We start from the raw sequence: 72,089 nt of genomic DNA on the forward strand, positions 1-72,089 counted from the left end.
TGAGAGACAGAACTGGACTCCTCACAGCAGTGAACTTCAGCACAGGTACAAATACTCTTTTTTCATACTGTACAAAGAATCAAGAAAGATATTGGTTTAAATAAATGAAGTATTGACTTTAATACACTGATATACATTCCATTAAACAATACTAAATACTAGATCACCTACACATCAGTGAAGTTGAGGGTTTTTTCCATGCAAAGGGTTACATTTAGATGTTAACAAGCAATATGACTATCAGCTTTCTAATTTAAGGTATTGAAGGCAAAGCTATTAGTGACAACTGCTATTTATCTCTCAATATTGTCTGTAAAAAAACGTGGTAAAAGTTATGATTTCAGTGAGAGAACAGAGCAAGCTTCTACAGTTGCACTAAGTTTTGATAACAGTTAAATATTATTTTGATAATAAAATATATTTCAATGTTGATGAATTTCATACTGTTCATTCATAATCTGATTGTCTTTGTAGCTCACTGTTGAAATAAAATAAAACATTACAATTACAAAATAATTATATCTACAGCCCCTAAACACAAACACACCTCTTTCATAAATAACACACTTGTTCTGCAATAATATGTTTTATGTTTCCTGTAATTTTTGTTAGGAAAGGACATGCCTGAAAGACACGACTCAACATTTTCTCCTTCTCTGAGGGTCAAGAAGAACATCCAATAGGAAAATTAAAAGCTATTGTTATGAGATGTTAAGACCAGTACAGGACATTCACTAAGAAACTACTTTTATTGTGAAGTCAGCTGATCGAATGCACCTATTTCCACATCTACACTCCATCAGCTGATTAATTCTATTTGCCTCACTTTATGAGCTTCACAACATGTACCTTGTACCGCAGAGTTTGCAACGCAAATAAATGGGGCCAATCTTCAGTCGGATGTGAATGTGTAATCTAACATTTTCAGTAAGAATAATGGACAAAAGGAGTGCAAATACAAATTCAATTTATTGAAATCTGAACCAAAAGTTAATCAAACATGTTTTAAATAAAAAAGCACATATGGACAGAAGGTGTAAACCTATTAAATGTATAAGTAAACACATTTAGTCAAATAAAGTGACAGACTAGGCCTGATCAGGTGGTATCAGCTATGCATGGGCTCCTCCATCAGGCCTGGTCCTCCTCGCTGAGGAAAGACCCTCAGTCCTCTCCGGCCAAACCAACAGACAGGACGTCCATCACACGGAGGTTTCTCCCTGAAGTCTCTGCAGCTCTCTGGACACCACGCTGTCTCAATCCGTCCACACTGAATATGAGGGGAAAATGAAAATAATAAATGCTTTAGACAATAAGAAATATAAAGTTGACTGTTGAGTTGCTCAGTTTTTTTAGATTGTCAATACTATTACTGTATAACTAATATCCCAGGTTAAGAGGCACCTTCAAATAAAGATTGGTCTTTAAATACATTTTGTCTTTTGAATTGTTTGTCTAAAGTCAAGGATCTAGAACTGGTACTTATAGTTGTAATGATACAGTCTGGTTATAATGCTGTTTGGAGGAGGCCTCACAGGTAAGAGCACTAACTAGCTACCATCACATGCACCTTAGCTTAACTTAAATGTATTAAACGTATAATTAAGTGATAGCAAAATATAAATAACTAATGTCATGCAAACATATTAATATTTGCTTGATTCCAGTGTTGCATTTAGCACATTGCATACAAACGTTAAGGGATTTTAAGATTCTGAAGTATTATGCTAAAAACTCAATAACTTAGATTATTATTTATAGTTTTGCTGAATAGTTTCATGTCCGCTTACCTTAGAAACGTAAAATGTGACGGCAGTGTGCTGATGGGGAAGCATGTTAGCTTAGCTTCTTAGCTTGAGCTAGCTCTGTTACTTCCCAGCTGGAGGCAGAAGGTCCCGCCTCGGCTCCGCCTCTTTGCCCTTATTTGGAGCAGGATGTAGCAGGCGGGAGTTAGACTCAGACGTCACTGTCGAGCCGTTAGTGGCCGACTCCGCCTACTAAGGGCTTCTCGGCAACTCTGCAGAATCCTATGGGTGACGTCACGGACCCTACGTCCATTTATATATACAGTCTATGGTTCAAACACAAGTCTCTAAAGTAGGTTGCTGCATTATACCAAAAGCCATATGAAGAAATGATGTGTGGCACTTAAACTATTAAGTCAAGGTCATTATAAGAACATGTTTAAGAGTGCCTACATCTAATTAATACTCTTTTATTTTTGTTCCTATTTTATTAAAAAAACTCAACAGTTCATCTCTTCTCTCAAAACATTGAAATCAATTCCAAAATGAAACATAAAGAAGCAATACCGTAAATGGAATCAATTAAAATACTTGTATTAACACTAAATCCAAATCTTGCTGTCTGTTGATGATAAATGATCCAACTGACATTTCAAACCGCTGCATCCTGCCCTGTTAGTCCCTTGCAAAGCTGTCCAACGCACGGTTTCCTTTATTGTAAACAACAATGAAGTGTGAAATTTGAAAAAACACAGATGCACCACCGGTGAACTACGAGCCACCAATCATTTGTAGTCTGTACCCAGAGCGGCTTTTGAATCCCTCCTTCTCTTCCCACCTCTTCAAATTCATTGGCTGCCAGAGGAGTAGCGACAATGTTTAATGCACCATGCGGTGTCCGGACTTCAGTCAGTGAGAGGAAGCGTTCTATGTGCTTAGGGCTGTGTTACGTGCAGACAATACTAACTAACGATTGTGCGTATATATTAAAGAAAATCATCCGCTTTTCAGACAGCAACAGACAGACTTGTGGCAGAATGCGGGGCTGTCGCTGACCACCTCCTCAGCAGCTGTCTCTCTGTGTGGACTTTGAAGAGGACGGACAAGGACAAAATGCCACTACGGGAATCAGTCACGCAGCTCTGTTTCGGACGGGGGAAAAAACAATAATCGCCCTTTAAAAATCTGCTTTGGATCTACCTTACTATACATTTGGATTTTTTTCTCTCCCCATAGAGTTTTCTCTCCGAACAGTTGTTTTTCCTGAAGAACGGTGACTCACTGCGGGCAGAAGGCGAGTCGCTGCATCCTAATCAGACAGCGGAGAGGACTTCAGCTCATTGACATTACAGTCATACTTTTCTGGAGCACTTTTTTTTTTATTTCCACTGCGCTGCACTGTAGCCTGCGTGTGCAGCGGAGGCTTGTGGCTTTTCTCCCAGCACAGAGGAGGGAAAGAGGATACGGTCCTTTCGCTAACACGAAAGTGGTTAGAGAATGAAACTCTCCCTAAACCCTGCTGGAACTGACTGTTTTGGTTTTTACATTTATATTATTTGGACTATTACAGCACTTTTTTGGGTAAGTTTACGTTTGGTCTATAATGTGCTCCATGTAAATGCATGCAATTTCCCATTGAAAGCCCTGTCAGTTGTTCATTTCTAAATGGTTGTTATTTCACAACCATCCTTATGCATGCAGATGCAACAGCTTATTCCAAGGACCGTTGAATCTCACAGAGAGAGATAAAGAGAGAGACAGAGGGCATTAGTGGAGAGAATTACACGGCAGTGCTGAGATGTTGGCAGCTAATTTCCGAATTTTTATAAGGCTCATTGTAAATATCCGGATTATGCGGATTTGTTAATGCGTGTAAGAGGCTCATTTTATCCACACTTATTCAAATAGCCGCTACAATAGGCCATCTTCAGTTGTACGCCTGCAGGAGTATATTATTAAAGTTGTCCTTTTACAGTTTCATTCGGCTTTCTCATAATGTGCGAATGTGCAAACATTGCGCTAGTGTCAGGTCTTGCATTAGGATGAATTAAGAACTGTATTTTGTTTCTAATGATACATGTCGTAAATAAACAAGAAAGACAATCAGTATTTCCCTGTGTATGGGCTGCGCCGTGTCTTCCCAAGGTTAACTAATTGACAAGCTTTCCTATAATTGTGGAGATGAATTACACATGAGCCCTGTTTCATTTTAGCTCAGCGGTGGATGTGATTTCTAACTGGCAGAATTGCTGTTGTATTGTAGTCAGATTTTATTTGGCTGAATAATTGACACATATAACAAATGTTTTTTTTTCTGTTTTTCTTTTTAGGTTGTATGAAGAAACACTTACAATGACTATTTTGTTTGGAGACTGGATCGCGATTATTGCTCAGATGAGTCTGGGCGCTCAGCTGAATATAAATTAGGTGTTCAGCACCACAGATTGCTGGAAGAGGCAGAGGAAGAGAGAGACATAGCAAAGACAATCCACAAAGACATATGCCAAGGCCTCACATGATGAACAGAACTCTTTTTTTGATCCTGAATAATAGAAACATCACATTTGAACAAAATATCAACAGGTCAAAGGAAGCATAGACACAAGACAGTTTATAGCTGCTTTTACGGAGTGGGGATGTATCTTTCTATTTTCTTTTTCCTCCTCCTATGGGCTCAAGCCCTGACATTGAAGAACTTAAATTACTCTGTCCCGGAGGAACAGGGTCCAGGGACAGTGATTGGGAACATAGCCAAAGATGCCAGACTCGGAATCGAACAGGTTGGGCCGGGACAGGGTAAGAAAGCCAACTTCAGGGTTCTTGAAAACTCAGCACCGCATCTCATCGACGTGGACCCTCAAAGCGGACTGCTGTACACAAAGCAGCGCATTGACAGGGAAACCTTGTGTAAGAGAAACCCCAAGTGCCAGCTCTCCATGGAGGTGTTTGCCAATGACAAGGAGATCTGCATGATCAAAATAGATATCCAGGACATTAACGACAACTCACCCGCTTTCCCCTCGGATCAGATTGATATTGAAATTTCTGAAAATGCAATGCCAGGGACACGTTTTCCCCTGACCAGCGCGCATGACCCAGATGCAGGGGAGAACGGCCTGAAAACCTATCAAATAACACGCGATGACTACAATCTATTTTCCTTAGAGGTAAAATCCCGTGGCGACGGGACTAAATTTCCAGAATTAGTTATTCAACGACCATTGGACCGCGAAGAACGAAGCCATCACACCCTCATTTTGTCAGCCACGGATGGGGGGGAATATCCTAGGTCAGGTAACATGCAGATAAATGTTAAAGTTATTGATTCCAATGATAACAGCCCTGTGTTTGATCAACCATCGTATATTGTGGAAATTCCTGAAAATTCTCCTCCTGGTAAAGTGCTGATCGATTTAAATGCCACTGATCCTGATGAGGGCAACAATGGACAAGTAGTCTATTCTTTTAGTGGCTATGCCCCAGAGAGAATCCGGGAGCTCTTTTCCATAGATTCAAGAACAGGGGTCATAAAGATTCAGGGCGAAATTGACTATGAAGAGAGCCCAGTCATTGAGATTGACGTCCAGGCAAAGGATCTAGGTCCCAATCCAATCCCAGGCCATTGTAAAGTCACAGTTAAAGTGCTTGACAGGAATGATAACTGGCCATCTATAGGCTTTGTGTCTGTGAGACAGGGAGCCATCAGTGAGGCAGCACCTCCAGCCACTGTCATTGCTCTGGTCCGTGTCACAGACAAGGACTCAGGCAGGAATGGGCAGCTTCAGTGCAGAGTGCTGGGTAATGTCCCTTTTAAACTTGAGGAGAACTATGATAACTTCTATACTGTAGTAACAGACAGGCCCTTGGACAGAGAGGCGCAGGATGAGTATAATGTCACCATTGTGGCCAAAGACAACGGCATTCCTCCTCTAAACTCCACAAAATCCTTCACTGTAAAGATTCTGGATGAGAATGACAATGTTCCTCGCTTTACGAAGTCAGTTTACCTTCTTCAAATACCCGAGAACAACATTCCTGGGGAGTACCTAGGTTCAGTTCTGGCGCATGACCCGGACCTTGGCCAGAATGGCACAGTATACTACAGCATAATGAACTCCAATGTGAGTGGGGGTGATGTCAACACCTATGTTAATGTGAATGCTGCTAATGGAGCCATCTATGCTGTGAGATCCTTTAACTATGAGCAAATCAAGTATTTTGACTTTAAGGTTCTTGCTAGAGATGCAGGATCCCCACACCTGGAGAGCAATGCTACAGTCCGCATCAGTGTTCTCGATGTCAATGACAACATCCCTGTCATTGTTCTGCCCCTACTTCTAAACGACACGGCTGAAATCCATGTGCCGCGTAATGTTGGTGTGGGCTACATTGTCACCACAGTAAGGGCCGTGGATAATGACTATGGTGAGAGCGGGAGGCTCACTTATGAGATCTCGGATGGCAATGAGGAGCACCTCTTTGAGATTGATCCAGTGACTGGGGAGGTTCGAACAGCCCACCCATTCTGGGACGATGTGAACCCCATTGTGGAGCTGATAATTCGAGTATCAGACCATGGCAAGCCGACCTTGACTGCTGCCGCCAGGCTCATCGTCAAGGCCTCTAACGGACGTCCCCCTGATGGATTGCCACGCACAAAGGACAATCAGAACTGGGACATGTCCCTGCCTCTTATTGTAACTCTAAGCATCATATCCATCATGCTTCTGGCTGCAATGGTGACCATAGCAATCAAGTGCAAGCGAGAAAACAAGGAGATCCGTACATATAATTGCCGCATTGCAGAGTACTCGCACCCTCAGCTGGGGAAAGGCAAGAAGAAGAAGATTAACAAGAACGACATCATGCTGGTGCAGAGCGAGGTGGAGGAGCGGGATGCCATGAATGTGATGAATGTGGTAAGCAGCCCTTCCTTGGCCACCTCTCCTATGTACTTTGACTACCAGACACGACTGCCACTCAGCTCACCAAGGTCAGAGGTCATGTACCTCAAGCCCACTGCCAATAACCTCAGCGTGCCCCAAGGCCACGTGGGATGCCACACCAGCTTCACAGGCCCAGTCACCAGCACTACAGATACACCTACTAACCGCATGTCCATCATACAGGTAAGGGAAATTGCACTCCTCTCCTTCACTGTTATGCCACAATTTTCACGTCACAACCCTCAGAAAGCTCCAATTTCCTATATCAACATTTGTCCCTTGTTTTGTAAAATCAAAATAAAGAGGGATAAGGACAGGCAGAGGCAGAGGCCCACGAGCATAGAGAAAACAAGGAAGGGAGGGGTGAGCATTAGAAGGATTAAACAGTCATTCCGGTGTTCTCATAGAACAGAGCCTGCGACATCGAAACAAATCAGTTGTGCCTGAAATATGTCACGCCAGGCTTTTGAAATCAGTTTTCATGTAGAAATGTTTCTTTAATCACTCAATCACTGTCGTTTCATTCCTGTGGAATAAAGAGTTTAGCCTGTTGCTGAGTTATAATCAGTTTTTTTTCAATTCCATTTGAAACTATATATTTATCCCACAGACACGTTAATGTCAAAATCCAATTACTATTATTATTTTTTGAATATACTCTATAACGTACTCTATTAATAAACTTGTACACACAGGTAGTCAATTCTATAATGGTCTACCACAACAGTAAATTCTCTCAAGCAGTGACAGATAGGCGTTCACGGTTTCATGCCGTTGTTTAACATCACATCAGTCATCAAATTCTATAGCACCTCATGGTTAAATATAGCGATTTTAATTCCTAGAGATTAACAGATTATACTTACTTTAATGGCTGCTTTGTAGGATTTTTTGCATTGGACTTGGGTGTATAAGCCTCTAACGTGATAAGTTCTCTGTCTCTTCAGCCTTAAGCCAATTAAAAGTCTGTCGTGTCAGACAAAGATTAGGGCCTGCTTAAGACAGTGGTGTGCAACACTAGGGACAATGGGCAGGTGTAGCAAAACGTTTTACTAACCCCTACCTATTGTTCAGATATTCAAAAAAGAAATGATCCTTGTGTAATTTAACAGAAATATTAAACATCCCTTACTGAATTTAATTTTATAATGTTCCGCGTATGGCATTATACTAATTGGCACGTTGAATGATTGACATTCCTCCCTTAAACCCTTTTGGACTGCAACTATTCATCTCTCTATTAGGCTCTCAGCTGTCTTTTCTCTCCCACTATTTGTGCTGGATGTGGATGTGACGAGGACTGTGATCAGATGTGACGTCTTCCCACCAGGGAGGAAGGCCACTGTCTGTTGTTCCCACTCTCAGTCTCAGCCCTGCTTCTATTATGGCCCAGCTGCATAGGGCAAGGGTCAGCACAAAGACCGTTAAGGCTTCCTAATCAAAAGAACAGAATAATTGCTGTTCCATTCTCTGATAAAAGTAGTGATGATGAATTAGACTGTCTGAGACTGTTGCATATCCTTTTTGTGCACTTACTTTTCTCCCACTTTCAAAGGGAAACAAATGTGTGGAAACAATGAATTCCTTAGTGTCTTGTTTACAGAGGGTCCCCTCAACGCATCAGACGTGCAGGGTGCTCTGTTGTATTATTCAACAGAAACCTGTGTAGAGGGAGATGGCCTGAGGCATTAAGTTTCTTCAGAATCTGTACAGAAGCGTATCACTTTCCTCCCTTCCTCCCCTGCTTCTGCCTTCTCACTCGGTTTGTGTGGACAGTAAGTAACCTGAGTCACAGGAGAGTGGCTATGGGAAAAATGTCAGGAAACAAAGACAGAATTCCCCTTCCATCGATCCCAAGGCCTCTCAGCCCATCTGTCACTAAGGTTGCCACGAGAGGAGAAGCTAAATAGGAAAAATAAATAAAGGCATGGATAAAACAGGAGAGTGTATTGCCTGCTCAGTCAGTTTCACAAGGGCACCTTAGTGCTACTGTCTTCATCCGTACCTAGTGGGGCTACTGTAGCTGCCTGCAACTCCCAGTCTTTCTCCACACTGCTGCTGGACTCTAATGATGTTTTATAGTGGTGCACTCGCAGACAGGCTGGGCTTGGTCTCTATGTGGTAGAGGGGAATAATATGAACATATCAGCAGAGCTCTGCTGGCCTTATCATTGTCACCACCGTGCCAGCACCCGGCCCAGTGGAAAGCTTCATTTCATTTCTAAAGAGAATTCCTTGGATAAGGAGATAGATGATACGTAATGATGCCTAATTCCGCTTAAGGCGTAGAAGGGAATTACTTAGTGTAGAATCAAGGTTAAAACCAATCTGCCTCAAAATTCTTCAATATGCAGGAAAAAGGGATTTCAGTAAATTGTTCCAAAGAGTGAGGCTGCGCCCACTCTCCCTTGAATACTTTAGAGTTACCAGCTGTGCCAGGCTGTGGCCCACTGACTTGTTTTATAAGTTTCTCTGCTGCTTCCTTCCCATCTTTTCAAGAAGCTGCACTCATTGTCAGCAAACATTCTAAGACTCCTGTGTCATTACTTTTAAATGGCCCATAATTTATCATATTGATTTGTTTTGAGTAGTAATTTGATTCACCATGAAACTATAATTAAACTGAATCCTGTCTCGGCAGGAGACCATCCGTGTTAATAAGGTGCAGGTGGTACAGAGGCAAAGAGTCTGAAAGGCTATAAAAGCTGCCTTTAGGTGGCGACATTCTGCCTTGTGTCGGGTAGCATTGAGATCAGGGTGTCAAGGAGAAAAGGGGCTCTAGTCTCTGCTGACTTGACACTGTTTCTTGTCATCTGGTAGTGAGGCTCTTGCTGCTTATAATGACAAAGATGTCATCAATTAATACCAACGCATGGAATATAAAATATATTTATTCTGTAATAGTATACATGACACTATTTTGTTACAAGTGCTTTATATAAAAATCTTTAAATGTACCATACAGAAACTGAATTCATCAACTGTAAAATATGCACACATTTTTTAGAAAAAGCTATGCTGGTTTCTCTTTTCTTCAATTCATACTAAACCAAGGTCTCAGAAAAGATTCTTTAAATGACTGGCAGCCATAAACGTATTGAATGAATTTTTTTTTTGAGTGCTAAAAAAAAGAAGTTAAGAGGTGTGACTGTGATCATTTAAATGGTGGGTAGGCAATATAGGAGATAAAATGTTCACTCCTTTGATCTGTTTACGTTGAGCTTGTGCATGCCAACAATTTAGCTAGAGCAGATGTTGAAAATGGGTGCTTCCAGGAATGGTCTTACTCTGTATAATTTAGGTAGATTGTGTGTGTGTGTGTGTGTGTTTGTATATGTGTGTGTGGGTGGCTGTGTGTGTGTGTGTGTGGGGGGGGGGGTATAACGTCATTGTGTATTCCCGGCATGTGATTTAAGCCTTTAGCTGGCAGGCGCCGTGACAGAGCCCCTCTCTTTTATGAGCAGGACAATCTTGCATTTGTCCGAACCTTGAAACACCCTTCCTCCAAGAAACACACACACACAAACCCACACACACACACACTCATGCACATAAACACACAGATGCACATGTAACCAGGTTTGGGCTGCTTTTAAGGATTCTACTAAAAAAGTCTTATCAAAGCCTCCGCTATATATTGTATTGAAATTGCTCCCACACTTCAGTGGCCACTGAGGCAATGAATAGAAAAGCGCTCTTTATTTTGTTTCTCCCCCTCTCCCTTCATCTTTAGATAACTGCTTTCCTCTGAAGCTTTCTATGGAATGAGTTTGGTAAACCTGTATGTACTGAAGCCCTCTTGCTGACAGGATTGAGCAGCTCAGCAACTACTGTAGATGCAGTCAGTCTTAACACTCATTTACAGGAATGAGAGACAGTTTAAGAAGCTGTTTGTAATTTGTGTTATTTTGTCCCCCAGTTGATCTCTTCTCAGTCACAAGGCCAGATTTGTTTTATTTGGTCATGCCAGTACATTTAAAAAAAAAAAATTGGCTTGCCCGAGGGTGTATCTACATATTTCCACAAATAAACCTGCGGCTACTGTACATAACACTACATGCTGAAATTCTGAATTATTAATAGGACGTTTTATTTTTCTTCATCTCCCCCAAGCTCATATGATATATTCAACTGAGAGGAAGTGTATTTAGACCACAGAGTGTTGCTCTGGGGAAAGAACAGTAAATTATGTCTGTATCTACTACAGTACAGCTAAAATATAGAAATGTTGTCATTGAATGTTGTAATAGTTTATTAGCTGCCATTAGTTGTATTTCAGTTCGCAGAGAGGCTTGTGTTATTACAGAAGCATCAGAATGCCTTGAAGCTGTAGAAAAGAGTAACACACAGCAGAAAACTGCAGCTATATTTGCACCCTCTTTCATTAATAAGTCATAATGTTTAACAAATCAGAGGGAAGCAGAATATGTCACGATAAACATCAGAGGTCTCTGGCTACATATGTGTTAACATGAAGGGGGGCAACACAGAGTAAGTGTGAAACTACTAGTAACATTATGATTAAAATATAATTTGAGCATTTAATTTACCTCACTCTGTTTGCAATAAGTGGCAGCATGAGAGAAAGTGCAGATAAATCTTCATCTTCTCTTTCAACACCTATATAGTAATGCCATGTTTTAAGTTTTGAAAAGAAAAACTAAATTAATGAACAACACTAATGTCTCCATCTTTACCCTCACTTTTGATGTTTTCCCTGAACACTTTTTCCATGAAACGGACTAAGGATACAGATTCTTCAAAGTTTTACACAATTAGTTATTCATTTTCTTGTGAAAGTACACAAGAAAATGTGTTTCAGATCGACATAGCTGTGGTAGTAGTACATATTTTATTAATCGAAAAATTCCAAGTAACCCTGCTGAATAATTGAATAAAGGCCCCTGACGATGCCTACCACTAAAAACGGTTCCCCATGTAAGTTCTGACAAACTTAAGTCGATTAAAAACTGTAGAGATAGAGGGATGGATAGATGTTAGGCAACTGAAGACAACATATATGTATGCATTATATTGGTCTTATTGATCAGCCACTACAAATCCTTTCAACCAGCTGTTGTGAATTCATTTTGACACAGCACTTATCTGAGCTGCATCATTTCATCATTTTAACAGACCTCTCGACTTGGCAAAGCAGGGAAACAAAGGGTTTTTTATTTTTTCGAGTTTAGAGAAAGAGACAGGATATGAGAACATGAGTTGACCTCCGTGATAGCCAGATTGCCCGGACACATTAAACCAATTTACTTGGTTGAATAGGAAGCAGCCTATTGGAGATGACATGGGCACGATAATAAGACCGGATTGTCAGTGGACATTTGCTTTGGAGTAATAGTGCATTTGTGAGCGCATGAGTGTGTTTGTGATGGAGAGGAAGTGAACGATCAGAACTCGTCTGCCTAATTCAATGACACTGAACTTCTAAATATCATGTCACACTGTCATGTCTTTTGGTTAAGTTGCAAAGGTCATTATTTAGCTTGGTTTGATGTGGTCTACAGATCAGGTCCTATAAGACTTACCATATTATTTTTCTATTCTGCTACCGTGAGCCTTGTGACTTATGTTTTCTGCTATTCATTTGTGTTTGTTGTGTCTTTTTTTCCTATTTGACAGTGTGTCTTGTTTTCTTGACCCTGCCGATCCTGTGAGTGCCCATATTGCATTTCAAGTGAACGCCTACACAAGATGGATCAGTCCTTAACTGTAAGGTGTTTTCTTTTTGATATAAACTCCTCCGATACACGCTGTACTATAGAGGAAAAAGAAGAGAGTGACAAAACAGTCTGTGCATGCCCCCAGGAGATTTTAAAGCATTTACCTTGGTGCTGCTGGCATTGTGCTGAAACAACTCAAGCTCAAGGAACCTAGCATCAACAGAGGTCACAAAAACAAGAGAACAAAACATAACCTTCACAGTGGAAGAATCTAAGATTTAGCTGCCATGTCTATGTGCGTGTGTATGTACTTGCACTCACACTGATGCACCTGTGCTACCACCAGCTGTGCTCTGAAGCACAGGTCTTGCTGGTTCCCTCAGATTGGAATGGGCTTCCCTGTAGGGGCCGCCTGCCCCCTGAGGGCTCTTAGATCCCTCCTGGGGTCTCTAGACTTAGCATTTTGAGCAGGAAGCTGATGTAGCTGTAGCAGTAGATAGGTGTATATATATAGGAGTGACCCCATGGTAATGTGCGCTGAGATACACAGCGCACAGAGGGCTACATTGGCGTACATGGCACAGCAATGTATTCTTTGAACTTCTAGCAGCTGGGTCTTCTTGCTGTAAATCAAACACTTTCAAAGTCAAACAAAGTGGAACTGGCTCTGTTGTGTCTTGGCACCAGTCCAACGTGAGAGAGCTTTTATTTCTGCCACATCTTCCTTCACTGTGCCCCCCAGGCATGTAATGTAGAAACAACACGCAGCTCAAAGAATGAGTTATGTGAATCTGTTCTCACCTTCTATCTCATTAGTATAAGAGAAATGATTTATCCCTTGCTCCCTGAGAATCTCTCTCTCTTCGTCCTTGCCTTCTACAGTTCAGCACTTCTTCAGCTTCATCAGTAATGTGATTAATTGATTGGAGGGATATACCATGAATACCATCTCATTTACTCTAATTTCACCTAACTACATGTCAAAACAAGGCGTTATAGAACAGGCTTCTTCTTCCACATACAACCACTTCAGTTCATTGTCCCTTCTTATTCCAGAAATGACATTTGCATTGCAGTTTGAGAAATGGGTCCATACGAGATCTCACCGTCACTTCTGCCCCTGCTTATTCCTGCAGCACAGTTTGAAATCTGACTCCCATGTCTAAAGCCCTATGTGTTTCTCAAGAGAATTGACAGCCGCTGTGTTTTGTAGTGGCTGTTATGTGTTTGTGGCAACAGAGGTGAATGAGTCGGCACTCTTGGATGTTATTGCCTAAACAAAAAGGCCCACCAAGTGACGGGCATTGCGGGCACAAAACATTTGTCATCAAATGCTTTTACTGTGTCTGCTCTTCAGGGAAGCAGTGGCCATGTTGAGTGCTAATGCTGTATTGAAAATTGTATATTTGGCCGGTCTCATCTTTTTCTATTGCACTACACAGATGTACTCAATTGGCCCCTCACTGGGTTTATGTCTTGGAGAGAAATCTTTTTGGGGCCTTTAGCATTGAGATCAATTGCCGGTTTGCTCCGTTTCATATTGATTTTTCCTCTGTTGGTACTAAAATACTGTATTTCATTATCTATCGCTCTGAGCATTGTTTATTAAAAAAAAAAAAAGAATTGTGCTCGCTCTCTCTCTTCCTCTCTTCCCCCCGTTCCTGCTCTGACTCTCTTCCTTTTCGGATTCCCTTTCTTTCTCTCTGCTCTTGTCATCTTAGATAAGCCATGCAATTCCTCATGTTACTGACGACCCAAGCCAAATTCATAATGATGAGATTATCTTGTCAACAGTACAGAGTGTATATGTCTGCCATATTGATCTGAGCACAGTCTTAATAAATGAAGTACCACGATGGAAGCGTTGGCTCACTGATAACTCTGAACAGATCTTTCTATTTATACACTCTCAACACGGCTGGGATGACGAATGGAACCCATGTATTCTCCTCTTTTCCTCTTTCCTCCTCTCCTTTCCTATTAACAGATTGATGGGACAAAACAACCCCTCTCCCAACACACATTGTCTGAAATTGCGTCCTCTTTGAGGTCATGTTGACATGATGAGTCAATGTACTCCCAGTTGGAGAGACATGGGTGCAGCTGTGGGAAAAACCAATCAGATGGACTGCAGGGGAGGGAGAGCAGGGAAGAAGAAATTACTAGCGCTCTGGCCTGTGTGTTTTTTTTTTAAATTACTGAGGTTTGAAGGGGGATTTATCTGTGCATTTGAAGAGAAGGTCAGCTGGGTTTAGAGCTTGAGATTATGTGCGATTGTTTCTTCTGTGGGCTAGCTGATTAATGGTAAAGCTGGTCTGACAGATACTTAATGCACTATAGATGCACTTAAAAGAGAGCCAGAAGAACTGGCGTCCAACACTTTGACAACAGAGCATTATCCTAAAGCCTTTTCTGACAGTTTTTACCCAGGTGTATAGACAGTATACTTATTGTATTCCTCTTTCTTCTGGCCCATCCTTTGCTCAGATACCTCTGACCTGAAACATATACAGCAGATAGGTGACCTTGAAGTACAAATATGGTGTGTGTGTGTGTGTGTGTGTGTGTGTGTGTGTGTGTGTGTGTGTGTGTGTGTGTGTGTGTGTGTGTGTGTGTGTGTGTGTGTGTGGTGTGTGTGTGTGTGTGTGTGTGTGTGTGTGTGTGTGTGTGTGTGTGTGTGTGTGTGTGTGTGTGTGTGTGTGTGTGTGTGTGTGTGTGTGTGTGTGTGTGTGTGTGTGTGTGTGTGTGTGTGTGTGTGTGTGTGTGTGTGGTGTGTGTGTGTGTGTGTGTGTGTGTGTGTGTGTGTGTGGTGTGTGTGTGTGTGTGTGTGTGTGTGTGTGTGTGTGTGTGTGTGTGTGTGTGTGTGTGTGTGTGTGTGTGTGTGTGTGTGTGTGTGTGTGTGTGTGTGTGTGTGTGTGTGTGCAGACACACACAGAGAAGAAGAACCCAGGTGTGTGTGTGTTCACTAGTGCATGTATTGATATTAAACATGCTGTATGTGTGCATGCATTCTGCGTGTCTCTGTTTCGGTTCTTGGCATTAGGGAAATATCCAAAATCCTTTCATCCACGGAACAGTTATTTCTCCGTCCATTCAAATGGAATAATTGTGTCCTTTAATGTTTTCGTGCACCCTTAGTTTCTCTCTTGTTAATCTGCAAATAGACAACATCTTCTGGATTGTTTGTTTCAAAACAAAATTATAAAATGTGTCCTTTGATTTAATTTGATAAAAATACTGCATAAGAGGGCATACAAATATCAGTTTGAAAGCTTAATAAAGGTGTCTTTTTTTAACAAGTTAATGCCACACATTTTTACATTAAAAAGGCTGCAAACAGATATCCTGAATAATTTGCTTGCCTATTTGACTTTGGTTCAATTTACTTTTGAAATGCATTATGTAATGGTTGCCAGTGGACAATTTAATGTTAATTCTGAGGAAATCTCTAATTATTAGTATAAATTCCGCTGAAAAGAAGAAATATAGATCTTAAAGTGGACCTATCATGCTATATTTAAATGATATATTGTAGGGCCATACCTATATAAGGTATATTTATACGTTTCTGTTTTCAAAATACCAAACAGATCATGCATTTTAGCCATGCCTCATTTCGCTCTATGTGCTGTTTGCTGTCTACGGGTCTGATTCTGCTGACCACGCCCCCCTGCAGGAGAGGTGAGCCGTGCTCTGATCAGCTGCTGGGCTGTCAGAAGAGGGGGAGAAAAAGAGATCTCCGTCCTCCGTGTTTTATTATATAGAGTCGTTATTAATTTGTTTTAAAGCTCAATAAATAACAAAGAAGACCTTTGACCGGCACTTTTCTAATTTTGTCCGGAAGATTTCAACTTTAACGGACATCTTGACCGGCGAAAGTAACTGAAACTGAAACTCTGCCGCACGGTCCCCTCGTTCCTTGGAAGAGGCGGAGAAGTGGGTGTTTGTCATCTGCTGGTGGACTAACCGGAGAGAATTACAGCGCTTGCCTCGACGGGGAGGGATTGCATTGAGCAATCCCTCCCCGCAAGCGTTTGCAGCGGGAGCAAACGCTTGCCTCGGGGAGGGAGAAAAAAAGCCACAGCGGAGAATAAACAGAAGGGTAACCATGGTAACTATGGGCGGGAAGTCTTCTTCGCTGCTTTTGTGGCAGACTACAGCGCCACTTACAGGCCTGGCATATGTACTACAGCGTCTCCATCGCTTTCGAGCGGCAATGGCCGGCCGTGGCCCAACCCCACATTCCCCTGATAGGTGGAGAGTTGGCCCAATAGCCGTAGCGCCACCGTCCTGACGTCAGGACAGTGTTCAAATCTGGATCAGTTTTTATCAGATCCGTTGCAGCCCCTTTTTTAGAGATTTGGGTATGGAGGAAAATAGAGAGGGTTGTGTTTTCTGACACTTGATGAGTTCCCTGGAACACCGGGGACACATATTCATGTATAAAAGACGTACACAAGTGCATTTTGCATGATAGGTCCCCTTTAAAGGAAAATATATTTTACATTTTGGAAATATATTAACTTTCTTGCTGAGACTTAGATTTCTCCTTGATTAATACCATTGTCAAAATAACATGTTGCATATATATATCTCTTTCTTTTTTTATGGAAGCTATTGTTTTGAGCTGTGGTTATAGGCATTTTGCCCAATAGGTAGTTTGTTTAAATTCACACATGCATCTCTTGTCTGCACAGTACGACAGGTCTGTTAGCTCTGTAACAGCTTTGGACTTTTGGGCTGAGTTGGCTTCGGATTAATGAGGGTGAAGGGAGGTCAGTGCTGACTCAAGACTTCAGTTACCGGCAAAGCCATTGTAACATTTGATGAGCAAGTACTGCATGATTAGAAGCTTACAAACCAAGATCACATACTTGATTTTTTACCTCCTATTTACTGCTTTCTTCAGAGTTTCAACATGTAAACATGTAAAATCAAGTTAAGTCCTCTCTGACTCCAAATCCAATTTAATTTTCCCTAATATTTCCTTTATAAATAATCATAAGACTGGTCCCAGCAGTAAGATACCCACACCAGCTGGTTAAATGTGTCTACAAAAAACGTAGGTATGGAAAACAACACTGCTATTTCAAGAGAACCGACAAACTGCTCTATTGGGTTTTTTTTGTGTTAGAGTACATGCCAAAAGCCACATTTATCATTTACTCCTGGGGCTAAACTGCCACAGATGTAGATTGTGTTGATCGGAGAACAAACGTGCCTTCTTGTGTTGCGCTTCCTCTTCTGAGTAGAAAGGTTCCCTCTGAAATGGCAGCTGAGTCTTGCTGCTGAATTGTTGTCAGTGTTGTTTTATTTTCTTCTTTTTTTAATAATGCTATTAGAAACTGCAGACATACATACATAATATTGCAGAAGATAATAGCAAATTTACCCGGCCATGCATTACTGCATTTTATAGAATGGGAGAGATAGATTTGTAAGAGAAAAGGATTGAAAAAATAAATAAAATAAAAGTTGTCTACTCTCACCCTGTATTCCATTATAATGTATATACTAATGTAAACTATCAGAAAAGTGAAACTCACAAGTCCATGGGCATCACATCCCTATGTTATGCTAATCCAAAACTAGAAAACAAACTTCTTAAGTACCTCATTTTTTAAGGATTGTAGCATAAACCCACCAGATGATTTGCATTTCTCTATCTAGCTGAAACTATCATTACATCTTGTTAAAACTTTGGTAAATATGGGAAAACAGAAACTCATGTATTCCATCTCAAAGGTATGAGTTCCTCAACTAAACCACTTGATGATATGTATTTGATCTGAAACTGCAGGTCCATTGTAAAATGGGTCACAGTCAGATTCCTTTTTATTATTTACATTTAGTGCAAAACAATCCAGTTTGCCAGTGTGCTAGCATCGAGCGACAGTTGTCTGTTTCCAAGTTGGCAGCTTATTGTAATCTTTACCCGAGGGCATGTTGGTCAACATTATAACGTTTTATGGGTAATGTTGTCCTTTTTAGTCCGATAAGCATGATTCATTCAATAATAGCTTAATCAGCCCATTAATAAATCAATTACATGCATAGGAGATATTTATTTTCTGGTAAACAGATGATTCTGTAATACTATATGCTTATTAGGACAAACCTCATGAGCCATTTTCTTTATGCCAGATTTAGTTTAGCCCATCATTTGATTTTTCATGCATCATAAAATAGGCTAGACTGCAAGATCTCTAGCACCTGTAATAGCGTGTGTGTGTGTGTGTGTGTGTGTGTGTGTGTGTGTGAATAGTGAGAGAGGAAAATACACACTCTTAAGAGGAATGCATTTTAAGATTTATTACGCCGTTCAATCTCAAGGGGATAATGAAAGGCTTAAGAACAGAATTTACCAACGCTTTATTGACCACCTCTCTGACTTGAGGGGTGATGGTTCATCCCGCAGAGTATTTTTTTCAGGCTCTTTGTGTCCGTCAATTAATTTTGGTTACTAAATTACTTTCAATTACAAAGCATGTACTCTACAAAAGTGTCTCTTTGCAAACCTCAAAAACCCAATACACACTGATAGACTCGTCAATGCAAATCCAGCTATCCCAATTGCACATAAGGTAACTGCCTTAGAACTTTGACCAACAAAGTAATTTGTAGAACAAAGAAAAAACGATATCCATGCTTGCTCATGTGCTTTCTCAAAAGGAATATTAAAGTATCAGTAACCGAGCAGGTTGAAGGAAATCAGCTTTGAAGTAGTGTCTCGTCTCTTTTTATTAAAAGAGGCAAGTACAACCTCAGCCCTCCCTCTGCCCTGTGCACTCTGTCTTTTCTGTCTTTTACTTTTTGCCTTTCACCTATCGATGAATTAAGCATCCTACGCAGTGTGTGGTTAGATTAAGTTAACTATTGTGCCTTTTTTTCTCACTTTATGAATCGGGTTTTATCATGGTTGATAGTCAAAATGGAAAGTTGCGCCACTAAGGTATTGATGCTTTCCACTGGGCACCTCTAATGACACTATATGGTCAACCAAAATAATAGAGAATCAATTTGAGTGGTTGCAAATTAATTATGAATATTGTGTCTTTGCTGGTGAGCATTGAAAATACAATGTAGAGGTCATGCGGTTTATACAACCGTATGTAAAAGCTTTGTTACTTAGCACTGTTTAATGAATCATAGCCCTATTCCCTCAAAAATGAACAAGAACACAAAACAAAAAGAAGTCATGTGTTTTTATTATAAATGATGAATTATGGCAAACAAGATGAAACTATAGAGTATGATGAGACTATCCTATCAGAGCTGCCTGAGTCACCAGCTTGTTATTCCAACTGAATGCCCCATAGTAGTTCTACAAAAAAAAGAAAATGTTCTCAATATTTCAAGGCAGCAACAACTCTTACAGTACACATGCAGATGTAGGCGACTTTATTCAGCTTGAGTTGTACTAGATGTGTGGTTCTAAAGTCGAGTTCAGGAAAATAAAATATGGGGAATAGAGCAAAGCCTTTTCAGTAAGATAGATACTTTAAATGACCGATCACTATGGCATTAACAATGTCCAAATAATCACATGTCACCTTAAATTGCAAATCTTTGTTATTTAAGTCTCATGTTTGATTTGGATTGGTACAGAATATATAGCAAGGTCACCAGGGCTGGTAAGTCCTTGCTGTGTTGAAATCTCTATGTTGAAGTCACCATTTACCGGCAACAATGGCACTTCCTTATTTCTCAGAAATGCCATTGGACCTGACCTCTTGTAAGTTATTTGGAAGATAGTGGAAGATATTTAGTAGGCAGCAGACTGCCATGGCTTTAAGTTCACTTAAGCCCATTGATTGATTGCTCGGTTATCTCCAGGAAGATGTATAGGACCATCTAATTAGATTTGATCACTTACAATTGCTCCTCAGCCACGAGGTAATCAATGCAGTCTAATTATTGTCCAGTTTCTCCACCCATTTTCCCTTACTTCCTTTATCATCCTTTCACTTTGCCGTATTGCTCACCTTTTTTTTGTTTTCCACTTTCATTTCCTGCCTTTGCTGCATTCAACTATACCAATCTGTCTTCTTTCTTATAAGGTCAATTTCTCAGTTTTATCCTTTACCTACCCTTCGTTCCTATTTGGCTGTTGCTGTGCTACTTTGACAGTTTTCCAAGAGGAGTAAACTATAGTTCCCTTGGTGGTAACGGCTCACACGCACACACACACACACACACACACACACACACACACACACACACACACACACACACACACACACACACAAAATGCTTAAAAAAGCATTTATATATCTTGTTGGCTTACTGACAATGTTATGGTGCATTTGGAACCACTCACAAGCATACATACAAAGTGAGTGTAGGTGTTTTTGGGAGACAGTAAAGGACAAATGCATGTAGGTAGGGGGGGGGGGGGGGGTGTACTTGCATTCCTGTAAATAAAAGAGAGCTGTCTAATGATGTGTGAAAGAGAAGCTGCAAATTGTCCTTTTTCCCAACCCCTACCTACAATTCAAACACACATGTACACAAGCAGACTAATACACACCAACAAAGCCCCTTAGACACCAGCGCTGCCCCAAAATACACCAAGGCCTGAGAGTAGAATAGCAAACCAATATGCTCGTCCCATTTGTCTCAATCGTCCTGCTGTCTGCTCGGTCAGTCTTAGGGTCTCAATGGGAATACAGAATAGAGTGCAGCTTTTTACACTTACTCAGCTCATCGTACTCAGTATCTCACTGACCTTTGTGGACTTGCTAGGTGGACTTGATACAATTACCAATCATTCAGTACAATTCAACAATGAGCTTTTGCAATTCTCATTCACAAGACTGATAATGAAATTAACCTTTGCTGATATTTACGCAGTTCAGTGACCAAGAACTGCTTAATGTACCTTTTTGTTTAAAAGGTTTGGTACTTTTGTCAACCTTTGTATTCCAAATGTCATATTTCAGGATATTATTTTGGCTTAAATATAAAGATGATGCATTTGAATTTAGGTTAGTTTAGTTACGCTCAATTCACTTCAGTTCAATTCAGTTCATTTCAAGATGCCCCACAAGAGGAAATTGGAAGGCAAGAATTGCAAGCATGCAACATTAAAAAACTCAATGAAACTTGCACTGCGAAATGAATGTATGAACTGTATAATTCAGTGTCTAATAATGATAATGAAACGACTGGACATCTAGATTGTATGCATCATTCCCCCTCAAATTATCCTGTATCCATTGTGGGCTCTGACTGGCTGAGTACAAAGCAGCTCATACTGGCCATTATCGATCCATTAATTGGAAAGTGGCCCATTGTAGTGAAAGGGCTGGGCAGTTATAGACAGACAGGAAGAGATGGAAGCTTAAGATCAGCCTGGACTCTAATTGGCAGGAAAGAGGTTTCTATGAAGTGGTGTAATGTGCTTTTTATTGGCATGTAGGGGGTGGGGGCAGTAGATTGTTGTAGAACTGAGCGACATGCATGTTAATTCTTTATGGTAAGACAAAACTCATGAATACCAAGCTACGGGATTCATTGCTGTATTTCTATTTTACACACTATCAAAGAACAGTCTACCTTTTACCATTTCAAGTTAATTTCCTTAATGGTAAACCATAAAAAAGATACCTTCAGTCTATTGTTATATAACACAAATTCCGTGCACATTCTCTCATTGTGTTATTTGCTCTATGTGCACAGGTGCATAAAGTAAATTGAATCCTATAACAATCAAGCAAAACCTTTTTCTGTTAATGCACTTTCATTCTGATCAAATTCAGTTCCAACAGCTGAGTTCAAGCATGTCCAAGGACATTAATATAAAGACTTCCATCCCTTCTTTTTGAGAAACTCAGGCTGTTATCATTTCAATGCCAAACGATTTCTAACATCTATTCTTCTCTTACCCCATGGTCAAGTTTCAGCCTTTGATACATTCTGTGGGTTTTTTCTTTTAATCTTGGCGAAGGCTAAAGTGGAAAAGAGTGTTTAGGTAGAGATAAAGGTGTTGGCAAAAACATGGAAGGTCAAAAGACTGGGGTGGCGTGTCTGACCTTCACACACCCTTTTTTCATACTGTGCCACTGCAGAGCACGGATGACATTGAAATACTCTATCGACTGTGAGTCAAGCTGTGTATGTGAATAAGCCTGGCAGAAGGACACATTACTCACTAAACATGACATTTTACTGCTATCAATTCAGAACAGAAAGTCTTGCACTACATAGGGAAATTATTTGTGTTACTGTGATGAAAACCACAACAACGGAATGAAAGCTATATTTCTAGAAGCCAATAGTTACCACAATTCCTGACTTTACCCAAAACATACTTTATTATTCCTATAGTTATTTGAATAAAAATGTAAGCACATTAGTTTCCTACTACCCGTATGTTCTCTGTGTCTTTACACGTTTGCATTCTCATTATTAGTAATGTTGACAGCCACTTTTGTAAATGCCAGAAAGAAACGGGGATCTTTGTGACCTTTTAGATCAAATGACAAGATTACAAACCCCTCATATCTTATTGAAATAATTAAGAAGAGAGAGACAATACTTCCAGCGCCCATGTAATTGATCCATTCTGTAATGCACTACTGCGTACAGTGCTGAGGAGTGTTTGTGCCGTTTATGCATTTTAGGTTTTGTACCAGTGTTCCATTAAACTGATGCATTTTGTCATACACAGCATACTGTTTATTTGTGAGGCTGTCTAAGTAAGACTTCAGTATTACCTCCTCTTTGTGTGCACAAGCATGGACAGTATTCACATAGCATGAAGCTCCCTGTGTGTGATAAGGTAGCCCCCCATATGGAATAAATGTCACATGGTTCATATAAAAGCCCCAGTTCCTACCAACAATATCTTAGTTTATGGAGAAAAACAAGAATGTCGAGGCTCACAGTCAACAGATTCTCACAGAAATGTTGTGAAAGGAACTAGCAAATTGCATTTACATTTCTGGTCTGGAGATGGTTGGCTGACAAGTTTTCTATACTCATCAAGACTACTGTCAGTTATTGATCATTTCTGCCAGATTTGGTGGTCAGCTCTGCGGTTTACTCTGGAAAGCCTAATTGGATTTCTTTATGTGGTTAATGAAATGCTCAAACTTAAACGGTATAGAGCTCACATCCCCAGTATTGTATTTACCCTTACTCTGTCTCTACCACATTTCTTTCTGCATAATTAATCATATGTCACTGGGAGATCTTGTTTCACAGCAGGAATAATTCCTGTAGAGCCTGTTACATACTTTTTTTTTTCTCTCTTTCTTCTCCACAGACGGACAATTTCCCCACTGAGCCTAATTATATGGGTAGCAGACAACAGTTTGTTCAAAGGTAAGGGTTGAGATCTATACCAGTCACTACATCTCAGACCTTTGTTTTATTTTCTTCAATACTCCAAACAGAGTACTATAGCATCAGCAACTACATGAGATTATTAATAAGATGTTTTCATAGCATGGAGACAAAGAGCTTGTACATTTATTTAGGTATTCTCTATAATACATAAAATATAATCACACAGAAGATGTGTTGCTTTTTATTTCATCTTCATCTGGCTGGTACAATGTTTTTATTACCTCCAAATCCCATCAATATCATTTTTTCTTGTTTTACCTAAGCCTTCAGGGATGTTCAATGTTTCATACTGTCTCTACATTTTCTCTGAGTTGTAAAAAAGGAAAGAGCCTTCACAAATCTCTTTTTTTTTTCTGCCTTTTTTCGTAATGTGTTTAGCAGTTCAACCTTTAAAGACCCAGAGCGAGCAAGCCTCAGAGACAGCGGTCATGGTGACAGTGACCAGGCTGACAGTGACCAGGACACCAACAAAGGCTCCTGCTGCGACATGTCTGCAAAAGAAGCCCTCAAGTTGAAGGCTACAGGAGTGAAACCACCGCCTTTGGAGCAAGGTGAGCTCTCATCCTTATATATGACTACATGACAAATGAAAGATGATGCGCCAGCCAGACAAACTTTAACCAAATGACTATCAATCCTTTTTTTGAGGTTATTTGTTTGAACGATTGAGCTCCAGACTTGCCTGAACGCATCGCAGCGCTCACAATCTCAACTTATACTGGGCTACTTCTTGTCCTCTACTTTGTTCTTTGCACTTTTCTCATTTAGTGTGTGTGTGTGTGTACTTGAGGGTGTGTGCATTCTATACACGTCCTCAGTTTATCAAAGCAGACAAGCCCATTATGTTTTTATAAGCCCAACTTCTTCAGCCTCTCCATTTAGTCCCCCTTCCCTGAGCACCCGTCTCTGAAACTTTGATAATGGAACATGGAAAATGACTTAGTGAGCGGCAGGAGATGTAGCTTCGTAGTGTGGTGATTAAATATGAATAATTATTCTAAGCACTATGGGTCGGGCAGATTACACATGACATGTGTAGAACAATAATTCCCCAGATATGGGTTGTTACAGTCCTACTCACCCCAGCTGCCTCACATGATTAGTGCAGGTTCACAGGAGCAAGAAAGCCAAGATTATACATAGGTACAGAAAGAAGTAACAGAACAGGAGGAGGTATGGTACATTTCTCACTGCAGCTTCATCCACTCATGTTCCTCGGTGTGGGCCATTGCCTGCTTGGCAAAACAGATATTCCCACAGAAATAAAGATTTAAAGTCTCACGAGGAAGTATGTATCTCACTGACTGGATCGAGAAGTATAGTCTGCTATACTGAACATGGATTCTGTGTAATGGTGCTATTAATCTAGGGAACAGAAGGGCTGTTTAAGTCTTTGCGGAGGGACAATGACAATTTGTACTGCACACTCTGTGCTGCAATATGCATGTCTGACTAGATAGCATTTTTTAGCATAAAAAAAGCCACACACGTTGGCAAGAGCAATTGGCCAATTAAAAGCTCCATATGTTTTCTCATTTTGAAGATGTTACTATTTAATTGTCCGTGAGGGACTGAAAGAATCACATTTATACAAATGAAATACATGACAAACTGAGCTAGGAGTGTTTTGGTCAGTAGTCTGTAAAACCTGTCCAATACTACATTGTTGGTTGGTGTTTACTACTACTGCCTGATAGTGCCAACTCCAACCTGTCCATCTACCTTTCTGTTTCCTGTGTGTTATCTTCGATCAGCTTTCTTTTGATGGTCTCCCACGAACCAAAGTTTGTTGCACCAGTACAAAAAAAGACAAACACACACAAGGCTGATGGTGGTAGAAACTCAGCCTGCAACCTGCCTCAGCCTGTTTTTCACTCACTACTGCCCTCTCATTTATTCTCACACAACTTTCGTTCCACTTCTCCACCTCTCCCTGTTTGGGGAAATCAATTGATGTGAGATTAGACAGTTAACTGGCTGCAGCTGGCTGTGTTTAGCCAATAACATGTGGGCTTGGCTAAGCTGTGGGGGAGGGCAGGGGCAGAAGGCCAAGGCATGGTGCAAGAGCAGTGATGAGGAGTGAGAGGTGTTGGCAGTGTTCCAGTTCATCTTTATTAAGTTGCAAAGATACCAGTTGAATGCTCCAAAGCAACAGATATGCCTCACTATGAGTCCATATTTACATGAGAAAACATTATTAGGATTAGATTTTCTGCTCTCAGATTACAATTTCATCTTCTCAGAAAGGCCTGTTTCTATGTTGTATGTTCTCCTGCAGTTGAAGATGAATAAAAAGATGGTCACCTTGTGCGTGGTAAGCTCCAGAGTAGTCCCATTTGCTACTTGCTAAGATCATGTACAGCCAGGGAATTTATCATAGTCATTTTAAAGCTAATTAATTAGGCTTTTTAAAAAGAAAAATAGATGAAAACTGAAACACAAGCTATTCAAAATATGCAGTAATGTGCTGCTCTACTTTCAGGTATTGATATCTCTGATTTAATGTAGCTCCCTGTTTGAACACACATTTACTATACACCAGTAGCACACAAGTATGTCCATTATCAGATGACAAAGAAAAGGAAAAGTGAGCTTGTCATTTGTCACTGTTCCTGGGGTTGTTTTCCTGCAGGGTTTATTTTCTACACATCTCAGCACTTAACATCTACTTTATATGTCTCTTTCTATCACCCCACCCTTCCCTCCTTCATCCCATCTTAAGTCTTCTGTTCCTCTCCAAGCATCACCCTCCCAATTACTCTACGTAGCTCTCTGTGCTTGCCTGCCAGTACTCTGCAGCCTCATTCTCTGGCTCAGTATAAACAGAACTACAAGTGCACAAAGCATGTAATTCAAGTCCCAAAGATTCCCCAAACCTTTCTCGGTCCTACATTTCTTAAAGTCAATAGGTTATTATCCTACAGTCAGTATACACTTCTTTCACCTTTTTATGTATTTCATTTTCCCATCGTTTTTTCTTACTTCTACGTATTTCCCATCAATTTCTCTATTTATGCTCTCCTGTGTTAATAGGCATTGGTAGAACAACCATTAAACTCCCCATGTCCGTGCTTGTAATTGATGTTCTTCCATTATTTGCAGTATGTTTTCTTCTAGACAACCTAATCTGGACATCTTTGCACTAGGGACCAGTCTTAAATTGATTAATTAGCCCTGCAAAATCGGTAGCAACGTATTAATTAAGCTTAAGTATATCAAATGCATTTTTTCACCACTTCTAAATGGCGATTAATTGATGCTCTAACGCGCATATAGCAGACGTTGGTACTGGCTTGTCTGGCTCCAGCGGAGAGGCTGGCAGCACATCGCTCGCCTCTGTGGAGAAGACTGCCACGGTCGCTATCACAAACAGACAGGCAGCAGTGGTGTGGGGAGATGTTACCCACTGATAGGGCTGTCCGAGGAAATGGAGAGAGAGAGGGTTGATGGAAGAGGAGGAGGAAGAGCATGGAGGGACACTGTTCGGGGATACTGTTCAAATGTACCAGGCAGCCGACCTGTCCTAATTAGTTGCGATTAGAGTGTGAAACCGCCTGCCTTGTTTTAAAAGAGAGGCATAGGGGGGAGGTTCGAGGAGGATATGATACTTCAAAGATAGGTTGGATACAGTGAGGAAAGGCAGCATGAAATGTTTTTCTATTAAAATTTACTTTTTACCATTGTTTGTTGCAATGTGAAATAAATCCCCACACACACATCATCCCTGTAATAAGCTTAAATAAGGGAAGTGTCCTGCTTTGTCAGTTACTCTCAAACACGCAAGCTATGGAACATAAACACCCCCAAAAATATGTAAATGCCGACGCAGATACTGTACACAAAAAAAGAATGATGTTGTATTTTTAATTGTTATCCTATAACAATTGAATGTCTTTTATTTTGTCGATTAGTATCACCAGATTACACATGTTTCAAAATACAGAACCAAGCTTATGTATTGCAGTTGATAACTGAGCAATTAAGTATTGTATAATATTGCCATCGTTCATCCTACCTAATTTCAACAACATACCAGCTATCTCAGTGTAAGTATTTCATAGTATGCCGCTGGGTAAAACAAGTGTCCACAAGATTTATTATTTTGTTCTAGGGCTGATGAATTTCCCCACTATTAATTTTTTTTTATCTTATCATTTGGATGTTCTATTAAATATAGTTCCCAAAACAATAAGCATAATTTATCTTTTAAAGCAAATCATTTAATAGGTTTTTGAATCCTCATTGTTGAGAAGCAGGAAGAGGGCGTGACCTTACATTTAATCATCTGTGAAATCATGAGAAAATGAAGTCTTTATATGTTGTTTTGTTTAATAATAGTTGTTCTCTCCAACCAAGCAAACTTAATATTCAGACTTTAATCCATCTTTAATATTCACCCATCATCCACTGTGGCAGTCTTAAGCTTAAGACTCTAGCATTACTGTACTTTCCCAAATCGTTTCAACTCCCCACAATATCAGTCTTTCCTTTCTTCTTTTTATATGCAGCAATTAATTTTGAATCAGTACTGAACCTTTGATAAAAGAAAATTGCAATTCCAAGATTAATTGACTGGTCAGAAGTCAGATCAGATGCCCTTTTCACACTTGCAGCCATGGCAACCTCTATCCTGCTCAGTTTGGCCTTCAATAAAGCTTTATCTGACTGTTGGAAAAGGGCATACCATTCAACATCATTCATATTTCATGGACAGATTAATGCAGACAACGTTTTCAGAGCGTGGGTCGTTGTATATTTCACCTATGATTTAAATGATTCTGAATTTGTATTCAAAAGGCAGCACGATCACTCAAGTTCACTGTTTACATGCATGTCATTATTTTTACAAATAGTTCACATAGGCCATAGGTCTAGTTGATAAATATTACAATTCTGGTTACATCTGTATGCCTTTTGTTGATACGTTTATATTTCGTTTTTTTACTATGGCTGACTATTTGCACCTATCTTTGTTTTAGAGTTGAAATACTCCTTTTTATCCTTTATATTGCTTTTAATGTGAAATGATTTTGTGTTTATGCAAATGTAAGCAAAGAAAGGACAATAACCGATAGAGAGACAGAGAGAAACACTGAGTTCAGACACAATTGAATCTCAAAAAACAATTGAACAAAGCAACACACAATCTGGCTGCTGACAGACAGGCTGCTTGAAGACACACATCTTCTGAACAATGTCCAGTGAGCATTGATAGATACACAGCCAGAAAGTGACTCACTCATCAAACTGACTTTTAACAATAATTCATCAAATGAAAACTTAAAAAAAAAGAATTATGGCTAAACAAAGTGGGTTCCCATTTGTCTTAGGTTTGATGTGTACAGTTTTTCTGGTATTACGATGAATGATATGCATACCTTTCATACACTTTGTTCATATGATCAAGAGGCTTTTACGCAATATTGCATACAAAAATCCCAGTCCTTAGTGAATATATATATTATTTATAACAACAAACATCATATTTCATTGTTTTATTCTTACATAAAGCCGGTTGACAAATGTACATTTACTTCCCCATTAATCACTACAGCAACACATTTGTTTTTCAAAAAAGCTCAAATTGCATCTATTATATAATGTCTCCTAAATACAAGTTAGTGCAATAAACGGAAGACTCCATCAGGGGGTACTCTCCGTGGCAAAGAGGGCATCGTTAATGTGCGATTTTTCACACGATGTTAAAGTAATTGTTCCGCAGGTTAATGGACAAACATCTGCCGAGAGAGTGGCTTCATTGTGAGAGCATTGTAATTAGTTAGTTTACAAACATTGCTCCAAACAAGTAGCATATGGAGGAGTCATGGTTTCATGTGATGCTATCACATCTGTCTGATTAAACATGATTAATTAAGGCCATCGGATTGTGTTTACAACCGTTGTTTCAGTGAAAACATGTACCTGCCTCATTTCAGTTGCACTCTCTTAGAGTAACATGAGAAGAATGTTACATAGCTCCTGCGTGTCATTATATGTTCATTATAATTTTTAAAGTCCTTGACCTGGGTAGTTTACTAACAAAACATTTAAGATCTGAGAACAGCAGCCATATGCTCATGTTTCTTTTAACGCTTTGTGCGAGCCATTGAACAGAGAGGGTTTCTCTCCAGGCCATTCATCTTCCCCTGCTGCTCATCTTCTCAGTCCTCCTTGGCTTGTCCCTGGCCGGGCTGATTCAGCCTGATTCATGGCACCATCACAAGCTGCTCTCCTGGTTGAGAAGTGAGAACCATCAGCAACCAGGACATTTCCAGGAAGCATCACTCAAAGTCAAATAAGATTTGTGAGTTGTGTTTATGTGCCTATAGATGTGTGCCAGATTGTGTGTTCACCCCATTCTTAGCGGATATGGTGGTATCGCACAGCAGTGAGGCGATTTGCGGCTAAGCTAGTGGAATCCTGTTGAAAGCCTAAAATCTTGTGGGGTGAAGGGAGGGGAAATATCAGTCTTAGGATTTCTTCTCTCTCATTACGGAAGATTTATAGGGATTAGTGTATTTTCTTTAATACACAAAGTGATATTAAATTCCATTGTTATGATTATGGTTCATGAAGGGTAATGTCCAGTCTTGTATCCTTCCTCTTGTACTCGGTGTGTTTATTGGGCTGGGCTGGCTGTGGGGTGTGATTTCTAAACCTCAGCCCCAATGCATAGCGGCTCACCCCCTGATCCCCATTCAGCCGTTGGAGCCTATCTCGAGCACTGTGGCACCACGGCTTTGGAGAGGATTGATGAATATCTCGGACTCTTACCAATTGGGCTATAAATCTCTGGCATTATACCTTCAGCCTGGTAGCGGCAGTGAATAATTATGGCATGTTTATAGAAGCAATGAGTACAAATATGTCTTATTTCACTCCAAGAGCCATTATAAACTCTCATCATAGCATGATTGAACTCCTCATCTTTTACAATAAATAGCATTAGATACCATTGAGAGGGCTTTTCTCATGCACCTTCCAATAAGGGCTGCCGCCCCTAAATGCAAGCTGCCCAGATCTTTTCCTCTCACCGCTCTGTAATGAGAACATTAGAGGGTATTAATTCAAGTGTGCGTTCACTCATATTAGACAATGAAAAAACACACAGAGCTATTAAATGCTGTGGAAATGTTATTCAAAGCCCATTAAAAAAATGTTTTGTCTCACAGAGTATCAGTCCATAGTCATGGTGATTCAAATTAATCACTCTTCATCCGTAATGTTAAAGTTTCATCAACTGATGCTCCAGGGAAACCCTTAGTGACATTATTATTGTTTCTTGATTTTTTTTTTCCAGCTCTTTGAAAAACCGATATTACATGCAAATTTCTAAACACACTTTTTATGCTGAACTGTAGATCAAGCTGGAGATACTTTTTTGTCGTTGTTGTAATCAGGAGCCTCACCTGCAGATGAATTTGAATGCGTTTGCTTTAATGCCTCATTTGTGTGTAATAGAATTCAGTAAGTAAATCCGGGCGGTTTGCCGATTTTGCATATCTCATGTTTACAGTTTAAACATGCACACAGACTTGCTTGCTGTAAACACCCTAGTAACCTACATTATACGCTAGAGTTTATGTTTTCACACCAGTGACTGTTAACTGCCAAAGTAAAAAAACTGTGAAACTTGTTCTAACACACATGTAAGAGAGATTCCCCAAAGCAACATCAGTTAATCAGTTTCATCATCATGACAGACATGTCTATTCTCCCAGTTGTTCTCTTTTTAATCACATAAACAACAATCTTGTAGATGTGGTGTCTGTGCTAGAAATCTAATTAATAACTTTGTGTGGCTGAGCCCCATGGCTGTTCTTCCTACATGTTTTTGTTAAACCTCTCATTGAAAAGCTTAGTTACATTTGTGATTACAGCACACTCACTTACAGTATGATGCTTCCCCTAGACCAGATTCAGAGAGTAGAGATGTTTATGCTGTTTTTCCGCTTATGAGTGATACCAAGTAAGCTTTTACTGAAAACAAGAAACTGGCTCAGAATCAGGGTTGTGCAGCCTCATGCTTGTGCCTTTGTTTCTGTTAAATACACACACTGACTGACATAAATAACTCCTATGAGCGATCCAAGGCTGGTTTGTAAAAGGCTGAGCGGATGTGTGATATAGCTGCTACAGTGCATTGTTTTGTTGGCGCTTCAAGGAAGGTGGTTGTGGGGTGTGTCGTGACAATGTTTCTAAGGGTTAAATGAAGGAGCACTCCTAATTTAAGTTAGTTTGTTGTCCCAGCACCTCTCGAAGAGTATGTGTGACAGAGCAGCAGAAGAGCTGTTCCAGTGTCTGCTCTCAGTGGGTGAAACATGTTGTCCAGCACAGCAGTAGGGAGGATACTACGGAGCAGATTATAATGATACAGAACATCGTCACTTCCTGGACCAGAGCCACTCCGCGGCCATCTGTCCTCTGTCCATGGACAGCAGGGCGTGTGTGTGTATGTGTGTGCGAGTGTTTATGTGTGTTTCTAGACATTAACCACACTCTAGCACATGTGTTTTTGAAGCCTTTTATTTTTCCAACGATTATTTTCAGTCAAATACACTACATCACCATTTTCATCTCAAATTTGATAGTTGTTTTTTAAAAAGACTTTACAAAAATGACAACCTATAAGATGCCCAATGGACAGATGCACTCATGTAAATAAATGTGTTGGTTGATTGGTATTTGTCTTTGTTTTCAATGTTTAATATGCTAAATATTAGTTGATAAATGTTAGGAAAAAAAACGGTCAAACTGTTGAATAAGTAGCAGCTTTACTGACCTGGCAGACGACGATGTGATATCAAACAACTTACACCTTTAGAATTTTTTTATCTTTACATGTTACTGCCATTTTTCAGTATTTGAATAATTACTATGAATTAGCAAAATGGTCGCCTCACTGCATATTTTCTGTAACTCAATATAATTCTATATCATTTACTATCTCCTATGCTCAGTATAAGTGGCATCTTGCTACTGACAATTTATAATTTGCTAACCTTGATCCAGTGGAGAAGGGCCATCTGTAAAACATGTAGTTGCATTAATATGTTTTCATATGAACTAACAAGGACACCCACAGTCAGATGATTCCTCTTCTAAGGTTTGCATAACATATTGCTTTGGTTTGATAAATATTGCGCCCATGGTGGCTAAAATGGAAACAGCAAAGTGGCAGATTGCTTCATCAATTTTACAATTTGGCCATTTACAAACAAGGGAAATTGTTCTGCTTTGAATATCTGAAAATGCAATGCCTGGTATACTGTAAGTCTCCTAGACAATGCATTTAGCACAACTCCTATTGAATCAGTAAGATACAAGTGAAGGGACGCTTTGTCCAGGCTGTTTCCTTGGCTCATGTGAATGAATATTTGTTGTGTCCTGGGGAATTGTTTCTCCATGTTACACTGCATCAGGAACCAGAGAGATAAATGGGCCTGGCCTGTCCAAGGCCTCAGGACTTCTCATCTGCTCAACCATAACTAGTAATGGCCTTTCAGCCGCTGCCTGCAGTGCTAAAGATAATGGATTATTTGAAGCAGAGGACATGCTAAAACAAAGATAGGGGATGTGGTTTATACAATTAAAGTGGATGGGATGATCAGAAAAAAGACAAATTTGATTTATAATTTATTTTATATAGAGAAATAGTAGTAGGGCTTACATTCATTCAGTAAATTCAAACTTAATTAAGGGAATGGAACAAATACAAATCTAAAAAGAGGGACCTCAACAACTGAAGGGAAAACCGTGTCAAACAGTTCATGAGAAATCAGATGATGAGAAGAAAGAGAGCTGATGGATGGATGGATGGATGGATGGAGGAAGAGGGGTGGGACAGCAGACGGGCTCCATGGGAGATTGGCTTAAGTATGCATGGTTCCAGGCTCCCTGCAGTCACCGAGCCACCAGTTCAAAAGAGAAACCTGTCAACCTCAACACATGCCCTGCTTAGACAAGCTTGAACTTAGTCAAATATACAGACTCGCCACAGTGTTTGTACCAGTATGTTCCTGTCATTACGCCGACCCCTGCAGCTGCACTAAATATGCGTTAAAGCATTTGCACCATAAATAGTACTCTGCTTTATCTGTGTGGATGGTAATACAAGCTAGCTGTATAAATTAATAAAATATCTGTGTGTGGCACTGTACCATACACTGTCTCATAATGACAGAGATTGAGAGAGAGAATGTGTGCATCTTAGTGAGTATGTGAGGATAGAGACTGGGAGTGTTTTTCTCAGATAACCTCAGTTTGTTACTTTTTGATCCTGCTAAATTAAGATAAGGGGCTTGGTTAATTAAACTGTCACATGGCAATACCTTGAGGAATTGCGAGGCCAACACAGCTTTAATTGGGTGGCTGCTATTGTCCCTGCGCTACCTCCCATCCCTGGGAAGCAGCCCCATAGAGGGGAAAAATCTTCACCCTCGTGGCTACTGGCAAAGGATGGAAGAGTTAAAAGAGTGATGAGCCTGAACATTTAAATGAAGAGAGGTGGGGCAAAGACAGGGTGATCTCATCTTAAATGTGTAAAAAATGAAGGACCCTTTCAAACCAAATAAAATGTAAGGCACTAAATACATTTTAAACCGAACACGTGATGCCTATGGCGGCACAATGACAGGGTGAAAACAGGGTTAGACTTAGGATAAGAAGTTTTTAATTGCTGCTTCATTATGCAACAATGTTAGTTGTGTAATTTTCTGTACATTGCAGTAATCTCTGTGGTGCATTAGTTGCAAAGGCAGGTCTCCAAAGCCCCACGGACAATGTCAGCAAGCTTAGGATGCATCTGTAATTACCAGCAGCCAATTAACAGCTGACCTCACCATCCCACCTCAAACCACAACAAAGATCTATTATGGAGATTTAGAAGGCTTGCAGTGTAAACAACTAAGTGTGATGGATCTTCATACAGAGCTTATGGTTATTTGCACCTCCGCTTTTGGTTTACTCACACACTTCATTGAAATTCAGACCACGGTGGGTTAGATGGTTGGATGTGTTGCTGATGTCTAGGTTTTTTCTGATACAGGGTTTTGAAGAGAAAAACACTCAACCTATGTATTTAGCTCTCAAACGTTAGCACCAGATTCACTCTTGTTTTTATTTCAGGAATTACAATATTTATTTTATTGTCCTGAAGTGAAGCAATACATTATTCAAGCTGAATTTGTTTTCCACCTATATACATACTTTCCAAAGCACCACACAATGCATGATACAGTATGTCGGCAGCTATCTATCATTTAGTTTGAGAAAAATAAGCATTACTGAGATTATCATGAGATCTTAGAAACATTGAGAGGTTTTTACTGCCAAAGGAAGTATCCTCGATAGCATAGTGCCCATTCTGGGGAGATATTTTGAAAACAGTTGCCCATCTGTCCTTGAAGGTGATCAAAATCTGCCTTGATTAACAAGTAGGAAATCTGGTTGATGGTCCCCTGTGCTTCCTCTCATCCCCTCCCAAGTGGGGATTAAGAGGATGAAGTTTGAGCCTAGGGATAATCTAGTTCCCTAGATTGTGATAATGCTGCTCAGGATGATCATGTGGATGAAAGCTGGTCCTTGGTGTGCACATGGCTGTGTGTCTGTGCTTACGTACACTTGTGTGCCTGCATGCTGGTGCTCAAAAGAGAAGAGACAGACAATAGAACAAGTGAGTCAGTGAATTAGGCAAAACACATAAACAATGGAAAATACACACTCTTTCTGTTTCCGTATCCAGGCAACCACATCAGAATTCAGGACATATTGAACAGGTGATTGCCACCATTTTTATTTTTTCAGTTAAGAGCTGCTAAATTAGGACCACCTGTACTCAAATATGGGTTAAAATACAACTATTTCAAGTGACAATAGAATAAGCCAAATTCTACTCTGCACAGAAGCCTATTTTATTTGTCCAATTTGATAACCATTTGCAGTGTGAAATGTAGTCAAAACATTTATATTGAGTGAACTTTCCCTAAATAACTGCAAGACTAAGCCTTGATTGTTTTTTTTCTTTTTCTTGCAACTCACAAACAGTTTGTGAAATGACAGTGAGCTTAAGCTCTGCTAAATCTCATTTTAGTTTTAAGTTCCCTGTTGTTCCGCATGGTCTCTTCCCACCCTGATCCGTGTCTGGTGTTGGTGTCCAGCTGTTCCGTCAGCATGACAAGTGGTTCAGGAAACTCCCTCATTGTTCACTGACCAATCGCAAACACACCAGAATGCTGTCAACGAGCATTTTCCACCCAGTGGTTTGCATTTGCCTGCACCTGTGGTTTTAGCCCAGAGGGCAGAGGAGGCAGGAGGGGGGTGGCAGAATGGGGAGAGTCTGGGCATTGGGGTGGAAAGGCAGTCGGGGTTGGGATTAGGCTGTCTTTCTGTCTGTGGAGATTAAAGGAAATACATTTAATTGTGAGTTCTCCCCATGTTGTCGTGTTTTCCTCAAAATGCATCAGAGGACAGCTGAGCCTTACCTCCAAAATTTGCATTTTTGTAATTTGCATGAACTCATTGGAGCTCGGAGGCAATTTACGGTTGCTTGTGCACGTAAGCATGCATGCGTGTTAGTGTGTGTCTGGGAATATGCTTTGTAATTTGACAGAACTTAAAAGAAAATGTAATTGAAATGACTGGATAGAGCCTGTGCTGCATTCATAGAAATCTTGCACTCGGACCAACTAGACTGTTGAAGCATTTTTTTGTTTTTACTCGAATGTTAAGAAATTACACTTACTGCCTTCACTGACGTACAACATGTTGTAACACAGTATCACGCTGCAGTAGAGTCAACTGTTGAGAGTTACTAGAATAGATATACTCTGCACTGCAGTGCGTTGCTAGCCTGGGTTGTGAATCTTATCAGGAGTTGTGGATTGTGTGTGTTTGTGTGTTTTTGCACATTTTTGTGAGTGTGTGTGTGTGCCTGCATGCGTGTGTCCAAGCCCCTCTGGAGTCCATTAATCCCAAATCTAACAGACTTACTGCGGAGGCATCCTGTGATGTGTGCTGAATCCCTCTCTGGAATATTGGATTCTGCTTCCATAATATTCACTTCCCTTTCTCTCATCAGGAATATGATGTTATGTTTTTTTCCCCCCATGATACCAGGATTTTCCACCACGACAGGTGGTTGCCGTGTTATGAGTTTGTTTACAATTCAGGTGTGTTTTTACCAGTTCTCTGATCTGTAATTTTACATCTCTGAGCCCTTTTAATCCTATTCTTATCTTGTGTAAGCCTTCTAATCTTTGACCCTAATCTTAAACCACCACATAGAATGGGGTGGCGTGGATTGAGAAGAGTTGTTTTTCTCACCTTCAAATTCAATGCATACATTTGTCAGAGCGAGCGGGGGTCCTCTACCCATTGGGTTTTATTTTTTCACAAGCCGATACTGAAGGAATTTATTGTTATGCATTTCTATTTATTTGTGTTTTATTGCAGTGGCCGGGTCTTGAACCCTGCCTATGTTAAAGCCTTGTGCTCATACCCAACCAGTCTCATGAGTGAAACTGACGGAGAGCCAAATAAAGTATAAATTAGATAGTGAGATGGAAAACGCATTTCTATTTGAAATGATTATCCCCCCTGACGGCCAGACTAATAGACCGTTATTGCATTTCCTTCAGTTTCTTTTAATCTAATCATACTTATAAACAACGAGTTAGAGTGTTAGTGTGTGTGCATGTTTATCCATTCAGAGACACAAGCAACCAGTGTCTAGACGGCAAACACCAATTTGGCTGGGGCGCAGGGGAACATCAATGCTAAAGCAATGTTGCTGAAACACTAAGCATGTTCCTCAGTCTTTCATGGAGAGGAGATGGTAGTGACAGACAGACTGCAATAGGAGGAGTAGGAGGAGGAGGAGGAGGTAGAGCAGAAATAGACGAGAGGTTGGCAGAGCTCACTGTGGCTAATACATCCAAAGTGTGTCAGTTAGCTCTCTCTAAATGTGTTAGGCCTCGGGGCTGAGAAAGCCAACACCATCGACTCAACCTACCTCTCTCCACCTTTCCATTTAGCCTCTGTTCAACACCCGCCAATATCCTTAGGGGAGCTACACTGCTGTTCATTGGCACGATTGATCAAATGCCTACATGTTAAAGTGTACAGTTTTCTTATTGCACATATTAGTCTCGTGAGTACACATGCTGAAGGATTAATATAGAGTAGTGTTTTGCTATGCAGCATGGATGGTACATGTACAGGAGGTGTGCATTCACACTTCATTTCCAAACTTGGCAGATGAAGCACTAAGGCAAGCATTAATTGAGGTAATGATACTGTGACTTAGTTTGATACTTCACACAGTATTGGTGCCAGGTATCGTACAAAGAAGAGAGTTCAGTGATTTGAACTTAACTATGCTTATATATTATTAGTAGAAGACAGTGTATCTTTAATTCAGCCAAGAAAACAATTAACATACCCCTTTATTTCCCAACAACATGCAAATACTGCATATTTTGTATTGTGTGGATTTACACGCAGATAATACACATAGTCAAAATGCCTGACATTTAGCTCCGTGAGTAGAATATGTTTAGGAAAATATTTGCACACAATAGCAAACAGGCTTAGTCTATCAGATAAGTCTGTTGAAAAGAGAAAACTTAAGATATCATGGTGTCAACACACAAACGTAAATATGTCTGTTGAAAACATGATTCCTGATATATTCCCCAAGTCAGCACCAGCCTTGGCCAATCATTAGACTCAAGTGTCAAGCCTCATGACATTTTTCACCTACCTACCCTGTGTTTATTGAGTTTGACCTGCTCCAGCCAAGAGGAAGCTACAGTACCGCTAGTGGCAGCTATTTGTCAAATAAACATTACTCTTATGAAATTGGTCTTTTCCTCTCTTTTTTGCATGTTCTTGATGGAGTTATATATTCTCAGTCAGATATTAACTGAATTCCATGTACAAAAGCTGATCGCTAAACATAATCACGGCCATTTGATACCACATACATCTATAGCAATATTAACTACTGTATACTGTGAGGGCTGGCTGGGTATCAGAGTGATGGTTCTGTTATGAGAGAAAAGCAGAAGCAGTTTCCCTAATCCTGCTAAAGCAGTGCACATGGGAATGATTACTTGCACAAAGCCATGACACCCTGAGTTGTTTAAATCCCTTTTGTTCCAAAGAGAGTGACAAACAGCCGCAGACAGAGAGGGAGAAAGACAATAAAAGAAAGTGATTTAATTCAGCAAATGTGACAGGATTGTGTGATGTCTTGTGGATCTTGTTATTGTATGGATCGTCTGAATGACGTCTCCACAATCCTGGCAGTGTTAATCCTTGTTGTTTTAGGCCAGTTATCAGGACAGGGCCACCGTGTCTCTTTTGCACTAAGTCGGTTAGAGAAGACAATAAGGTTTGAGTTCCTCAAATGTATAGTGTTGAAAATAGCAACAGAAGTAGTATGGTTGGAATGTGAAATAAATGGGTTGGAGTGAAGCACTTCAAAAGACCCTCTGTGAATTAGCAACAAAAGGTTTCCCTTCATTCTTCTCTTAATAGGGTGTTTTAAACCTGTTTTCTCCTTGGATAGAAACAGGATTTCTGTAATGAGCCAGTGAGTCATAGATTTTCTCGCCTGAATTTTTCTTTCAGATTTCCTGCCCCCTTCTCTCTCTTTCTTTCTCTCTTTCTCTTTACTCTCACTCTCTCTTTCTCCTTCCCTCCCTCTTTTCTTTCCCTTTCTCATCCTCATTATTGCGCTCACTGTCTCCCTAAATGGGCCAAGGCAACTTTTGTTGCCGTCTACCGGGGAAGGAAGTAGATTAAGGCTATTAACACACAGAAGGATGCTGATCATCCTTTCTAGTCTCTGGTCTCATGTCTAGTCCATACTGTGCTCGGTTAACATCATCCTTTAAACATGGCGTCTTTGTATTCTAGGTGTGTATATGTGTGTGGAAGTGTTGTTTGACTGAAACAGCTCATTTTATTTCTGCAAGTTCCCAAATACCCTTTAAGGGTGTCACGCAGCGACCAATGCAGCACAAATAAAAGAATGAACTTCCATTCACATCTGCAAACAGTAAGTAGTAGTGAGTATAAACAAAGCTTGGTGCAGGCATGCTGTGTCTGTTTATGTTGCTTATTAGTGAACATGCTGCGATGCACACACAATAAAGCCAAGACACACATGCATGCTATATTTAGATGATAAACTGCTATAAAACCAGGCTAAAGAGGGAAGCAATAAACAAAAAAAGAGGGAAAAGAAGTAAGGCGGTCCAGAAGCATCCCCTGTCACGGTGCAATCCCCCATGTCCTAATTACACAGGCTTAGAGGGAACGGAGGATTAGCCCCTGATTCACCACGCTGCTCGCCTCATCTTCTAATAAGTCCCCTCCTTGTCTCCTTGTCACCCTTTGTGCCACCCATACATGTCTTTCTTCAGGTAAAAGGAGCACGATACTATTGACTTGTGGCTTTCTGTGTCCCTTTGTTCTTTCTTGCTAACCTGTCTGCCTAAGCCAAAAACATCTAATCCCATTTTAGAGTAGGCTGTGTGGCAGGCTTGTTTTGCTTTATGTTTAAAACTTGGACATCGGGCATTGTTTACATCAGTAATAGGATCATATTCTCATTTGTACATGCTTTAAGCTAAATGTACCATCTGCAATATGTCTTTATTTTGGTGAATACAGTGAGTACATATTGTTTTTCAGGACAATCACTTTTTCTTTTAAATCATGCACTCACAACTGGAGAACACTATCATTTGCCTAAATTCTGCTTTCCCACAGTATCTCACCATATTTGTTTTGTCTTGTCACTTAGATTTTCAATTGCGTACATACTTCTGATGTAAAGGGGTTGGGACAACATCTTTTTAATAATTGTGTGTGGCCTATTTATGTAAATTCATAGTCAAATAAACAATGTCTTCTAACATTGAAGCCTTCTATAACAATATGTTGAGAGATCATCTAAAAATAATTAGTAAGGGTTTAAATTGTGCCTGTGTCTTATTTTTGTATCCTGGCTTCCTTGTAGCATAACACTTGGCTACAAGGACAAACATTAATTTTGATATGGTAAGAGTGCATTGTAGCTGACAATTATACATGGCACTCATACAGTTATTGTATGTATACATTGCTAAACTATATATATATACATTTTTCTTCCATGTTATAGCTTTTCCATGTTAAGTGTCTGATAAGTATAAATAGATTGATTTTAACAGGAATGATGTAAGGCCTGGTCCTCTCAGACATCTATATCTAATGGGTTGCCTGTGGCTGCTCTGCTGCAATTGCTCCACCATTAGAACACTTAAGGAGTGAGAGAAAAAGGGGTTGAAGAGCGAGCTGTAGCCAGAGGAAATGTGAATTATACAAGGTCTTCGGTGGCAGGTTGGGAAAGAGGCTCAGGTTATATGATTGGCTGAAGCAAGTAGTTCCTTGACTGACCTTGCAATATTTATTGAGTGCCTCTGACCGCTGTGAATAGTGCTGCTAAATGCATAAAACTCCAAAAAGAATCTCCATGTTAGTTGTGTATTCTGTCTCCAGCAATGCAAGCAGCTCAATAAAGAACACTTAACACTTGTGTTGAAGAGGCTGCACCAACACAGCAGTGGGAATTTTCTGAAAGCGCTGTCACACGTCACAGATGTGGTTATAGATAAACATTGGTTTGCCTGTTCTCAGCGCGCTTTGGCCTTGGATAGGTTCCCATCCCATGGCCGTTCAAACTGTTTGTTTAGGTTGCTAGATTTTCTAGTCCGAGGTCTGATTGTCAACAGATAAAACGATGAGAATCCCCCCCCAACCCCTCCTTTGTTTTTGTTTAGATACTTATCTCATCACAAACCTTCACTTAATAAAAGCATCCACAACTTTTGCTTATTGAGATTATAGCAGACATCAAACAGATACAGTATGTAGGGAAAACATGTAATATAACGGAAAGCTATTTTACATATTCTTCATTAAAAACCATCCATATTCCCTCAAGATGCATAACACATAGACAATGGCAAAGTCTAAGTGCACTATATATTCTGTGCTCTTCAGACGCACACAGGCAAACCCACAGACAAACATATAACAGCCTTTATAAAACCAGATAGGTCACTTGGAATCTAATTTGTGTTTATAATGACCACATTGTGAGTTTTAGGGCCCTCATAGCTGCTTTGTGTGAAAGGTGAAGTGTAGTTTGAGAACATCAACAAGGCTGCCCAGATGCCCCTCATCTCTCAGCCCACAGACCCTGTTTGTCCTCCACAGCACACAGCTCTGCTTGCTCATCATTGATTAGGCTTTGCGTGTTTGTTTTTGTTTGAATATAAGCTTATGCTCCTCTTCCTCCTCCTCTTGGGTTTGTATCCCTCTCTCTCCAATGCTTAAATACTCTCTCCTCGGGGTGTTCTTTTGAACAACTTAGCTCTGCATTAGCTGACGGAGAGGCCTGCAGTTTGTGAGGGAACGCCTGAAGAGAGGACGTGTTTGATCCTGAGATACATGTCCTTGATTCAGGCCCGGCAGTGCAAGCCACCGGGTACCCCCACTGCTCCTGCAAAGCTTTCCCTGCTATGTATCGGTATTCTCTTGCCTCCCACTGTGATAAAAGCTATTACACTGGAGAGGAGTATCCTTCTCATAATGCTGAGCCACCTACTGCAAAAAGCAATCCACATCTATTCCCTGAACACACAGCACAGTCATAATATAACTTAAAATCTATAATTGAACGCTAAACAGAACAGTTTTAATTTGGAAACAGATAAAATATTCCAGTTAATTATATTGTTTGTGCGATGTAGTGCCGTGGATAAGCTAAAAGTGAAAATAAGGTTCAAATGTATTGAGTGTGTATGTGTAAAACGCACTTTACTCCAATTAACACTTGAAATCACACCATGACCATCACAATATTGACTGTTGTTTATAGATATCCAGCAGAGCAGTAGGCCAGCATAACATGAAGATTACGGATCAAACTATGTTGAAAACCCCAAACAGCATTAGCATGGAAATACTATTTCATTGCCACCTCTTGACATAATGTTGACAAAACAGACTTGCTAACTGTGGAGAAGAACCTGCTTCACAGCCGCGCTCTGCTCGAGAATCATAACAATATCAGATTCAGTAACACACTGGAGTAATGTTCTCATGTTCACAACAGCAATGCTGCGTAAAAAGAAATGTATATCAAAAAAGCTTGCTCTATAGCTGAAGTGATGAGAATATAGCATGTGGATTGATTTTTAGTCTGTATCAGGGTAAAATCTAATTTCCAGTAGAATAAGAGAGCAGAGTTTCATGATTAAATAGCAGTTATTTTGAAGTAATTCCCAGAACTTAAAATAAGTCCATTTCTGAAACTGATTTCTTAGAAAATAGCCTTTTCACTCGGACAAGACGTTTATTTTTCAGACTGGCAACCTGAGAAGTCATATATTTATTTACTAAACATTAGGCCCAGTCAGAGTAAAGATTCTCTCATCTCTGCAGTTCAAATATGTTGTCAACTTGATTGGCTGAGAATGCAGGGAGAGGGGGGTTGCATGTATCAGCTGGGCTAGAATGCAGTAGGCGAGGAGATTAAAAACACAATAACACACTCGCATGCACACACAAACACACACTGTGAGCTCCCTCAGGTGAACAGGTGCAGTCATGGTCTGTCACAGATGCTCTGCGCAATTCGTCAGCTGCCTTTCCTCCTGTCCACCTTGGGTGGGTTGGGGATATTAATCACAACACAACATCGACACACAAGTGCACACACACATTATCTCAGATCATTCTCCCTATTCACCTACAGTAGACTACTTTAGGAGCTCATAGGTCTTTCTAATGACTAGCCAGGTGTGCATGATGGTAACATTATTTACCAACACTGCAATGGATGCTAAATCGTTATGTGTTTGTACGTTCCTGCTCAATTTTTAGTTTTTTTGGACTTACTGAACACTCTACCTCACTAGTAAAGCAGTAGCCTCGGTGTGAGTACAATTCTCTCTTGGTTTCTCTCTCCCTTCCACCACAGGAACTACAGTGTGTGACAGAGGGACATTAATCACAGGGCTGGGTAATAAAGCGAGGAGGGATGGGCATGTAGGGCCAGCGGGGCAGGTGTCTGGGGGGAGAAAAGGCTGTTTAGGGAAATCACACTCTGCTTTATGATACACACTGATACACCTGCAAATTGTTACACTCGCAGGTTTAGGTGCACATCCGTCACACATCATACTGAAAGCTTCAACCCTTAAAGTTTGAAAATGTTAGTCGAGGAGGAGGAAAAGAACAAGTCAGGATCCAGAAATGGTGACCAGTTTGTTTCTAATTATCTGAGAGAAGTCCTTCTTGCTGGTCGATTGTTTTATTTTATATAATGGTAGCAATAACTCATGATATATAACATTGATACAAATGTGGCTGCTTATATGGTAAATCACAGCAACACACATTTTCTAGTAGTAGCCTGGGCTTAACTGTATCAAGTTTTGTTTTTCCTTTGGCACTCCTCTTTAACCCCCTTGGGTTATTGGAGTTTTTTAATATCAACCTCATTCCAACTTGACATTTTACAGTGGACAATAGGTTGCATATCTAGTGGAGTTGTGATGGCGGATATTGTGTGTTTGTGTGCATTTGCATGGGTCTTTTCAAGGAGTATTGGAAAAAGTACCAATTACCAATAATAAATCCATCAACTTCATGTACACAACATGTGCTCAGGCCATTCAACTAATACCCCATTCACACCAACGGTGTTTCGGGGCCGGTTCGGTGCTGGTGCTTGAAAAGCACCGGGTTTTCCTGTTCACACCGCAGCGGAGCAGCCTCTAAGCTCCGGAATCCGGTTCGTTTCGAGCACCAAAAGTTGTCCGTGTAGAAGCAAGAACCGCTTACGTCGGAGGGGGGCGAGATTAACCTGAGATAACAGTTAAGGCGAGTACGGCAAATAAAAGTTGTAACCAGCAGTAGTGCTGAGCAAAGTGACTAGAACGCAACCACACACTTGTAAAAAAAAATACGCTTTATAAAGTCAGGCAACACTAACCAGGCTTCGTGTGATTCTGTTTATTTGTACCTTACTTTGACCATCCGTTCGCTGTTATTGATCATTGTGGAGAGCAGGCAGACGTTTTGTTTGTTATTATAGCAGCTATCGGATGGAATCAATACATGGGCTGCACAGGTTGTCATGTCCGACTATCACAAGTAGAATCATAATGAAAAATACGCCGGTAAAAAGTGCCTGTAGAAAACGGCTTAGCAAGTAGTCAGTTTAGCTTCGGTTGCTATGCTAACATCACCCATGTTATACCAGAGAAACTTTCATAACAGCGTTGTGATGCCAAACAGCGTCAATTCAGACTGACACACATTCACTTAAGGGGAACTGGGGATATGTAACAGCTGCTTGTGTGACAGTCAGACAGTGAATACTTTAGAGCCGTGTGAGCTAACCCGGAGCTAACGGGACAATAAACTCCCGTGGAAGTGCAGCCACTGCAGCGGTCGGTAAATGCCGCTGAAACACATTAATAAACAATGAACCACGGCACTCTGGAGAAAAGTATAAGGTTGGAGAAGTCGTTATTTAATTTAATCTGGCTTCGTATGATTAAAAGCAACACAGTCCCCGGCCCGTTGTTGTTGTGAGGTGAGCTCCGTTGGGGAGAAACTCAGCGACGTAAACTGTGACGTCATGACGCAGCAGCGGCAGCACCAGTCGGGCTCTGAGCGGTGTGAAAAGAGCCGGCGCTAAACCGAAGAACCGGTTCTGAACCAGAAAAGCTCTAGCACGGAGCTAGAAGGGGAAAAGCCTTGGTGTGAAAGGGGTATAACAGAAATCAGAGAGGAAAAGTTAGTGAATCTAAATTTGTACACAAAACAAAAAAAAGAAAGGATATAGCTGTACAATAAATAATATATAGACATTTACTGCCATGGTTTCAGATTCTAAACAGCACATACATATGCAATTTCAAAGCACGACAAATGCAGTTTTATGTTCTTTCATCCTCGCCTTCTTCTGTTTTGAAAACAGTGGGCAGCCATTACACACTAAAAGTAAGATGATCCAATCTGCTTTTTAATGGAATGCTTTATTGAATTTATTCATTGAAATTATTAAAAGAAATTCTGCAAGAAGTGCCTCTTAAAGTGTCCTAGTCACTTTCAAGAGAAACATGTAAGGGACAGATTTCTGCATTTTATATAAGGAACCTGATTGGTTCAGATCGTAATTAACAAATCGTTCTATTCGCTCTCACTGGCCTATCTCACCACAGTTGCTGTTGCGTGGCACAGCAGTATCTGATGTTGACAAATACAGGGTGTCCGCGGGGTCTTAAAAAGTATTAAAAGTTGATAAATCAATTTAGCGAAAATTAAGGCTATTAAAAAGTATTAAAAGGTATTAAACGACATTTTCCAAGGTATTACATTTTGTAGCTTGTTTTCAATAAGTATATAAATTGTCCAAAGAGGTTGTATTCTAAAGTTTGCCTGAATGTAATCATTGCGTAGGTGTGTAGTGTGATTCTGTGTAGTTTATTTATGGCATCCCGTTGGATTTGACGTCATCTGAACAGGTCATCGCACGCTCATCGCACGCTCACTGCTTGATAGCGCGCGAAGGTCCGTTTACGCCGGTTGTTAAACAACATCGTTATGGGGAAATGCAAGTTTGCGTCCAAATGGTTGGAAGATAAGGAGGAAGGACAATCAATACTGTATATAGTAAATGTGTCGCCAATGTAACCGGTTAAAACTCGAAGTGGCGATGAGGTCTTAAAATGTATGGAAAGGGTCTTAAAAAAGGTCTTAAAAGGTATTAAATTTGACTTCAGGATTCCTGTATATACCCTGAAATAACACAGTGTAGACGGATCATGTTGTTCTTCCACTTGTTTTGCAATGTTGCTAAATTAAAGGGTTTTCTGACTTAGTAAAGATTCCTTTGACACTTTGTGTCCTTTTGCAAATCTCACATATTTCTTAGAGCAGCTTTGCTATTTTAATATGTGTTTCATGTTCAGATAACTGGCAGCTACGTAGCTGTGCTATCTTAACTCATTGTTACCCAGTCTTGCTTTTTTGCCCTAAAGCAAGGCAATTAACCCTGCCAAGGGTAGTAAGATAGCTTTGGCTGCTCGCGGTTAGGAAAGAAATCACAAGTACAAAAGAGTGTGTGGAGTTAATTAAACTTTTTGGTTTCCAATAGAGGTGTAATAAATATCTGATCTCAATCAGGGATTCAGGTCAAGTGTCTACAATAGAGCTGCAAAGATACATACATTGACTGTGTCTCTATCCTGACCGGGCATTGATGAGCGTTTCAGTGACACTTTCTGTGTAACTTAAGCTGAATCTTGTTTCTCCTCTTGTCTCTTAGATATAGATATTTGTGCACGCTTTATACCGAGTAATCATAGAATTCTTGCTGCATATCAATGCGGTAACCCCCTTTTTTCCTCCTTTGTTCAAGTTTGGTTCAGTGCCAGTCTAGAGAAGATGTTCTGTCCTTTTCAAGCCTTGTCTGTTAGATGAGATTTGCGAAACAATGAAAAAAAAGAAAATAAATGGTATGCCTGTTGTAAACACAGATTCATATCTTGAGGTCCAAGTAAACAAATAGGAATACTAATTTAGTCTGATATGAAAGCAATGATGTTGCAAAGAAAAAAAATAACTGGATACTAACATAATGTAAAAGTAAGTAGGTGAGAGTAAGTCCTTTACAGATAGTGGAGCTAATAAAGTTAGTTGATATGATAATGTCATTATTATTATATTAAGTGATTTATTGCATATAATAAAGCTGATTATCTGTGTGCTTTATCTTTGTATCATATCAAATAATTGACTGAGAGGTGAATTGAATTGTGACAAATGATTGCACGTCTGAGGGTATCCATCAGTGTAATTTATCTTGGACCATGTAAAGAGCTGGGAAAGAAACTGGAGACCGAGCACGCCCCTGGTAGCCAAATCACTACATGCAAATGTGTCCTTGGTGGAGGCTCCCATTGCCATTTCCAGAGAGCTGGTAGAGCCATGGCAAAAATAGAGGGAGGGAGAAAGAGAGAGAGGAAGGGAGGGAGGGAGATGGATGTCACCCTTGCTCTCATATGTCATATTGTTAACCATAGATATGAGGAGAACGCCTCAAGGTTGAACGTGCAGCTGAGACATAAATAATCTATCAGAGGTTTCCTCCAACTAAATAGAGGGAAATATGTCTGCATGGATTATTTATGGTTTAATATGCACTCGGTGAATGGACAATCACCTCTGAGAGCATGAAGACATTGTAGGGGCCAAGTTAATTGTGTGTGTCTGGAAATGCATGCAAGCTAGGTGTGTGAAAGGCAGTGGTTGTCACGCTGTTAAGCTTGGATACACAAAGGGTCTATATTTTGTGGCTTGATGATGTATTACAATAACGGCATGTTACTGTTGCAAAGTGTATTCAGGTTTGTTTTATTTATGTACAAGCTTTTGTCCGTATCATCGATCTTTTGTGCTTTGACATGTTGTTTGTATTTTCTCTCTTAAATCTCGAGCCACTCGTGTGCGAATGCAGGCACACACGCAAATGCTTCTCACTTCGTGCAGATGAATTCTTTCATCCCACACCACTTAAATGGAGTCCATCTCAAAGTGGTCTGGCCTCCGCTTTCCAGCTCACCTTATTTCCTCTTCAGATGACTGCCTCAACATGGGAAATGTCAGGCTCTCATTGCCAGCACTGTGTGGCTTCTTCAAACATTTGTGAAGTGTTAAGCTCATCGCTTCAGCTTAGTGTGGCAGTCTCCCAGGAAGCTGGGCTGCTGACCCGCAACACAGCAAAGACAGCCCACCAAAATGCACTCAAGCACATCCACTCTGCCTGCTCATTTGCATCAATGAAAGATTGTATTAGTCCGAGGTTTATGGTTTTCACGGCAGCACACTCACCATACTGTAAAAATCCATGCATCACATAATGGGGTTGATGGGGTGGCTTTACAGCTCTAAACAGTCATGATGTTGTTTTTTCTCATTTAGTTGAGAATGACAGTGGATAACTAAGGATTACTAAGCCTAACGACTCTTAGACGTTACCTTTATATGAATCATAATGGGATATTTTCAAGCTAGCATTAACATATCCTATAGAAGTCCACCTCTTGACTTTGGTTTCAGACTTCTTACAAGAAGACACATTACACATATAAAAAACCCATGGCACATTCAATATATGTGGACAAAGACTCATCATAGGTATTCAAGGTAAATCATCAACATTTAGTAGGGGAGGTGAAACGTGACTTGGTGAAATGGAATGGATCTAATTGCTAAATTTAAGGTGACGTTTTAGCTCAAATATTGTTATTTTCCACTTGTGCTATGGACCATTGGGCTATACAAACATCAATGCCAAAATGAAGCTCCAATGAATAGACTTCCCTAATTCCTCATAACAAAGAAAACTGCCTCAGTTCTATTGCAGTTTGTTTTGTTCTGTTCAAGCAACATTCAGATTTTACTGGAGATTTTACTTTGCAATCTTGGGTTTTAAAAACCTGTAATTTGTTAAGGCCACTCTTCTTTAACCTATACAAGGATTGTGGAGTTTGTAAAGGCAGCATACTGAAATGTGTCAAGTATCATTTGCAAATCATCTGTTTGCGTGGCCACAGCATTGCAAAACATTATACAGAGTGTTTAATAACTGTACACCAGTTAGTTGTAACTGACTACTCACTGTACATAACAATATCTAATGTGTCAATGACGATGAGAAACAAGTGACTAGTCACACCAATTTCATTTGCACCGTCCCAACTGTTAAGACCGCATTTCTTTGTGTTCTGTTGGTTTCATCACACCCGGCCAATGGAAAAATTCCATTTATGGGACAACAGATGCTCCATTTCTTTTCTCTATTTTTCACTTCACGCCCAAGAGGGGAAAAAAATGGGCTCGTCTTTTATTATTATTATTTTTTTAACCAAGTTCTGGATCTGTTTGACTCAGGCATGAACACTCCCATAATCAGCCAGTGTGTGCATCCCTCTGAATAGAGATGAAAGAGGAGAGAACACACTCACACTTATACACTCCAGCGCATGCACAACAACAAGGAGCACACAAATAAACAGGCACAAACACACAGGCAGGAAGCACAAGCCATTTGGCACAGCCTCTCTGTCTAGGGAGGGCTTCAAAGCCCACTGACATGAATTTATGATAACGGCACTATGCCTTTGCCAAACCTCAACTGTTGTTGTTTTTCTCTCGCTCCCTCCCCAACCCTTCTATATGCTCTGCCATCCCCTTGATCAGAGCTTTGGAAAATGCTAGCAGGTGTCCCCCAGTCCCTTGGAAAGGTGTGTGCACATGAGCACGCAAACATGTGTGTTTGGAATAGGACATCCTTATCTGACTCTTTCCTCATTCTATTTGGTTTGACTCTATTCCTCTTAACTTTGGCTCTTTGCACAGTTTAGTCTCATGATCGTTCTATGATTATATTACCCTAATGTTTTTCTTGATTTCTATGCACACTTCTAACATCACTTTGTTCTTCTTCCATCCTCTTCCCTTTCTTCTGTCTGCAGATGAGGACTGTGTGAATTGTACAGAAGAGTGCCGGGTACTGGGCCATTCTGACCGTTGCTGGATGCCCCAGTTCCCCGCTGGAGGAAACCAGGCCGAGGGAGTCGACTACCGCAACAATATGTTCGTGCCGGCAGGGATGGAGACTGTGCCTGAGGCAGAGACCTACGAGACTGTCAACCCCAATGGCAAGAAGACGTTCTGTACATTTGGAAAAGAAAGGCGTGACCACACCATCCTAGTGGCCAACGTTAAGCCCTACTTGAAGGCAAAACGTGCCCTAAGTCCACTGCTCCAAGAGGTACCCTCAGCCTCTGGTAGTCCTACCAAGAGCTGCTCAACCATGTCTCCCTGCAATTCAGTCAAAAGCCCAGCTGACGGAGCTGAAGGCAAACCTCCCCCTGCCACCTGCTCAGGCCACTACGGGCCTCCTGATGGTCAGTACCTGTCACCAACCAAACAAAGCAGAGACCAGGGGGTCTACCCACCATTGCCTCCCATGGACCCAGTGGCCAAGGTGCTTGCAGAAGCCCGCTCTAGGATCAGCCAAGAGGCAACAGGGGAAATGGAGTGTGTGCTGGAGCAGGTGGAGCCCGACGCAAGCCGTGACAGAATGGACGCTGACCAGGTGGTCAGAGACATCGACAAACTATTGCAGGACTGCAGAGGAAGTGAGGCCACAGGCACACTCAGGAAGTGACACAAAGGACTGCAACAAAATATGTATGAAGGTAGAGAGAGGAATATACTGCTATTTCAAAAACTCTCATGCCAAAACTGTCACCAAAACAAATCAAAAAGGTTAATGGGCTCTTATCATAGGAGCTCTTTTCGCTGTATTGGTTGTTGAAAATACTGACACTTAACAGACAATGGGAACATTTATTCATTTGGCACCAGTTTTGGGGCTAAGATCGCTACCAACAAAAAGGAACTGGGTAACATCTGAATTCTGATGAATTTATAAACTCTTTTTGTTTTGGATTCTTAAGCAAAATGCAGAGACTTATGCCTCTGGCACCTCGCAAGCTATTATCTAAGTGCCCACCAGCTCATATGTGTGTTGTTCATGGTCTCTTGTGAAATCCTACATATCTAAGTGTGTGTAGGTGGATTTCTGTTATGTATATTGGCCATAGAAACGGAATGAAAAAAAAGGACTATTTATGGTCAGACATGACAATCGATGCGGAAACAGTGAAAGAAATTCTGATCCATTTAGGACAGTGAAAGGCCGAAATACACAAAACAACCTTATCTTTCTTGACTTTAATATAGGTGTTTAGTGTCTGATGGATCCTGTATTTGAACATGAAGATATTGGTTAATCAGGTGTGTGATCACAGGGGTCAGTTAAGGACTTGGGGACGAGGGGCTTAATTGCTACGCTGAAGGAGAATTATTAACAGTGTAACCATGTTTCACCTGTCATTTGTAGCCACATGTGTAAGCTGTGTCTGTCTCACGCCTCTATTTAAACATTCATGTTGCTCACTGGTGTAGTTGCATGCACCAATTTACACACATCTTACACATGTACACTACACTATGCGCATACACATGCACATGCACTGATGACCCTACAAACACACACATACACACTAATGCTTACACACAACTGGCCATCTGTGTAATTGTCTTATACATGAACATCATCAGCTTTCTGTCCCTTGTGTACAGTGATTTATCATGTGTGTGACTATGCCTTAAGGCAATCACAAGTTGTATAAAAAGGGACATTTTTTCCTTAACTGTGAAAAGATGATATCTATATGATCATATAGATAACTAAATATATGAATCCATGTATAGTGTCCAAATATTAACAAAATATTTATACATTTTATAAGAAAAAAAAGGAAATGAGGAATCTCAGCAAAAAGTGTCCTTGAGTTAGGGTCAAGTGAGTCAACTCAAAGAACTGCAAAGGACACTGCCATTGTTTCGAAGACAAATATCCAAAAATAAAAATAAACAAGAAAATGTCCCTTCACATTATCACTATACATAATATCATTATATGTGTAAATGTACCCAATTTAGATGTGTTTACATCAAAACATATTTTTATTGATTTTCCTGCAATTTCTGTGCATTTGAGCCAAATTGTTATGTGTACAAAAGCTATATTGTGTATTTTATTAAATTAATATATAGTTGTGTTGCAATATACATGGGCTTATATTGTATTTGGCAAAAGTTGCCTTAGTAGCTGTCGAACTCTGTGAGTTTGCTTTAGTTTGGGTTTTTCGTTGATGTTTTGTTTCCTCTATTCTGCGTCTTTGCAGGCTGGCTTCAGTGCTTTTGAGATGTCGCCTCTTTTTACCCGACGGTCCAGTTGGATCAAAATTAATAACTGTTGAAAGCTTAATGAGCCAGCTGATAAAGAATACAATTCAAACCAACAACAAAAAGCAACAACCACAAGATAACAGTTTAAATATTTTTACTGAGCAGATTTTTACAGGGCAGCTATTTTCTTTAACAATAACTAGTATGCGTATCTTGTGTTCATTATGTTTTTACTTTCTTTCCAAAAAAGAAACCTGCCATATGGAAAGTGGAGTGGTTTCCTTGGTGATCATAAAACTGCCTTACTGTCTCTGCGGAGAGCTTGTTGTATCTGTGGAGCTTGTGACTGCTTATTAAGCCCTGGTCAACCAGAATGTGCATTTTCTATTAAGGACCAAAAGAGGTTCTTTTTCAGCAGTCTGTGTTGTTTATGTATGTACTCCTTCACGATACATGTTAGAATTCTCATACTTTGCAGAGAAACTCGACATCTGAAATTCTATCTGAAGTTACTTTGGATTTGATGTCTTAGCTGTTTAGGTACACGGTTTATATAACCAAGTGTCTTCACATTCAGGCTTTCTTAAAAAAATGATACAGACATTTATTTTTGAAAATGTTGGCACATTTCGGCCACTCTCTGAAATAAGGGAGGTGCTTTTTCTAATATACTCTGATAGTAGAATAAGCAGAACAGTAGGCTATTAGACTATATGTGTTTTGGAAAATATGACCACCTTCACCAAATCTATGTAAGATGAAGCTGTGAGAGGGAACAGTGACTTGCGTTCATAAGGCTCCTGATGTGTTTAATGTAAAGACTTTTGGTGAGTTTGAATCTTGAAAGCAGATATAAGACATGTTATCCTCCACCCATATCACTTATGACTATTTTTGTATTTCTGTTCCTGCTTCTATTTCTTAATTGAGTTACATGTTTGGACATCCTCCTGTCATTTTGCCATTTTTCTGTCTCTTTTGTTATCTTCTTTCACTATTCATTTGCTTACTTTCCTTGTCTTCAGCTGTTTGCTTTCTCGCCTCTGAGAGCAAAGCAACTGTAAGCTCTTCTCCTCTCTTTTTTCTGTGAAGTATTTGGTTTTGGTTTACCCTTGCTCTTTTCCTAGGAGATGGCAGAGGCTGTTTTTAGAGAGGGCTCGGAAGATTTGACAGAGGAGAAACATATTTATGGTTATTTTTAAATTAGATTTTATTTGTAATCTCTCTCAAGTATCTGGATAAATCAAGCAAGCCTGACATTCACATTATAAAAACAGTTAAAATGTGCCGTTTAAAATGCGCACTGCAACTGTGATGTTGACAAAAATACTGTTACACGTGTGTAATCACACAGCACGATACACACAGACAGGCACCTCAGCAGCACACTGCCTTCATTTAAAATGCATAGGCCCTTAAAGGTAAGATGAAGGCTGAAAGAGAGGGCAAATCACTACCCAGACTAATGTGAAACACCTGCCTTCATGCTTTCTTTTCTTTTCAGCCCATTGTTCTCAGTCTTCATGCTGGATCAAGCAGTTAATACCTGTGCTTGATTCGCTTCCATGGCCCTTATTGTTTGACAAAACAATTCATTTTTTCTTATTTTATTTCTTTAACCTGCTTCAATTTTCACTCACACAGAATCTAGATTGCTGTGGTCTCTTTTTTATTTGGACATTAAATTAAAGTGAGGGGTCACCCCACAACTTGTCTGTTGCTCTGCCTGCTAGAAACAGTCACTGTCACACATCATGCACATTTAAGTACTGTCCCCTCGAATGGTGTTCCCCTTGGCCTGGCCCCAGTCTGTACACTCACAAACTGAGCTAGGTCAAGTGGATGGAAGGTATTCTTTAAAGCCATGGCCCCTATCTCAGGCTATATTCTGTCTTTTAAAGCAGAGGCTGCTGTTGCTGAGGTCTACACATAGTTTGAGATTGAGCATAATGCAAGGCCTCTCATTGTTTAATTACACACTGTTGGCGTCATACACTGTTGGCAGTGCATTACTCAAATCTGGAGTGGGTTGTTTTTGCCCACTTGAGACTTGTGGTCTTATTGAGTGATTAAGACAGGGCCTTGTTGAATGTGGCTAACCGCCTCTGGACTCACTGATGCCGGTGCACCAGTCAACCACTGCTTCACACATGTAGAGACAACATGCCATTTTGGTTAGTTAAAACAAGCACCCAATGTTTGTCAGTGTTGTTCCCTCACCCCCAAGCCCACACAGATAGCATAGGGCTCCACGCTACGATGGGCAACTGGTGAAAAGACCAGAGACATTCATTTGTATGGATTACTTCAACTGCTATTGTCTAAAGGCTGTGTTCATTGTGATCTATCTGAAAAAAAAAATACATGAAAAGATCAAATAAAAAAGCAATTACTAATAATGTTTGCTCTTGTCCTTGTATGAGTTTGTTAAAGAATGGCTAGTCATGGCTTTGATTTAATTTCTCTCCTCAAGAGATAACCTCAATCACCCGATATTTTTGTTCTCTTGAGTATCTACAAGGCCTTGTCAAATAGGATTGCAATGTTTACTTACACAGTGCCAGCTTACTTTGGGTAAGATAAAAAATGATTGAAATTGGCTTTTTCAATTGCATTTTTCGGTTTTAAATGCTCATATGCATTCAGCTCCTACCCAAGCCTACACACTTAAAATGTTGCTTCTGGCAAATTATCCTTTATTCATTAAATTAGTTCACATTTTCGACACACAAAAGATTACTGCATATACTGTTTTATTTTTTTTTCTTCTAATTGCTCGGAGGCAAATAAATTGGTGCTTGAAATGGTGTGTACTAATGCTTCTCAGATAAGATGTTGCACTCTAACCGTCAGCTAGATTTTCATTCAGAGGCCAATTTGAAGTCTTTTCAACACTAGGCTGCAGTAAGAGAGATGTACTTTATGCATTCCATTTACTAAGTGAAATATGGTTTGCTTGATTCATAATTAATGGCTGTTACAGGTGTTAGATGCTCAGAGTGGGAAATACACTGGCAGTGGCAGATGTGACCTCGCTCTTGGTCTTTAGTTCCCCAATAATAGTTAAGAAACTTTTCTTAACTGCACTGTCCTTTTTCAGTGTCTTCAATGTCCCTTTTCAGTGTTTTCCAATACGAAATGATGAACCTTGGCCCAAATGATACAGCATTTCATGTGTTGCAGGGATATATTCCATCATCACTGTTTCATTGCAGAATTACAGTACACATGTCATGTGCTCTTGTGATTCCACACATCAATCGGCATACTGCTGTCTCTTAAAGTTTAATTTCCCAGACTACACTCTTACTAAAGACTCATTGAGGACTATCACATCCTTATTACACAAATATTTCCCATAACCTGCAAGTGGATATGTCACTGACCTTGACATCATTCAATATTAAGAGACTTTAAAAAAGGAAATCCGAACTAAAATAATCTTGGTAAATATCCAGTGTGTTGTGTGTTGTCTCCAGATCCAGCTTCTTACAACTGTTTTTTTTTTTTAAATCAACTGGGATTATAGTTGATACATAGTCCATATTGATACAACATTTTAGTGCCAAGAATAACTCACTTCTATTACATCAAGATACATTATTGGTAGAATGATTTGAAGAGGACTCAACCAAATTAATTCTCAGGGAATGTTATACCCAAATACTGGATTTGCAGGCCATTGGTATGCTCCAAGGCCTTTTCCTGTTTGTATCTAACTAGTCGCCTCAAGGCAGATATTAATTAAAAAGATAGCATAGGTAGTCTATTAAAACACCGTTTCTAGGACTGCAGCTGCTTCATGCTGTGCCTTGTCTCATTTGGCCTAGTGGTTAGAGTTTCCATGAACCTAAAGCATGCCTTAAGAATTTCAGATCAGAACAACTTGGAAACTGTGACAAAGTGTGAAATATGGATGGTATGGTAGACTGTGTGCATGATTAAAAAAAAAAAACAACAAGCAAGTGCGTAGCACAAGCCTTAGCTGAAACACATTGTAAAGAAGTCATTTTCATTATAATGTTTGACCACGAACACAACACATTCCATGACAACATGCAATCAATTAAAGATGAATGCAATGAAACAAATGTTATAATTATTACAATGTTATTTAGATTGTTTTATAATTTAATACCCTAAGCAAGAAAACATGTACATACAGTTCTGGGCAATACTTTAGCCCACTATACATTAAGTTGTGGAGTTTGAGGCAAATTGAGTTAGATATTTCAGACTATAGCTCCTTACACACCAAACTGACACCAAAGAACACCAAAGAACACCAAAGAACACGTCCCGAAGGAATGTCGCCTCACGTCTCCTGCGTCTTGGCCATGTTTCGCACTGGAACACACCGCAAAGACTTCAGCCGACGGCCAAGTTGCACGTACGAACTGCGCATGCGTGAGTGGCCATAACTCTCCTTACCAGCAGGCGTCGGTAGTGTGTATTCGTCATAACCGAGAGAAGAAGAACAGACTGCGTGATATAAACAAACAACAAATAGCGTGTGTGTTCCATTTTCACTCTACAGCGAGAAGCTCATGGGGCTTTCCCGAACCTGTGTCGAGAGCTGGAGTTAAATGAAATCTCAGATTTGCCTTCTTAATAGTTTGTTTGGGTCCTTCACTTCCGTTTCGCTTCTCATGCACTGATTCGCTAAGCTGAACAGCCAATCAGAGTGATTTATTTGGCCGACAGCCTCCCGATTCAACGTGTCGAATCGGCGGCGGAAGGTGTCGGCACGGCCGAAAAGACACGACGGTGCAATACACACAATCTGAGTAGGGCGACACGACGCTCATAGACAGCCCGACATCTATCGACGCCGAAAATCGGCTCGGTGTGTAAGGACCTTTACTTTACATAGGAAAATCATATTTCTGCATTTAAACAAGATCCTTGATCCTTGATCAGGATATCTGTGCTAATGGGATTTAATCAAGTACAGTTCCATATTGAGCTGCATAAAAGGGCAAATGGAATGAAGATATTTTCAACACCAAGAATAGAAGGTATTCATCTAGTTAAAGGACAAGGCTTCTTCTTTCATCTGTGGTATGTGTTCGAGATAGCAGGCAAATTGAAAAAGTGCCTGTGTGCATGTGTCTATGACTGTTTGACAGGGAGAGTGTGTGTAAGGTTCCGTAACAGAGATTTGAGAGGCGCTGAGGTTGGAAATACGAATGTACATTTTACAACAGGAATAGTCACGGCTTTGATTTGATGCCAAAAAAAAGCCCCCACAAACACTGAAGGTATCCAAGGCCACTGTGCCTCGTTAGGTGTTTAAGAGAATCGCTTTTCATCAAACACAACAAGAAATGATGGCAAATGCAATTATGGCAAACAACGTCACCTGCCTAAATAACAATGCAAGGCACTATGAATGTACCATGGTGATAAGAGCTTTTGTGACACTCTTTATACATTTGCAAGTAGACTCTATTGCAGGAGAGCCATCCTTTAGCTTGTATCATCTGTTTGTATATTGCATGCTTTCTAGCGAAACTTGTCAACTATGAACACAAAAATAGATCTAGCAAGAGAACAAAATGAAGACGCAAACCCATTTTTATAATGTGTTTAACACATTTTCTTAATTCAAGAAATTGCTGTGACTCCTCCAATGCCTCAGACTGCCGGTTCCATTTGAAATGTAAGCCCTATTGCAGTCACCTCCAAGAGAAGCTGTGTGTTAAGTGTTTCCCACCTGAAGCAGACTAAAATTGCAAAATAATGGCTCAAGACAGCTTCTGTGAAGAAACCGGCTCACATCAGTGAGGAAAAAATTGCTTGATGAAAAGGTCAATAAGCAACACGGAAAACTTAATATGAAGTAGACATGAGAATTCCATCACAGCGATTAGTGCCTCTGGCAAAGTGCAGGACTCACTGACACTGCTGAATCAATTCATAAATATCACATTTCTGGTGTGTAAGACACTCACCAGCTAAGAGGACCTTTCACTAAATGCCACCTGGACTTTTGAACCAATTTCATTCACCTAATTTGTAAATCTTTCCTTGTGGTGTTTCTTGTAAAATTGGATACAGTCTCTGAATTTCTTCCCTTTGTGGAATGTCTTCACTGACATTCCTTAGATGTTCCAGGGTATTAGTCATATATTTAATCTTATTTAAGCAGACATAAGCTGATTGATTACTGAATGCCACGGTTACTTAATTAAAATTGCTTGGGCATTTCATTGGATATGTTGTTCACATAAGCAGGATAACACACATCAATTTAATGTTAAAAACAAGTCACCCAAAATCATGTTGACCACATAAATATTAATATAATATGACAATCTGTTGGCAAACATTTTGTTTCTGATCGTAGAACCTGGCTCAGCTTTATGTTAGATGCCTAGATAACTTGGGACAGAAGCTGTGACAGACAGGATGTATTGGTTGAAAGAGAAGACAGATACCTAAATGGCTGTACGATGACAACAGGATGTGATTTGGAAAGAATGTCAGGAGGGAACAGGAAGGTCAATATTACAGTAACAGAATATGACCTTGGGGACAATCCTCTTACTATTGAAGCTGTGCAACAGTGACGCGTCCTAAAACCCGGAAGTAAGTTAGCATTTTACCACTTCCGGTTCCTTCGACAAAAAAGCAATGCAATTTCTCCATAGGATTTTGGAAAATAGCTCGAAATAAGGTCTGTGGTTGACACACATTTAAGAGACGGATCACGTTTTGTTCTACGACATTAAATACATAAGCAGTGACCCCACTGGTGATTTTTGAAGAGTTTACGTGTCTGAAAAACGATGGTGTTAACAAGTGGCTGAATAGGACTACAGAAGTTGTCGAGGCCGTTTTACGTCATTACACCGAACACGTAAACACTCCCGCAGGGACGTGCACAGACATTTTGGGGACAGGTGCTCAAGTGAGAAAAAGGGCACTTCCCATAATCATTTATAAAAAAAAAATTTAAAACAAAAAGTTAAATATAGTTGCACATCTCTGACTTACTGACCAATTTATTTTAATACCCTCACACTCACGTAATTGTTTAATACTCAGCAGAATTCTACAAAATAATCAGCTAACACAGAGACAATGGTCTTATTTAGTATTCACTAAACACAAGAGCAGACAACAAACTACAGTAGTAAAATTAATAGTTATTAAATGAGCAGCCAACAATCAAAATTATGAAGTTACTGTTTAAGGCAGGACATTACAGGCTAAAAGATTGTTTTTTCATGTACTTGTTATTTTGGTCTATTTTGCTTCCATGTTTTCTTTCACTCTAATGGAAATAAAACTTCCAAGAAACACATATAAATGGTGTTCGTTTTACTACCATGTCTGAATTCATCTATAGATTTATGGCTAATCTGCATTGAAACATAACATTTCCAGGGAAAATACTGACTTGACGTAAGTAACTGGGGAAGTTGTGAGGTGATGTGTTTTTTTGTTTTATCCTTTTCACCTGCAATGCCTTGGTAACTGCATGCAAATTAGCGCATTTTAATTAGGCCTAGTTAACGCCTAATTTGCATATCAATGTGACGATTGTGATGACGTTATTAGATACACATTTTACTGTATTCACTTTAAGTGTCTCCCCTTAAATGTGGGGTAGGTAAGTTTGAGAAACCGGCTCGAGATACACTTTTTGTTATATTCCATGGAATGCTCTTAACATCCCGATAGCAATGAATATCTTAAGTGCTTTGACAAAAAATCCATTAAAAAATTTCATCTGTGGAAGCCGTAGTACTGTAAAAAGCACGACCAATCATTTTATCCGGCTCGGCTAAAATAACTGGATGGCCTACCTGCCTGTCAGCCTTCCATCTGTGCACAAACTTATCTCGTGCCCTCATTGGTCATGTGCGCGTTCGTGTGTGTTGGAGGAGGGGCTCTGTAAGGAAGTGGCAGATTTCTTCCGGTTGTGTATTTTCAAATTCTAGCGCACTCGAGCTGGTTTCTCAAACTTACCTACCCCACCTTTAAGTACAGTACATTAGCCTGTATGCCCATGATAAATTGCCTTAGCTAAACCTTGAGCTAACTTATCCATTAGCTAGTAGCCTACCTTAGTTAACTATATTTGTTATTGTCTTTTAGCTAATTAGCTGTAAACTCGAGGCACTGGCAGTTTAGTCATTTGTTCATCACCAGTCACCTTCAAAATAAGCCAAGAAAAGCCGGCATAACATGGGACAGTAAAGTGGGAGGTGCTGCTACCTGTGTCTGAAGGGACTGCCAATGTCCGCACTGCTGTGCAGGAGACGTGGAGGGAGGGAGGGAGAGCTACAGAACTTCACAGTCTAATCTCCCGACCTGATATTTTGTATTCAATCAATATATTTTTGGAAAGGGAAACTGTGCGCAAACAGCAGTAGATATATATTCATTTATAAAAATTAAAAAAAGGGGGAAAAAAGGGCACTTTCTCTGGAGGAAGAAAAAGGGCAGGGGCTCAAGCCCACTTTGATGTCGATGTGTGCCTGCACTCCCGCTAAATTTGTTTTTCCCTGTGTTTTGCTTGAAAGCAAGTACTTGCCTCCTGCAAACTGTTGAAACAAACGCTTCAACTTGTACAATTTTGAATCTGTATTTTTGAATATGGATCTTAAGTTGGCATGACGTTGAAGCAGCGACCCTGCTGTAGTTCGATTGGAAAAATACATTCGAGGGGCAAATTATTTAATTTACCATAATACCGTGTGCTCTTTCGTAAAATAAAAACGTAAATGACATTTCCAAGCAATTATGTGATTCATTGCCAAGAGTTCTGTGTGGTATTTATCATAACTTGCACTGCCTCTAAAAAACAACAATTTTAAATCCTTTGTATTAGCTAAGAAATGTCATTGTCAGGTGAAAACAGGGGGATTTTTCAATAGAGGGTTATCATTTGTAAAATGGTTTTATGCACAAAATTGTTTGTGAGGTAAAGGTTCTTTCCATGTACTGTTGTCAGCTGTTATGAAGTTATGAATGAGTCTATTTGAATGAAAAATACTTTCCAAGAATAATACTTCACTTTATTGGCTGAAGAATTTGGTTTCGAGGCCTCAATTTATCACAATGAAAGTCTGAGACCTTTGTCTGTTGGCACCTTTTCAAAGACTCTTCTCTTGGTCAGACCACCCTTTTGTTTGGTATAGAATGTACAGCTACGGCAACTGGCAGCTTTTAGTCGGATCAAAGCCTTGTGCCTCTGCCTTCCATCCTTTGTTTTCAAAGTTTATGTATCTCCGGTATGAACACAGCAGCGGGTATCATGCAGGGACGCCGGCCCCTCTCTGAACTCAGAGACATGGATGACAAAAGCCTCTGACAGCATGCCTGCATGTGATTAGAACATCCTTTAGAGCTTTGAACTACGCCCCCCACCCCCAAATATTACCCAAACCTATCTTTGAAACACTAGCGAGAAAGTAATGCTAAGTCTGCATCAATGAGTGAGGAATGAAACGATCAGATGGGAATCAGCAAGGGAAAAACAAACAAAGAGTTGCTAAATAAGCTTGGCAACATACGTAGAGAGGCCTTTTCCTCAGCTAATGGCTAGTGAAAACAAAATGGGCCTTGAGGGATTTAAATGGTTGTGGCTGACAGTTTAAGCAGTCTCAAGCTGATCTAAAACAGAATGAGAAAGTAATGCATCCGCACAGCACCAACCTAGACAGGATGAGAGGGTGTAAATAACAGGCACTCCCCAGAGATGTGTGCCACATAACGCAAAGACTCCCTGGTTAGGGAGTTTGATTTGTTTGAATGCTATGTGACATTTACTTAACCAGCTGCAGGGAATTATCTTTAAGGATTCTCAATTTGACTCAACAATTTTGCCAGCTTTTGTCTCCATGTCAGGTGCCACTGCACAAACCTGTGCAACATATATTGAATTACAATATGCTGCACATCATTTTGCTAGTGTTGTGTATGGAGCAATACTGTAACTTTATGAAAAACGCTAACCTAAGACTGAAGCAGAGCAGCTAGATGAGCGTTTGGAGTCACCCTGATATCATGCCAGCCTTAGGTTATCCGGGGGGAAAACAGCATTTCATACCATTTATGTATTTTTCTGTTCTTATCTGGTCCAACATTCCTGCCATCAACTCTCTGTTACCTTAATGGAAAACATAAGAGATGCCCTTCTTATGTTCCACCTTCAGATGTGCTGCTCATTTTTTCCCCCTCTCTCTGTCTGTCTCTTTCCTAGGACCACCGAGACTATCACAGCAAGTGACATGAGTTTGTGCCAGTGAGTGTGTAACTGTGTGTGTTGTGCATCTGGGCTTGTGTTACAGCTCGGATCACAGCCGAGTGCACATCTGAACACCCTGTTTTTAAGTGTCAGTTGAGTGGCAGAAGTACAGTGAGAGTGCTGTCTCAGATCTGCTGTCGCTGTGACATAATGTGCCTGACACCAGTTTACAATAAAGATGTCACATCGTAAAATAAAGGACATATGAATGCAGGCCGATTGGTTAGGTTGTATGGCTTTTCTGAAAATCACGTGTACATCTTATTTGATTGATTGATCCATTTATGATCAACTGCCTCCTCAACAGATTAAGGTATTGATACAATAATCGATTCACTTTGCTCAGGCTTCATGCTGCAAAAGTGAGACATATCCATATTTCATGTCAATATACCTAACAGATGCATGTTCATGATCATACTATAACCAAGTAGTTTTACATCCCAACACAAGGGCGTTATCTAAAATTACATTACCAGGATAAGGTTAGTGGGTAACTTATCATGGAAAATGATTAACAACCAATAAGAAATTGTAGATGGTTACTTAAATGTTTAAATAAATATTATGGTGCAATCAATCAATGACAAAATGAAAATGTATTTGTTTCATGTTGTCCATTTCATCACCTCCAAAGTCATTTTAACATGCAAAAGCTCTATAGAGGTCCAGATGGTTCAGCCCTGACGTACATGAACCGTTCAATTTCAAAAGGTTGAGTTGGTGCCACGGGTGGCAAAGCTGCATCTGGCATGGTATTGAGAGGCCTGTGTGGTATGTAGACCACATCCTTTCCTTATGGCATCATCTAGGACCACTGGGGCACAAACTGATGCCTGCTGATGACTGGCAAGGTCATATAAAGAACTGCCCAGTGCATTCAAAATGTCAATTTTTTGGTAAGCGACAATGATTGGCATATATTTTTTAATTCCTCCCATTACTTAAATATTTACTATTGACTGATTTCTATAAGCTCATGCACAATTGCACTCAATCAAAATCAAATCAACATTTATTATAGCCCCAAATCACAATAAATGCCTCAAAGACAAAAACAAAATACAAACGTCATAGCATAAAAATTATAAAAATATTTACAACATTATACATCAACATAAGTATTGCCATGTGATAAAAGCATGTGACTGAAGTGATTGTAACGATGAACGGAAACTAGGTGATGGAAATTAGTTTCCAAGGAAGATAGATGCGAAGAGATGGGTTTTGAGTTTGCTTTTAAAGGAGTCGACTGAAATAGCTTCGTGGATCTGAAATGAAAAACGATTCCAAAGGAGAGGTGCTCGGAATGAAAAGGCTCTGCCACCTACGGATGATTTTTGAATTCTGGGGATGGAAAGGAGACTTGCATTATGTGTACTTCATTACTTAATTAATACATTATTATGTCAAAAAAAGAAGTGGACATACTCAAAGATGAAAGAAACAATCAACTTGAGACATTTGGTCTCTAGTATTTCAATTATCCAATTGAGTTGACTTAAATTCAGTCCGAACCGTGTTGGATGGAGACACGAGTGATGTCATCACCCCTTCTGTTATCGCCCAGTGGAACACACTCACATGTTCCATGGCAGTTGGTCATGGGGTGAACAGATTCCTTGTTTAGGGAATCATTTAATAATAATGTAATCACAAAATGCATTACATTGTTTTTCTTTTTACAAGATGAATCTACTGTGGAGGTCTTTGAACATGCTCAGCCTTATCCTTGAAAATATGACAAAGCAGTGAAAAATGTACATCTGGAACATTCTAAAGAAAGTCCGACATGCCTGCTACTGAGAATAATACCAGGTCTCGACAGGCATGCGGCAAAAAAATTCAATTCACCAGCATTGTATTGGGGTGGCTGTGTATTTATCACTGGCAGAGATCCTAAAACCTTGGCAAATAATACCATAGCCACTGTCTGTGGCTAGATACCATGGAACATGTTTAATTGTGATTCAGGTGAATTGACAAGAGTTGCAGCTTTCTTTGAGCACCTGCATTCTGATTGAATATATTGTTTGGCAAATTAAACTGAGTACATGGTGCTGTAAGAAAAATAAATACTTTCCCTTTGGGACCAGACAGCACTCAATAGATGGCTGCTTGTTGTCACACATAGGTTATGTAGGTCAGGATATGTAGACTGGCGAGTACAAAGGAGAGCACTCAGAACCACCCGTCTAAGAACTGTTCATGAATACTGCAGGGTGACGCTTTGTCTTTTTGCTGCACATAACCTACCCTCGCTTACAAGACAGCTGTGCTTTGGCAATGTGCTTCCCAGCAGTACACAGCATCCAACCTGACAGGCCCTATACTAATGTATTGTAGTTAATGTTTAACACTGTTACTCACAGGCAAAAACACAGTAAGCCCATTCCAACTGGAGAAATGGAAAAATAAGGATTTATTAAGCTTAATTGAAGATGTAAGTTGGAATATGATACCAGACTGCAGAGACATACAAATCTGAAGTCTTTCCTTGAGGAATTTCAGCATTTACCAACATAATTTATCTAGTTTGCACAGCTGACAGAGTAAAGCTTTGCATACACAGTAAGGCTTTAGAGCCAAGGGATGATGTTGTGCTAAGCTCTTTAAGGTCACAGGAGTTTCAAATAGTGGAGCAGGTGAATCATTCATCAGACACACCTGATTCAAATTAAACCTCTCCGCGGGACATGTTGCATCGCTAGAAAAGGTGTCATTTTGTAGAAAAGTCTGCTTTTGATGAGTGAATGTTGGTTAGGTTTGCGTCTCAGTATGATGCCTGACACTTGTTTACATAGTAAGTTCAAAGCTGTCCAGCTTACAACCTGATATGGCTGCTTATTTGGATGAAAAGTAAGACCCAGTAAAAACCTTTATTTGCATAAAACCTTTGATTTAACATAGATGAATGCACAGGAGAAAGCAACAGCCGCTTTGTTGAGATTAGAAGAGTTTATTTGTCACATTAGTCAGAATTACCTGTGTTGTTGTCAGCTGTGTGGAACAGGAGCAGAGGGGGAGACATGGGGAGAGGAAAGGTGAAAGAAGCACAGCGAGGGAGAGACACTGTTGAGCAGATACAAGGAAAAAGAAGAAAGAAAGAAAGCAAGAAAGAGATGCATTCATCCGGCAACTTGTTGCCTCATAACGTGCTCTCTCACCTCCTCCTACTGATAATAACTAGCTTTGCACAGTGAGCCAGAGGAGAGGGAAAAAGCTCCCTTTGCTTCGGCTTCCTACTTCCTAGGAGGGCTTGTGTGTCGCAGAGGAACCTGAGCATCTCTGTTGGAATGAACCTCTTCTCCCCTCAGTGTGGTGGCTGGAAGCATGTCTACTATGACAGCTGGAGGTCTGTTGTGATGAAGGAGTTCTGTGGAGTTAGATACACTGCCAACGGATGTCTGCTTTGGAGGGGATAGGATCTGTTATAAGCACTCATGCAAAAAAGACCAAATTACACTCTGAGAGGCAAAAGCAGAGATGAAAGGGGCAACATTTATGGCAGGATCATGGTGACCACATGCCTTCTTATACCGTCTGGTGTGACCTCCGCCTGTCTCTCTTCATTATCATAGGTCATATCATCATAAATCTACCATGTAAACATAACGGAGGGGGAGGGGAAGAGAGGACAGATAATCAACCAGTTTTCCTCAGAAGTCTCAATGCTTTTTTCTCTTTTTGGCATTCTGTTTACTGACAGATGCTACGACAGATGTAGAACATGACATTGAAAACGTTGTGCTATGTTTACCCCTTTATAACCAGGATCGCTTTTGACCAACATGGCTTTAGGTGGGAATCTTTATCTCTGGTATCTCTCCAATTGAATCAAAATAGATTCTTTATTCATAACAATTCCTGATACAATATTGATTCTCAATTCAGGGATGCCGATTGCAGGATCTACCGCAGCTTGCTATGAACTAACAAAAGCGGTGTGAGAAATGATTGCATCAAACAAGAGTAAACGTTTGAAAAAGATAATGTAATAAAAAAAAAGTTGTGATGACAAAGATAAACTAAGACAAAAGACACTTCTTAATGCTAAACTTCTGCAAATATCCTTCTTACTGATAAGTTCAGTGACTGTATGAATAGCAAATTAACATAATGAGTAGTTCAGCTGCCCTATTGTGACTCAAAAACTCTTTACAAAAAAATAGAACACAAAATAAAACTGGTATTCTTTGTGATTTTTTAGCAAATCACCACATTTTAATTGGTGACTGTTAGCAGCAATATCCCCCACCCTAACTACCAATGTAGTAATGTTATGTTTCTACCTTCATACTAGAGAAAAATGATCTCTGGATGTGTACTTGGACCAAATCAAGCTCCCTTTTGTCCTCTAAAGTCCAATTGCTTACCTTGTCATCACTTTCCAATTGTACAGACAAAACCTTTCCCTGCACCTGGTTTGTTTACCCGTTCTTTTTATGAGGGTCGATTGGGCATCCAAGCTCTGCTGGCATAGAACAAGAATTTCATAAGCGTTGTCTGCTCCTGCTCTAGCTGGACATGTTTTTGTTTGCCTCTGCCTAGACCTCTGCTTGCTGTTGTGTAAAAATAAGGCTGGTCCTACACTAGTAAGCTAATAAAAGTACGCACAACACTACTGGTGATGCAAGTTTATGCCATATTCCCCCCTTTTTTTTTCTTGCTTCCCTTTTCATTCGTTTTTGTGTTTGCTCCACTTGACTTCACACCCGTTTGCTAACTTTTCACTCCTCTCTCATTTCTCTTCCCTCCCTCTCCCTTTATATATCCCCTTTTCACACCCCTCTCTAACCATGTCTTGCTATGCTCCATGGATTGCAGTGTTTTGTAGAAATTAGAGTCACATGCTGCCTCTTATCCAAATATAAGTATGTGACAAGCCTCCGCATTTAGTTGTCAGTCAAAACTACAAGCCTCCACTCATCTAAGTGTCACAGGTATTGATGAGAAAAAGACTGTAACCTCTATTCTCATCTGAGCATTCGGGAACAGCTCAGCGGCCCCATCAATCCCGCCTCCACCAGCTTGACAGAGCCGTAATAACACAAATCGCTGTGACTTTCAAATGCAAAATGAAGGTAAATTAGTAGTCCGCTCACATCCTCTGCCATTCTCACAATGATACAAAAAAATGAGGCAAGGTGATGCAATGAATTTTAAATGTACTTCCATGGTTACAGTATATTCTCCAACACAGATTTCCAAGGAAGGCTCAGTGTGTTGTTGTTTCAATACATTACAACTGACTTTATACTGTTGACTTAACAAGACGAGTTAATGTAGAAGTATTTTTACCTACACACACACAAAACCACATACACACACAAACACGCAAACATACACACACAGCTAGAGCAGGCTGTTGAAGCCAGAGAGTCTGAAACCCACTCAGGGTTTTACACTCACACTTGAGCACTACCATTACTTCTTTTTTTTCTGTTGGCAACTGTGCAACTCCCCTGGAACAACTGATGGTTGCGTTCCCTGCTCATCCGCATTTTGATTGTAGGAGCTTTTTGTAGTCAGTCCAGAACTGGCAAATGTTCAGTCAGAATGCTGTTTCTATAACCTCCAGGCCACTTCTTCAGTCAAGTGTTCATGATCCTAGAAGAATATCAAAGCTTGTTTTGAAAATGTTTCACTTTGTTTAGTGGCAGGATGCCGAGTGATGGAGGATTATAGCCTAGTGCAGAGTACCCTTGACGATAAAGACCAGATATATTGCATTTTTCTGGTATTTTATTGGATCTTCTCTCTTTTTGTGTGTGCTTGCATTCATGTCTTGCTTTCTTCCTGCTGCTACACCCTTTTAGACGGTCTTGTTTGTTATGTCGAGCTGTTTAAAACACTGAACTAGAACAAGTTTCATCCATCTGCAGATTTGTTATGGTTTCCCTATCCTTCTAGAAACAGGTTAAGCGTATGCTACATAGACGCTGCCCAGGGTCTTCCTTTGGGTTATGTTATCAGTAGTGGTCCACTCTGTCACTGCACAAAAAGCAACAACATTGCCATTGTTGTTTCTAATGTTCAACAGCACTGGTCTATTCTATTGCCATGTTGCAAAATGTGGGACCTTATACAATACATTGAATTATATATTGAGGCAGTTTATTAAGTACTTAACTTAATAAACTCTAACTTTAACAATTGTCAGCCAGAAGGATGTCTAAAGAAGCAAGAAATTCTAAATTATTTTTAAATTAAAATGGTCTAAATCTCAACCAGAAAAAACAAGAACTTTATTTCCACTCAGAAACATTGTTCTTTTTACTGCTGCTTGAGGAAAACATAGCAATGTACAGGTAATTGGTGCTTCATGAGGCAAGCAAAGGTTACTCTATACCTCCTGTAGACATTGAAAGATAGCAAAGGAAAATTCCAAATACAGTTGCTGCTGATTGTGTTTCAGGTCAAATGCGACATCGTTTATTTTAATATAAATCATTTATTGTAATCATTTTGAGATTATAGTATGTATTAATGCACTGTTTATTGGATTAAAAATGCACAATAAATCCCTTAATATTATAGAAAGTAAAAACGAAATAGAAGGCCCTACCTATCTTTGGGCAAGACTAGGAATCTGGTCGTTGTTCCAATGTAAGTTGCAAATAATAAGCTTATATCACCAACTGATTTTCTGTCTGTATTTATTTATTTATTTATGTGGAGGACAAGGTTTGGGATCCTAAAATTATCCCTTTGTTTCCAAGCTTACAGGCCATGACTCAACAGAGATTCTGCATGGCTATGTGCGGTCTACTGCAATCACTGCCAGTTCCGTGCATTCCTACTGCAGTAATGAATGCATCCCTCATTTTTATAGCATGAGAATGTCACACACCACAAGGCTACGGCTGGTCAGGAATGATCCTACAAACATTATTGCCGTTTCAAAATCCTGCTGCCCTCCCTGAAGATCCCATTAAATAAACAGATGTCTGGAGTAAGCAGGGACACCACCCTTCATCTTAAAGGCCTTGTTTCAGGACCTTGTGACTTTAAGCATCCAACTTCTAAATGTCTTTGAGTAAGATATTACCTCAGTCCCCACCAGGTCTAGAGCAGATGCTCAATAGCAGAACTTATCTGACCTCCCTGTGCAGGCAGGGGAACGGACATAGAAGACTTTGTACTTTTGGAAAAATAAAGCATAAACTGAGATGATATTAAATGGACACTGAAAAAGTGTTTCACTGCTCAGATCAAGTTGTGTCTAACAAACATGACTCTTAACATTTTCATCAAGTTGTACTATGTGCACAGCAGTTAACTAAGGGCCTGTGTTTACATACGCCTTTCCTATGGCAAAAAGGTGCTGGCAGGGCGCTCCTACCAACGTTTCATCAGAAAACCCCTAGCGTTTTCTTTATTGTTTCTATGACAACAATATCTCAGAAACCTTTCACCAATGCATGTATGAGAAACATTCTTCTTTTTGATTCTATGTTTATGCTTCTACAAATTTGTTGTGACATTGTTTTTTCACCGCGACAACCATTTGAAGATTCTTGCTCGCATACTTTGTATGAATGAGTTTCATTGCTCAGACTGCGCTAAAAGTCATAGACTCACCAGCAGCAACATCCAGGGTACGCACTGCCAATTTACTCAGGCAAATTAGTTCAGACTTTTTGGCCTTTGTTATGATAGTTCCCATCTGAAAGACACTGCCAAAACAACTTTTTCCTTCAATTTCAACAGTGACGGAACTCAAGAAGTTCTTGGACAGGACCACAATAACGTTGGTGCTCTCAGAAAAAAGATGCTGAAATGCTGTGCTTTTTCAGAAGGAGACTGCATGCGATGGTCTGTGCTCACTCCTAACAATTGTTAAACAGATGCTGGTGTTCAGAAAAGGGGCTTTGTGGATATGGGCCTGAAGCATGTTTTTGTGGCAAAACAATGTACAAGATGCTAAAAGAATTCCACTATTATTGTATCTTTTGAATATAATGCAGTTCTTTAATCATACAACACATGACCAAATAAAGTATGACCTGTGCTGCCAGAATCTACCAGCAGAGAAATATTAGGGGATAGAGGTGTTGACGGAGGCTTGCCAAATGCAATTTCAGACAACTGTTTGGGTGTGCACAAAGGTTGCAGCAGATTAATCAAGTTGCAATGGTTTAATGGAAACAACAAGCTGACCTCCATTTTGCAATGTATCCCTTCATACGTGTTTTTTTAATTATATTATTAATATACTGTACCAACTGTGTTTCACAATGCCTCCATTAAGATGTGAAGTACTGGAAAATAGGATTTTCTCACTTTCTCCATGAATGAATTACGCAAAGAAAAACAAACTGCTCAACAAGGACAGTTGTATAGAAAAATGACTGAGGAAGATAGACATTGCGATAATCTGGGGTTTGATTATAAAGTGTTGAATTTCTCCCCTATTTTTTGTTATAAATCAATGGTGTGCCATTACTGCCAAGAGATCCACAATTTTAAACAGTTTCAGAGAGGCTGCTTTATAGTCAACATGTAAAACACGTTACACTTTTCTGGCAACCATGATTCCTTTTTCATGCATCTAGAATTGAGTTTGCTAGGTTGTTGGTTATAACCCATCTCTTCTGTAAATCTGTATTTTTTTCCTTTGTTGTTGTGCCTTATTCCCAGTGTTCCTCTGTTCTACTTTTAGCATGAATGCACAAAGACATACTACAGTACAGTACTAACAGTGAGTTTTTAAATAGCAAAAAGACAATGTTGCAAGTTGATGTGGGAAACCACTGCAAGTGACATAGCGTTAAATGAAACCAAACAGCATGAACCGGAATATGTGAAAACCTATTAGGGTGATGGGGAACTATTTGTTTTCTAACTTTAATATTTCAAGTACACACATTATGATGTAATCTACATACATGGAACAATTATTTCACCAAGATTTGTACGCAGACATTCTTTTCCTTAATCACATTATTTATAGAAGTTCAGATACAGTTGCTGCATGTATCGAAAGCCAGGTCGACAAACAGACCAGTATTGTGTTTATGACAGAACACAAACTGCAAATCAAATTTTTTGGGATCTGTAGATTTAGTCGATCACCGTATGAAAGTTGCATTTCTTTGGATAAAGAAATCTTCCTTTAGTCGGTTGGCAGAACAGAGAGAAGGCAGATAGAAACACTTTGGGCAATTCATCGTTTGCGTCCCTATCACCCCTCTGGCCTTAGATT

The 72,089-nt window shown here is 40.1% G+C and overlaps 1 protein-coding gene across 4 annotated transcripts; it reads left to right on the top strand.

The window, feature by feature from the left end:
* The first annotated feature begins 2,641 nt into the window (after positions 1–2,641).
* On the top strand, positions 2,642–55,024 carry pcdh17 (protocadherin 17). 4 transcript variants are annotated; one of them, XM_034116579.1, is made up of 5 exons: positions 2,642–3,326; positions 4,076–6,874; positions 23,639–23,697; positions 24,100–24,272; positions 50,331–55,024. In XM_034116579.1, the coding sequence occupies exons 2-5, from the start codon at positions 4,382–4,384 to the stop codon at positions 51,026–51,028; spliced, it is 3,423 nt and encodes a 1,140-aa protein (XP_033972470.1). In that variant the 5' UTR covers positions 2,642–3,326; positions 4,076–4,381; the 3' UTR covers positions 51,029–55,024. The 4 variants fall into 4 exon arrangements, with proteins under 4 accessions (XP_033972470.1, XP_033972471.1, XP_033972472.1 ...); XM_034116580.1 differs by having other exon boundaries at positions 24,103–24,272; XM_034116581.1 differs by having other exon boundaries at positions 4,076–6,664.
* The last annotated feature ends 17,065 nt before the right edge of the window (positions 55,025–72,089 follow it).

This window comes from Trematomus bernacchii, unplaced genomic scaffold, assembly GCF_902827165.1.
Source record: "Trematomus bernacchii unplaced genomic scaffold, fTreBer1.1, whole genome shotgun sequence".
Lineage (NCBI taxonomy): Eukaryota > Metazoa > Chordata > Actinopteri > Perciformes > Nototheniidae > Trematomus > Trematomus bernacchii.

What these genes read in the sequence shown, in the direction of transcription:
- pcdh17 (XM_034116579.1), top strand. Translation starts at nt 4,382, where the DNA reads ATGTATCTTTCTATTTTCTTTTTCCTCCTCCTATGGGCTCAAGCCCTG. An exon ending in ACCGCATGTCCATCATACAG is followed by an intron (nt 6,875 to 23,638) that starts GTAAGGGAAATT and finishes TCTTCTCCACAG; the next exon opens with ACGGACAATTTCCCCACTGA. An exon ending in AGACAACAGTTTGTTCAAAG is followed by an intron (nt 23,698 to 24,099) that starts GTAAGGGTTGAG and finishes TAATGTGTTTAG; the next exon opens with CAGTTCAACCTTTAAAGACC.